Genomic DNA, 72,089 nt, shown 5'->3' with positions numbered 1-72,089 from the left:
CCACCTACGCTGGTTTGTCCCCCTACTTATTCTCGCTGTCTGGTGCTGCATCCTCATGTGTTGTAATGTCACGTCAGGCCTCGTTGGTGGTTTCAGGACATTTTTGTCCTCTTGTTCATTTTACATGGTTAAGTCACAGGAAGTGACTTGGCCCCCTTGTTTTCCATTATTTTTTGTATGTTTTCACCCTCATGGTAAGTTTTATATATAAAATGCTCATTGGAAGATTCACATTATCTTCTCAATCATTTCTACACATGATGACTGTTATGATGTTAAGATTTTACTATTCATTCATACAGTGTGTTTACTAATATGATTTTTTTATGCTACAAAATGTACTCAATGCTTGTTATGGTGGTACTGTCTGTGGGTTCATCCTACATCCTATTAAACAATCAAGTTATGATTATTATATGTCTGGTATATATACTAATCCTAGCTTGTATTTCCCCCTTAAAAATGGGTCTTAGAATATTTTCACACAATATCCAGGGTTTGGAAAATCCTGCACAAGCATAAAAAAGCATTTGGGGACTATAAAAGACTGGGTGCTTTCATAATTCTTCTACAAAAAAAACACTTGTAATCTGTAAATCACCCACAGTATTTTGATAAAACTTACAGCCAGTTCCATTATACTACCTTTTCTACTAAAACCTGTGGTGTAGCCATATTTATTTGCAACTCTATTATCTTTGAGATTCAAAATATCTATAAAGATATTGACAGCCGTGTCATAATTTTAAAGGGGACTATAAATAATTACTCACTGACAATCGCATCAGTATACACCCCCAAACGACTCACAATCCTAATTTTTTATAAGGTTCTTTGAAATCCTAGACAGCTACAGCTCCTCCCACATAAGATTAGGAGGTGATTACAACCTGGCTGCACACCCAGCTCTTGACAGAAGCAGAGTAGCTCCTTCACCAAAAGACTTTTCAAAATCAATGAATTGTTCTCTTAGCAAATTTCAATTGATAGTTTCTTGGAGAGCTCATAACACAGGTGTGAAAGCATATACTCATTACTCCCATTCACACAACTGTTATGCTTGGTTGGACTATATATTTAGCATCCCAGTTTTACTAGCTAGCTTCTCCAAGGCACACATTCACTCATGCCTGTGGTCTGACCACAAAATAGTCTAATTTGATACTTCTCCTATTGGTCTCGCCCCTACCCCATTTAATTGGCGCTTAAATTAACAACATTAACAACACAAATGATGATATACTCCCCACCTCACTTTGCTCAGCACACAAAGCAGTATTGAGAGGCCACTTAATTAGCATAGCAGCAGCCAAAAACAAAGCCAGACTCACTGAAATTGAATACCTTACTAGAGACCTTGACAATCTATACAACAAACTCAATCAATCACCTGCCTATTAACTGACTGAACAAATACAATCTAAGCGCCAAGCTCTAGACACAATATTATCAGCGGACACTGAAAAATCTCTTAGATTCTCCAAAGCCAAATTTATGTTACATAGCATGTTCTACTTCCTCCATGTTTGCAAGTAAACTAAATCAAGAACATAAACCACCCCATGTTTATAAACTATGTGATGAAAGAGGTAACTTGGTTACTCATCCTCATGAGGTTCTGGGAATATTTTCATCCTTCTATAAAAATTTCCTCTCTGGACCACAAACTCAACCCCAGAATTCTTCACTTAATTGCCTAAACAATATTCAACTTCCAACTCGTACTAGTCAACAAATTGCCTCCCTTAATGAACCCTCTACTGACCTAGAAATTATTAATATAATGAAATCTCTCAAAACATCCAGGGCCCACTGGTTTCACTACCTCTTATTACAAAAATTTGCTTCCCTATTAGTACCCAAACTAACCAATTCAATCAAGGTAACCACTTCCCTGATGAAATGCTTTTGGCTAATTTATCTCTATTACCAAAACCACTTAAAAACCATACCCTCCCACAAAATGTTTACACCATTTCCGTCCTCAACAACGATCTTAACATTTTTGGTAGATTGTCAGCAGTTATCACAACCTTAATTAACACTGACACAAACTGGTTTCCAGGCAAATAGTAGATAATATCAGGTCAGTCACAAACATCATTAAAGATGCTAATCTTTACTCTTGCCCAGTTTGTCTACTCAGCCTTGGTATCCATAAGGCCTTTGACAGTGTGAGCTAGTCTTACCTCAATCATTTACTCCCCAAATTTGGCACCTCAGATAAATTTACACATGGCTTCAATGCTCTCTACCACTTTCCCCAAACAAAAATTAAACTTCCAGGTAACAACTCTGAATTATTCCCCTTAAGTAGAGGTACTAGACAAGGTTGCCCTTAAAGGATATATCAAAGGCCCTAGCAAATTAAAACTGAGCTTATATGCTGATAATGCTTTCCTATTTTTATCAGACCCACTCATCTATTTACCCAACCTTCTAACCAAACTTAACACATGTCACAATCTTTCTGGCTTGGGTATTAACATAACTAAATGTTCAGCCTTACCCATTAACTTTTTCCTATTATGACCTCCTTATTGCAAAATAATTCCTCATTCACATTGTGCTCCCATTCATTCAGATACTTTGGCATCTACATCACATCCTCTCATAACGTACTATTCAAATCTAACTACCCCCCCCCCCCCCCCACACACACACACTTTTCACCCATATAAGCTCCCTACTTAAATTATGGTCTTCTTACCACATTTCCTTCCTTAGAAGAATCTGTGCTATTAAAATGACAACCCTTCCCAAACTCCTCTACTATTTTCGAGCTCTCCCTATTAATATTCCCAAAATCAGAATAGAAGCTCTTCAAATAGAAATCAATAGATTCATTATGTCAGATAAAAAACCTAGATGCAGCTATTCTCTCATGCATAGACCACAAATTAAAGGCTGACTTGGCCTTCCAAACATTTGGCACTACTTCCTTGCGGCCAGACTTACACAGCTGGCCCAATGGTTCGCCTCTATCCATAACATCCCTTGGATAACCATTGAGACTATATCAATTTCCCCATTACATTTACAAGGCATTTTATGGTCTGGTTTAAACTCTCACCGTATAATCCTCAAACTAAACACAATAGTTGCTCATTTTATTCAACTATGGCTCTGACTTAAAGATAACTTTAAACTAACATCTGAAGTCCCACCACTGGCCTCTTTTCTAGGAGACACTAGATTTAACCAGGCCTACAAACATAATAGCACATTTTCTATGGCTAAACAACAACCTGACCATGCTAAGATCCTTATTTATGAATATGAAATCCCCCCCTTTGCCTCTCTCCAATCTAAATACAAATTTCCTTTCTCAGAGTTCTCTCGCTACCTCCAAAAATGTCTATGCTGAACATTATTCAGGCCGCGTACACACGGGCGGACTGTTCGCCCAACTTTGTCCGCTGAACAGTGTTTCAGCGGACAGTCCGCTCGTGTGTGGGCTTCAGCGGACTGTTTCAGCGGACAGTCTGACGAACAAAGTTTTTCGGAATTTCCGTAAGACAGTCCGCTGAAACTTGGTTTCAGCAGACAGTCCGCTCGTGTGTAGGCTCGTTCGACAGACTAAGTTTCGCGCATGCCCAGAAAGGATTTACAGGGCGGACAGGGCGGAAGCGCTCGGTCTTGTAAAACTAGTGTTCGTATTGAAGCTAGCATATTCGTCATGCTGCTAATTTTGTGGTTTTTTAATATAGCCCGTTCTTTTCTTCTTCGTAATGCAAGAAAAGTAGCTTTGCTGCTTATATTCACACAGAGTTATACCACATGTTTTTATTCATCCTCATCCTATGATTAATCTTCCAATTATAGAAAAAATATATTCTAAATTATTTTAAAAAAAAACCCCCCCAAAAAAAAAAAAAATATATATATATATATATATATATATATATATATATATATATATATATATATATATATATATATATATATATATAGATATATAGATATATATATATAGATATATATATATATATATATATATATCTAAAAAAAAAAATTTAATATATTATATATATATATATATATATATTTTTTTTTTTTATTTATTAAAAAAATATATAGAATTTATCTATTACTATATATTTTTGGAACTACTATTGTCATTTTTTTTTTTTTTTTTGTGGGGGGGGGTTGAAACAAGATGGACTTGCATTTTTTTTGGCCAAGCAGGACTATGCAAGTAGAGATGGATAGATAGATAGATAGATAGATAGATAGATAGATAGATAGATAGATAGATAGATAGATACCCAAACCCAAACTTTCAGAGCAGACTGAAGCCAGGCAGTCACTTGCGACTCTTCCGTCTAGCCTTCCCTCCACGCGTCGCTGGAGGCTGTGCCTCTGGTGGTGGACTTGTGGTAGGAGGAGGAGGAGGAGGAGGAGCAGTAGGGTCTGCGTTATAAAACTTGGTGGTCGGTGTGAGCTCACCCTTCAGACCCCGTTGGATGGCATCAAAAAATATTGCTTCACACAAGTTGCGCTGTGGTTTTTCCATTTCGAGTAGCTTACTAGCCAGATAAGTGCCATAGGCCTCCTCCGGATTGGGGGGTTTGGACAGAACTTGGGTGGCTTGGCGTATAAGTGCCAAGGACTCCTCCTCTGTACGGGTCATCCTCCTGGGCCTTTTGCTGGCTAGGCGGAGGGGAGGGACCTGGCTTTCGGTCCGACTCCTGCTGGGCCCAGCTAGCTCCGGTGTGTGGCTGGTCCCGGCCTCCTCCTCCATACCACTGGTCCCGGCCTCCTCCTGGGTGAGCTCATCCTGTGTAAAAAACAAAGAAATCAATAAATAAAATATGTCTATATTTTGAAATCATCAATCACTAACAATTTTACAGTTCTCACTTGCAAATACATTTGTCTTGAAATACAAAAGGCTATCATTTTGACACCATCATTTTTCCATCAGTTCACCAAGATTTGAGCCACATTTGTGTGAACTACTGTATCCTTCTATCTAATTTAATTTGTGATGAAATCCTAGATTTGGAAGCAATTCAAACATTGAACTTTACATCATTAATATTTGAGCAATCCAAACTTTAGAAACTAAAATATACCTGGCTCCAGCTGGGCGCATCAACTTCGTCCAGCAAGGAAGGGTCTGGATCTTCCAGGGATGGCTCACCTGAGGCGGAGGGAAGGGTGGAGGGACGGGTAGACGGAAGAGTAGAAAGTGACTGCCTGGCTTCTGACGTGTCATCCAGAAAACGCAGCCTGTCATAATACCACAGCTTAGGTACATAGACCTGACCTGCTGCTGATCCTGATGTTTGGGACTCTAGGATTTTTCTGCGCTCCCGCCTATACACGCTACGCAGGTTCTTAATTTTGGCGTTCACAAAGTCAGTGTCTGCCTGGGGGAGTCGGATTTTCACAAACGTCAAAACTGTCTCCAGTGTCTTCTTCCGGGCAGCACGGCTAGAATATTGGGGGTGTTTTGAATCCCAAAGACTACTGTGCGACTCAATTAAATCCAGAAATGTGGAGAGGAAGGCCTCCTCCTTAAAGGGGTCTGGGGTATACCTTTGCATTTTCTGTTTATGTTGTTTTCTGAAAAACAAAAAAATTAATAAAAAATAAATAAATACAAAAAAAAAAGTCAGACCAAATGCACACTATTTATATTGTGACAATGTAGGCGAGACACACACTACCACACACGCTACCCCCCCCACACACACACTACCCCCCACACACACACTACCCCTCCCACACACACACTACCCCTCCCACACACACACTACCCCTCCCACACACACAAACACTACCCCCCCCCCACACACACACACACACACACACACACACTACCCCTCCCACACACACACTACCCCTCCCACACACACACTACCCCTCCCACACACACAAACACTACCCCCCACACACACACACACACACACACACACACACACACACACTACCCCTCCCACACACACAAACACTACCCCTCCCCCCACACACACACACACACACACACACTACCCCTCCCACACACACAAACACTACCCCCCCCACACACACACACACACACTACCCCTCCCACACACACAAACACTACCCCCCCCACACATACACACACTACACACACTACTGCCCCATACACATACACACACACACACACACACACACTACCCCTCCCACACACACAAACACTACCCCCCCCCACACACACACACACACACACACACACACACACACACTACCCCTCACACACACACACACACACACACACACACAAACACACACTACCCCCCCCCCTATACACCCACCCCCACCCCCACACTACCACACAAAACACCAACCCCACTCAACCACCAACCCACATAAAAATCAATTAAACATCAATAAGATGAAATTTCAATATACACATTCCTAACGCAGGCTTAAAATTAAACTAAAATAAAACGATAACTATCTTACCGTCGCGTGTAGCACTCGCTGCTTCCGTTCGGACAAGCGTACGACCTCGCGGTAACGCTTTATATACAGCGCATGCGTTCAGGCTCCGCCTGCGTCGCCCGCCCCTGACGTTCCTTGTGACCGTATTTCCCCGCCCCTTTTACCCTCGTTCCGCTGTGGGTGAATGATAGGAGAAAATGGCGAACGCAAATTCAATTAGCAGCGTGAGCAGTGCGGAGGAAAGCCATGGACCCCATGCTTCCGGAGCAAGGAGGAGATATAAGGCCACCAATATGGTCTTTGAAGAGATGGTGGAGATGGTGGCTATATTAAGAAGGGAGGACTATGATGGGGAACATGGCCCGTACCCCAAACCTAATGTCCGGAAAAGCGGCATCTTGGATAAGGTCGTGACAACGTTGCAGAACAAATTTGGGGTACAAAGAGGCAAGGACCAGCTCCGGAAACGATGGTCCGACATCAAGTCCAGGGAGCCGGACCAATATCACCGCATCAAAAAGGCCCTGAAAAAAAGTGAGTAAACTCCGCGTTTATCGTGACTGTCGGACATAATCGTTCGTATAGGTATTATATGTAAAGCTGGCGGATTTGTTCGTAATCGTTCGTGTAGGTATTGTATGTAAATCTGGCGGATTTGTTCGTAATCGTTCGTGTAGGTATTATATGTAAATCTGGCGGATTTGATCGTTCGTGTAGTTAATAGTTCATGTAATGAGCGCATATGGTTGTTCGTATATGTGGGCGTAAATAGCATGAATTTGTATATGGTGTAAATTTATCTGGTGTTGGATTAGATTTTAATTAGTTATTAATTTTTTTGTATTGTTCATGATAAACTGAATTGTCACACTCAGTTTATAGGATATAAATTTTTAATAAAGTTTCATAAATTTATTCAGTGCAATGTAGACTCAATAAAAAAAATGAGATAGATAGATAGATAGATAGATAAAATGCTGGTTCAACATCTGGACTGGGAAACATTTAGTGTAGTTTGGGACATCATAGAACATTTTTTGACATAATCACACACAGGTACTCCAGGGGATGATTCAAGTGTGTCCGCCTGTGAAACTTGGACAAAAGATATAAAGTATCACAGTTTGGTTAAAGGCTAGGTTCACATTGCTGCAATGTACGAGATCAAATGTGATTTGCACCGCACTGCAGTGCAAATCACATGTGATCTCTGTGTGATGCGATTTCAGCCATACATATAGTATGGCTGAATTCGCATCGCATCCGGCCCAAACTTGTACATGGCCCTTTTTTTAGTCCACAGCCGAATCGGATCACATGGGTGTTCACACCATGTGGTCCGATTCCTGTCCGAGTTTAAAGATTGCACTGTGAAATGAGAACTAATTTGGAGGTGTCAATAAAACTTTACACTGATACTCCCAGCAGGTCACATAGGGCAGTGCAAACTGCGCATGCGATGCGTGAAACCACAGTAGATTTGCAGCGTTCACACATCGCAGCAGTCTGAACACAGCCTAACTAAAAAAAAGTCATTTTAATGATGTATTAAACTATGAGCTTGTAATAACCAGCTAATAATTGTACACCACTTCAAACCAATGTTTCATATTCAAATTTCTGAACTCAAATATCACTATGCTTAAAAGTATCCTTTTTTTTTTTTTTTTTTCATTCTCATAGGGGAACAAAGACTCAGACAAGAGGCGGAGCAGCCCAGGACCCCCCGACCTCGCCAGCCTGATTGGGCACTTAGCCCCAGCCCCGCGTCGTATTGGAGCTGCCCAGCTCAGTGTCCGAGAGGGAACAGCCAAGCTCCGTATCCTCCGCTGGACCAAGCTCCGAGAGGGAACAGCCAAGCTCCGTATCCTCCGCTGGACCAAGCTCCGTAGCTCCACTGGATCAGCCGAGCCCAGGGCTAGATGTGGAGGAGGAAGAGCAGGTGGAGATACACACCCCACAAAGTGAGTGTCTGACAACCCAGCTTAAGGTAAACAATTAATGGCTGTATATTTTAACCAATTTTTTATCTACACATGTTTTTAGGTGATGATCTGGTTGTGGTAGGAGAAGCCGCGGAGCCATTTTCCACGGACAGTGCCCAGAGGCTGATTGGTGACATCATGGCCTGGAATGGGCAGATTGACTGTATGGAGAACCAAATTCTCAACATACAAAGAGAACTGATCACTATGAGGCAGGGAATGAAGAACATGATCGATGTTTTAGGGAGAATCTAAGCCCCTTTTCCGTAAAACCCAATCAATCATGTTCTTCATTCCCTTGGAAAAACGTTTTTAATGTTTTTACAACATCGTTTTTAGAGGCCAAATTTTGAAGATGCACATGGTGTGTCAACATGTGCTATGTGCCATTAGAGGATCGCAATGGACGCATTTGGTGTTTGCAAACCCTTCCTCATTCTAGTATGTGAGAGGAAGGGATTGCACACACCAAACACGTCCATTGATCACTCATGATGGTACATAGCACATGTTGACATTACCAATTTTTGGTGTGCATCTTCAAAATTTGGCTTTACCCCTTGTTTTATGTAAATAGTTAAAAATATGCTTTTATTTTTAATTTTTGTGATAATTGTATTTTAGATATAGATATATCTATATATTTCTATGTTTACAAAAAAAGAAAAAAAAAAACACAAAAAGAAAAATATCTAAAAAAGAGGCACTGGTTGGAATGTGCACTATTAAAAAATCAAAAAAAAGATGTGTGTGTGTGTGTGTCTACTTCTTTCAATACTCAATACCAGTTTGGGAAGTCATTTTGTGTTTTCTGTCACAAAGGGCCTTATTTCCTATTGTCAAAAACCACTTTGCTATACAAATGCACTAGGACAGGAATATGCAATTAGTGGAAATCCAGCTGTTGCAGAACTACAAGTCCCATGAAGCATAGCAAGACTGACAGCCACAAGCATGAGACCCAGAGGCATGATTGACTTGTAGTTTTGCACCAGCTGGAGGTTGGCCAATTGCATATCCCTGAATTAGGACAATGTAGGAGACAAGCAACGTGAAAAGCAAACAAGAACCAAACTTAAAAATTTGAACAGACAATACATATTTCAAGAAAAATACATTTTTATTGCTCATCTGGCATTGGAATAGCCCCCCTACCATTAAAATAGCTGACATAGCGGTCACGCACCTCACGTGCTGTTTGGGGGGCTAAGCCAGGAAGGGCATGATCCAGCCCTGTCAGTTCTGGAAATATTAGTCCGGCCTCAGGCCCAATAGGCTGCAGGTACTGGTTACCTGAAAATTTACGTAGAAAATTGTGCAGAATGCAGCAGCACAGAATCACATAGTTCAGTTTATATTCTGCAAGGTTGATCGCTGTCAGTAACAGACGGAACCGGCTGGCCCTTAATGCAAAAGGCACTCTCCACAACCCTTCTTGCTCTGGCCAGCCGGTAATTAAAAACCCTCCTCTCCGGGGTGAGGGTCCTTTGGGGGAAGGGTTTCATAAGATGTTCACTCAGACCGAACGCTTCATCAGCCAGAAACACAAACGGTAGACCCTCCACATTCTCGGCCTCTGGTGGCAAGTCCAGGCCACCAGTGATAAGACGGTGGCAGAACTCGGTCTGCCTAAAGACTCCTCCGTCAGACATCCGGCCGTTCTTCCCCACATCCACATAAAGAAAGTCACATTGTGCCGACACCACCGCCATTAGCACCACACTATGGAACCCCTTATAATTCCAATAGTAGGACCCCGAATGGGGTGGGGGCACAATCCTCACATGTTTCCCGTCGATCGCCCCTCCGCAGTTGGGAAAGTCCCAACGGGCAGCGAATTGGGAAGCCACAGTCTGCCATTCCTGTGGCGTGGAAGGACACTGGGGAGTCAAACACAGGAAAAAAAATAAAAATTAGTCATTAAATAAAAACAATTCATAACAAATAAAACTCAAAAACATTTTGGAACAACAGTTAAACAGAAATATTGCAAATTTGTTTTCTGCAAAAAAAAATAAAAAATAGGCGGACCAATTCACAGATTAATCAGCCCTCTGATGGACCAGGGGACATAAATTAGGTGGGTAAGTGGGGTGGGGGGACTAATTAATGAGTATCCAACACCTGCAAGCAATTTGATTGGGGTGGGGGGGACTAATTAATGAGTATCCAACACCTGCAAGCAATTTGATTGGGGTGGGGGGACTAATTAATGAGTATCCAACACCTGCAAGCAATTTGAGTGGGGTGGGGGGACTAATTAATGAGTATCCAACACCTGCAACCAATTTGAGTGGGGGGACTAATTAATGAGTTGACAATCCATATATATCAATCCATATCTATCTATCTATCTATCTATCTATCTATCTATCTATCTATCTATCTATCTATCTATCTATCTATATCTATATCTATCTATCTATATCTATCTCTATATCTATCTCTATATCTATCTATCTATATCTATCTCTATATCTATCTATCTATATCTATCTATCTATATCTATATCTATCTATCTATCTATCTATCTATCTATCTATCTATCTATCTATCTATCTATCTATCTATCTATATCTATATCTATCTATCTATCTATCTACACACACACACACACACACACACACAGGGTGTATACAAAGAGTATACAAAGGGTGGGGGGGGGGGGGCAAGTAAAATAGTACAATGGAGCTGACAATATGAATTATAGAGAAAAACAGTCTCGGCTGTGGGTGTATATGGGGCCCAGGATTGAATGCTGAGGACGTTAATGAAAGCAAATATGCACGTGGGACACAAAAAGGTAAAAAGCTCAAAAAAAATGACACAAAAAAAAAAAAAAAAAAAATGCATGCATTCATATAAAGGGGACATTCACATCATATTCCTGTCATGGATATTAAAAGTCATGATGAAATGAATACAAACATACAATGCATATAATGCATATAATGCAATATTAAAAGAACAAACTTACCTTCATATATTCCTTCTGCAGGACCCGAATAATGGCAGAACAGGTCTCTGGAATAATGATCCCCAGAGCCTGGGGGGAGATGCCTGTCGAGAACTTGAGGTCCTGAAGGCTTCTCCCTGTCGCCAAGTAGCGCAACGTGGCGACGAGCCTCTGCTCCGGAGTGATGGCTTGCCGCATGCAGGTATCCTGCCTGCTGATATAAGGGGTCAGCAAAGCCAGCAGACGGTGAAAAACGGGGTCCGTCATCCTGAGATAATTCCTGAAATCATCAGGATTATTCTCACGGATCTCACGGAGTAAAGGCATATGCGAGAATTGGTCACGCTGGCGCAACCAATTCTTTGTCCATGAACTCCTCCTCACCCTGTTCACAGACTGGGCTCGGGTCAAAGTATTAACCCCAACACCAAGCCCCAATATAGCACGAACTCGTTCCCGAGTACGTCCACTCTCCATGGCTTTGAAACGGTCGGCTGGACAGACAAGCTCAACTGAACGCACTGAAGAACAGCCAGACCTATGAAGAACGACCTGAAACCCAGAAACGAGCGGACCAGAAGCGCCTAATAACAGGTACAACTGATCCACGCGTACCGAAAGACAGATACAAACCTCACAGGTAGACTGCGCCGCAGTGAACGGACAAATTAAGCTGAAGTCTGAAAAGCGCGAATCGTCTCTAACCAAACTTCTACTAACGCAAATTCAGCAGAAGGAGCCCAAAGGGTGCTTTGCTGTGTCTTGGACTTCCTATTTCTAGTCCCGTCGTACGTGACGTACGTCATCGCGCACGCTTTCAGCGGACTGTTCGTTCATCGTGTGTGGTCAAGTCCGTTCATGCAAATTTTGAGCGGACTGTTTGTCGGATTGTCTGACGAACTAAGTTGGGCGAACAGTCCGCCCGTGTGTACGCGGCCTCACTATCCATCGAATCCCCAAAAAAATTATTGTAACACATATATAACCTCTCAGAGAGCTAGAGACTGATTTCTCAACTTTATGGATATCTCAACAAACTTACTATGCTTGAAAAATCTGGACCAATGCTACACTGGGAAGTAGATTTAGAATGCTCCCTTACCACAGAGACATGGAATACAATGACAGATAACCTTCGCAAAAGCAACCGTGCAATTTAATTCAGAGAAACCTCAGTGGAGCTATTTTCCAGATGGTATATGACCCCTACATGAATTCACTCCTTCTACCCTGCAGCCTCCCCCAGTTGTTTCAGGGGATGTGCAGAGCAAGGAACTTTTATACACATTTTTTGGAGCTGTAAGTCCCCTGAACCAATATGATGGGCTGCAGCTAGTAGAATAGAGATGGCATCAAGCAGAAATATTGCCCTTTTACCTCAAATATGCCTTTTATATGCTACTATACCAAATATACCTACATCTTGCAATAGATTGCTCCACTCACTATTTAGCTATATTCAATGGATGATTGCATTTAATTGGAGATAAAACAATCTTGGTCTTAGGTTTTATCAAGGATGGATATGCATACACTATCTGAAAGAATTCATCATAATCTATATGATAGTATGCACATTTTCATTTGGATTTATTGGGATTTACCATAATCACTTACAAACATATGATGTACCTTTAATGTAAAATCAATTACAATCACACCAGTATATCCAACTCTTATATTACTATGTGCTACATATATTCTTTTAACAGAGTTCACTTGTATATGTTGTGCCAATAAAACGATATGAAAACAAAAGGAATAAATACCAGTTATTGCATAAACACCGTACAACATTGTATTACTGAATGATATCCTCTTCACTGTATCAAAATTTTACTATTGATCTTCTAAATAAAAACTTTTGTAAACAAATAAAAAAGAAGGAACACAATCATCATTTAAAAGTTACAAAGAATATAACGGAATGTGTCAAAGGGAAATCAAGGCTGCAAAAATTGGAAAATGAATGAGAGGTTGCAAAAGAGAGTAGGGCAAACCCCAAAATATTCTTGAAATATATTAACAGTAAAAAAGTTAGGTCTGATCATGGAGACCATTTACCAGATAATTTTGAGTTGGTGACTAGGAACACAAAGACAGTAAATGTCTTAAATACCTTCTTAAGTTGTATAAAGTATACAAAGGAAAATAGGGGAGCTCAAGTCCTTAATGGGGATAGTACTGACAAAGCCTCAAATGATCCACAATGGCTCAAAATTGACATGGTCCAGAAACATTTAGACAGAATAAAGTGCATAAAGCACCTGGACCAGATGGCGTACACTCAAGGGTCCTCAAAGAGTTAAGCTCTGTTATATCTAACCTCTTTAATCATTTCAGTCCCATAAGGATTTGCCCCTTTAATGGCTAGGCCATTTTTTGCAATACAGCACTGCGTCCCTTTAACTGACAACTGCCTGGTCATGCGACGCTGTACCCAAACAAAAAACAGCTATAAACAAAAAAAGAGCAACAATTTTTAATAAAAAACAATATTTTTTACTTTTTTCTATAATATACCCCCAAAAATGTTTAAAAAACAAATTTCTTCAACAAGTTAGGCCAATATGTATTCGACTACATATTTTTGGTAAAAAGAAAAATTGCAATAAGTGTATATTGATTGGTTTGCGCAAAAAAATTATAGCATCTACAAAATAGGGGATAGATTTATGGCATTTTTATTATTATTTTTTTTTTACTAGTAATGGCAGTTATCAGGGGGACTGCGACTTAGCAGCGGACAGATCAGACACTTTTGACCTTTTTTTGGGACTGTTGGCCCCCTATACAGCGATCAGTGCTATAAAAATGCAGTGATTACTGTGCAAATGTCACTGGCAAGGAAGGGGTTAAGACTAGGGGCGATCAAGGGGTTAAATGTGTTCCCTCATGTGTGTATCTAACTGTGGGGGGATCTGACTCACTGGAAGAGGATATAAACAAAAAAATGTGTAGCGCTAAGGCATATAGTAACCATGTGCAATAATGGATATAAATCCCAAAAACCAACAATAGTGTACAGTGTACAAAATGGAGTCCAGTGGCCAGTGTAAAACTGGTAGGTAAGAATCTGACTGAAAATGCTTGAATCCAGATGAAAATCGGCAATAATGTCCCAGAGATGGTGACTACAAAGATGGTGACTACAAAGGGATATGTTGCTTGTGACAAGGAGAACACCAGTACTTTAACCACTTGACCACTGAGCACTTAAACACCCTTAATAACCAGACCAATTTTCAGCTTTCGGTGCTCTCACATTTTGAATGACAATTACTCAGTCATGCAACACTGGACCTATATGAAATTTTTGTCCTTTTTTTCACACAAATGGAGCTTTCTTTTGGTGGTATTTAATAACCGCTGGGTTTTTTATTTTTTGTGCTATAAAAGAAAAAATACAGAAAATTCTGTAAAAAAAATGAATTTTTCTTCGTTTCTGTTATAAAATTTAGCAGATTAGTAATTTTTTCTTCATAAATTTTGGCCAAAATTTATACTACTACATATCTTTGGTAAAAATAAGTACAAATTGGTGGATATTATTTGGTCTTTGTGAAAGTTATAGAGTCCACAAGCTATGGTGCCAATATCTGAAAATTGATCACACCTGAAGTACTGACGGCCTATTTCAATTCTTGAGACTCTAACATGCCAGAAAAGTACAAATACCCCCCAAATGACCCCTTTTTGGAAAGAAGACATTCCAAGGTATTTAGTAAGAGGCATGATGAGTTTTTTGAAGTTGTCATTTTTTCCCACAATTCTTTGCAAAATCAAGATTTTTTTTACTTTTTTTTTTTTCACAAAATTGTCATATTATCAGTTTATTTCTCACACAGCATATGCATACCACAAATTATACCCCAAAACACATTCTGCTATTACTCCCGAGTACGGTGATACCACATGTGTGAGACTTTTACACAGTGTGGCCACATACAGAGGCCCAACATGCATGGAGCGCCATCAGGCGTTCTGGAGCACCCAGGACAATTCTGACATTTCTCTCCTATATGTAAAAATCATCATTTATTTGCTAGAAAATTACATCGAATCCCAAAACATTATATATGTTTTTTTAGCAAACACCCTGCAGAATACAATGGTGGTCGTTGAAACTTTTTATCTCGCACGGTATTTGCGCAGAAATTTTTCGAATACTTTTTTTTGGGAAAAAAAACAGTTTTGTGCTTAAAAAAAAAAAAAACACAGTAAAGTTAGCCCAATTTTTGCATAATGTGAAAGATGAAGTTACACCGAGTAAATCGATACCTAACATGTCACTCTTCAAAATTGTGGAATGGCGCCAAACGTCGCTACTTAAAAATCCCCATAGGCGACGATTAATTTTTTTTTTACTGGTTATATGTTTTGAGTTACAGAGGAGGTCTAGGGCTAGAATTATTGCTCTCGCTCTAACGTTCGCAGCGATACCTCACATGTGTGGTTTGAACACCGTTTTCATATGTGGGCGGGACTTACGTATGCGTTCGCTTCTGCATGCGAGCACATGGGGACAGGGGCATTTTAAAAAAAAAATGTATTGTTCATTTTACTTTATTTATTTTAGTTTGACATTTTTTTCCCCAAAAATAAATTTTTTGATCACTTTTATTCCTATTACAAGGAATGTAAACATCCCTTGTAATAGAAATATGGCATGACAGGTCCTCTTTACAGTGAGATATGGGGTCAATAAGACCCCGCATCTCACCTCTAAGCTGGGAAGCCTGAAAAAAAAAAAAAAAGATTCTGGATTTGATCGTATTGGCGAGTCGATAGAAGATAGGGTGTCTATGGCTCGGTATTGCAGGGTATCACCGACTATGGCTGGGTATGGCTGGGTATCTCAGAGTATGGCTGGCTATCTCAGAGTATGGCTGGGTATCTCAGAGTATGGCGTTGCAGAGTATTGCGTTGCAGAGCATTGCAGGATATTGGAGGGTGTTGCAGAGCATTGCAGAGTGTTGCACGGTATTGGCAGGTGTTGCAGAGCATTGCAGAGTGTTGCAGGGTATTGGTGGGTGTTGCAGAGCATTGCAGAGTGTTGCAGAGCATTGTAGAGTGTTTCAGGGTATTGGTGGGTGTTGCAGAGCGTTGCAGGGTATTGCAGAGTGTTGCAGGGTATTGCAGAGCATTGCAGAGTGTTGCAGGGTATTGCAGAGTATTGCAGGGTATTGCAGGGTATTGCAGAGTATTTCAGAGTAATGCAGAGTATTGCAGGGTATTGCAGAGTATTGCAGAGTAATGCAGAGTAATGCAGAGTATTGCAGAGTAATGCAGAGTAATGCAGTGTATTGCAGTGTATTGCAGAGTAATGCAGAGTAATGCAGAGTAATGCAGAGTATTGCAGAGTAATGCAGAGTATTGCAGGGTATTGCAGAGTATTGCAGAGTATTGCAGGGTATTGCAGAGTAATGCAGAGTAATGGCAGGGTATAGCAGAGTATTTGCAGGGAATTGAGGGGTTAATTTTCGGTGAGCAGCGATGTGGGCACTGCAGATGCAGCCCACATCGCTGCTGACACCGATCTCTTCCCCCTCCGCTGTTCCGATCGGTACAGAGAGGGGGAGGGAGGAACTGGCGTCATAACATGACGCCGGTTTGTTTACAAGTGATCACTCCGTCATTTGACGGAGCGATCACGTGGTAAACGGCCACTATGATCTGTGAGGTCACGGATGCTCTCGAGTGCGCACCCCAGGGGGCGCGCGAGAGCGGAATTCTGGGAGGACGTCATATGACGGCCTCCCAGAGTTAAGAAACTGCCCTGTAGCCGTCATTCGGCTATAGGGCGGTTATTAAGTGGTTAAACACTCAATGAGGTACTCTTACCAGCAATGGTGGACACACATACCATATGGCAGTGGGTCAGATGCGCATGGGTTTCTGTCATTAGCTGTGACGACGAAATCCTGGTCAAGGGGATACACAGTAGGACTGTGGGCTCATGGCCACAGATGATCTTATGGCTTGTCCAAGACCTCGAAATCCAACTCATCAGTAATCACCGATGACGGAATGTCATAAAAATAGGGAAAAAAGTGCTCCATATAGTGCAGATTTTATTGTGGCAATAGATGTTTAATTTTGATAAATGTAAACCTATGCATTTGGGGGCTAAGAAAATGCATGCATCAAACATACTAGGGGGAGTACAACTGGGGGAATCAATGGAGGAGAGGGATCTGGGTGTTCTGGTAGAGCATAGACTTAATAAAATCATGCAATGCCAAGCTGTTTCTAAAGCTTGCAAAATACTTTCTAGTATTAAAAGAGGTATAGACTCCAGAGAGAGAGAGAGAGAGAGAGAGACATAATTTTGCCTAATCATTAGTAAGATCTCATCCAGAATATGCAGTTCAATTCACAAAAAGAAGAGCTGGAGAAAGGGCAGAGAAGGGCAACCAAACTGGCAAGAGGCATGAAGGAGCTCTGCTATGAGGAATGATTAGCTGAACTGAATTTGTTCTCTGTTGAGAAGAAGCGACTAAGGCGGATATGATCAACTTGTATAAATATATACCGTATTTTTAGGACTATAAGCCCCTGTACACACGGTCGGACATTCTGCCAACCAAATCCGTTGGATTTTGTTTGACGGATTGTGTCCGAAACTATTGCATACACACAGTCGGACCAAGTTGTCGGAATTTGCGGTTGCCAAGAACACGGTGACGTAAGCCGTGTACGGCGGGACTAGAAAAGGGAAGTTCAGCACCATGTCCAGCACCCTTTGGGCTCCTTCTGCTGATCTCGGGTTAGTAGAAGTTTGGGGAGAGACGATTCGCGCGTTTCAGATTAGTGATTCAGATCGCTACTGCTCTTCGGTTTGTGCTTGTCTTTGCGTATCTGATAATCAGTGCGTGCAGTCATTAAGCATTTGTTTCTCATTGTGGACTATATCTTGGTATAGTACGCTTTGAAAGGCATTTTTTATTGTCTGCTTGCTTCTGCTATTCAGGTCGTTCTTTCAGGCCTTGCTGTTTATCGGTGCTTTCTGGTGTCCGTTCTGACCAGCCGACCGTTTTGAAACCATGTTTAGTCTACGTACTCGTCGTAGAGTTTGTGCTGTGCAGGGGCTTCGTGTTGGGGTTCTTACTTTGACACAAGCCCGGTCCATGAACAGGGAGGGGAGGCGTTTGTGGACCAAGAATTGGTTGCACCAGCGTGACCAGTTCTCGCACATGCCTTTGCTCCATGAGATCCGCAAGAATAATCCTGATGATTTCAGGAATTATCTCCGGATGACGGACCCCATTTTTCACCGTCTGCTGGCTTTGCTGACCCCTTATATCACCAGGCAGGATACCTGCATGCGGCAAGCCATCACTCCGGAGCAGAGGCTCATCGCCACGTTGCGCTACTTGGCGACAGGGAGAAGCCTTCGGGACCTCAAGTTCTCTACAGGCATCTCCCCCCAGGCTCTGGGGATCATTATTCCAGAGACCTGTTCTGCCATCATTCAGGTCCTGCAGAAGGACTATATGAAGCTAAGTTTTATCCTTAAACATCACATTCTATGTATTTAATGATTGCTAATGTCTTGCATTTCTTTCCTCATTCCCTAATTACCATCATTGCAATATGCTCTAATTCATATACTCTGCCCCTTTGTCCTCAGGCATATTTGCCTCACTAACTTCCCCACCATGCTCTTCTTGGCCCAAAAAACTATAGTCTAGTCACTTACCAATGTCTTTTGTCAGCTCCATAGTATTGCTTTTCCCTAAACACCCCCTAAAATGTCTAAAAATGTGATGTGTGTGCTTCAATTCATGCAGAGTGATGTTTTTTTAATTTTTGGGGTTGAGCCAAACTCATTAGTAACCCCCCTCCCCCCAACTGCTAGCTCAGCTGATAGCAATCCTCTATCTGATGACTTGACCAAACCCAATACACACTATACCTACCTTTTTGATGATCACATTTATGGACGAGTTCACCTAAGCATGTAGTGCAAGGGCCTTCCTCAATTCTTTCAAATGCTATTTTTTTTTAACCTATTAATTATCTTGATATGTAATAGCAGAATGTCAAAATGTACTTCCATTTTGTTTTCTTTTTGGTATTATGACACTTCTTACCTGTCCGGTGGGCTGCCAATAGTGTAACTAAGGAGGGGCTTCTCAAAGTATCACACATTATTTAGGCATTCAGCTCTCAATCAAGTGGAGAGGGTTACCTGTCCTAAACATCCCCCCTCATTTTTTAGCAAGGGCCCATCAGATGGAGGGGGATGGGGGGGTGATGACTCTCATAAGGGGACCTTATACTTTAGGCTTTAAATACTCAGTTCCCAAAATGTTATACTAATTTTGACCAAAAATGTGGGTGTCTAATCTGCTTGCAATGTTGATTTGTCAAATTACTAATTTTTGTTCTTGTTTCACTACACAGTGTCCTTCAACGCCAAAGGAATGGCAGACTGTGGCCTCACACTTTGCCAGTTTTTTTCAAGTTGTGCCTTTTTCACCAACAGTGCATACCCAAGTTCAGAGTGAGATGAGGGGGCAGTCTCTTCTTCAGATAATCTTATTATGTTGTGGGTCTGCTACACACACACCTTGTTTTTGTAACTAATGTATGTAGTGCATTACTGACCAAAATCGTGCTAATTTTCAGCACCATGGCAGGAAAATGGCATGATTGTTCAAATTTACACCTCACTGTGGGTGCTTTTTACTAAAGGCACATCCACTATGCACTACAAGTGCACTGCAAAAGTACACCTGAAACTGCACTTGGAGTGCAAAGTGGAGTTGCCTTTAGTAAATCGCACTCCTTCTCAGCACAAACTAAAATTTTACTACAAATACATTTTTGGCGCAATGAAAATGGAAGCCACACATTGTTCATAATTAAACTTTTTAATACAAGCACATTCACATGTGCGTTTCGAAAAGGTTTTTACAACAAACCAAGAAATTGTGTGTATCAAAAACAGAGTTTAATCAAAATTTTGTTTACTTGTTGTTTTTGTGTAAACAGGCATGTATCAAAGCGTAAAATACAGAACACAGGAACTTACAAAGTTCAACTTTGAAAAGTGAAGACAATATCAGACATGAGTATGTATAAACTGGGCTGATATTGCCTTCATCACATGGGGTGTGACCCCTGAAAAATCCAAATTTGGAAGATGCACACAGTGTGTCAACATGTGCTATCTCCCATCATGGGGGATCAATGTACATGCTTTGGGGCTGCAACCCCTTCATCTCAGACACTTTACACAAAACACATACATTGATCCCCCATGAAGGGAGATAGCGCATGTTTACACACTCTGTGCATCTTCCAAATTTGTAATTTCGATAAATACAACATTTTTTGTTTAAAATAGCAAAAATAAAACCCTATCTAGTTTTTTGTGTTTCACACTCTCCCCAAAACATCAATGATGTTCTTCATTTTATTTTTAACATCATTGATGTTTTGCTGGATATTTTCCAAATCCCGATTGCACCCCATTGTCTCCCCAATCAGGATCTTGGCACTTTCACTGGTAAAACGGGAATCTTCTTCCACATCACCTACAAAACAAAGCAAAAAAACACACCATGTAATAAAAATATGGTGACATACATTAATGAGCTTACCGGAAGCTGTGTTCTCCGACACTCACCTGTTGTGGTGACAATTTGCCCAACCTCCACGATCTCTCCTTCCTCCTCCTCCTCCTGCTCCTCTGTTTCTGCTTTTGGTATTTGGCCTTCTTTGGGAGGGGTGTGGTCCCTGGTGTCCTCATACTTGCCGAGTCTTCTCTCCCCTATGAGAATGTAAACAAAGAATAATTAGCACACAGACGGCAGAAATAGGAATCTGAAACATTGCTTGGAAGTGTACAATTGTATTTTTTGGCCAAGTTCCAAGGTGAGAACATTATTGTGGACACTTTGTTAAGCTGGAATACTTCCCTGCAGAACGATGTTTCTTACGAACGAATGAAACCATGAACTTGAAAGTGGCCATTTTAAAATGCACAACATGAAATCAAAGCACATGGAGCAGTATGCAAGCAAGAATAATCATATGAAAACACGACAACTACTTACTTTTTTTAAGAACATGCTTGATCCTTAGGTACTGCTCATGCTCCCTCAGTTTCAGATCTGACCAGCATTTTCTCAGTTGATCCTTGGATCGGCGTACCCCAAAATTCTTATGAAGACTCTTCATAACTTTAGACATGATCTTGGCCTTCCTGATATTTGGGTTTGGGTTAGGTCCATACTTCCCATCATAGTCGGTCCTGTTCAATATGTCGACCATTTCCAACATCTCTACAAAATACATATTTGAGGCCTTAAATCTTCTCTTCCTGGATCGGGACGTTTCAGGCTCCGGGCTTTCCTCACCCTCCTCCTCCTTAGTGGAACTATTATTAGTGCGCATCTGCGTTCTCTCCGCCATGTGCTCTCCCCACTGCGCCGGAAGTGAAGGGGCGGGAATAGTCTAGAAAGAACGTCAGGGGCGGGCGTAGTTTCAGGCATGCGCACTGTATATAAAACGCAACACGCGTGTATCGTCCGTACGATCTGGAAAGAGAGTGAGGCGCGGACGCGACGAACGTGCAAACGAAGGTAACATTTTTAACTTGGTGCTTCACTAGACTAGATTGCTTCTATCTAGGCCGATGTTGGGACAAGATTAGGAGGGTTTTTAATGGCATTATTAGTATTTGAGGGTTTGACTTGTGTTGTGTCTTGCAGACAATATGGATCCATTCAAAAACCCAAATTTTATGGGGCTATTCCTCGAACTCTACAAGGGGATGCCCTGCCTGTGGCAGTTCCACAACGAGTTTTATGCCGACATAACAAAGAGGAACGTAGCGCTGGAGAAACTGCTTTCTTTGGTGCGGATCATGGTCCCCACGGCAGACATGGCCTATCTGAATAGGAAAATTGGGGCCATGAGGATTACATATCTCAGGGAGAGAAAGAAGCACCTGGAGTCCTTGAGAGCAGGAGATACAGATGCCGTTTATTACCCCAGGATGGTTCACTTTGACAGGCTTCATTTTCTGGTAGACCGAGGGGGTACCCAGGCCACCACTCAGGCCACCACTCTCCAGTCTTCCTTCAAGGCATCCTTCACCCCCAGCTGAGGCTTCCAACCTCCAACCTGGGCCTTCCAGGCAGCAACATGTGGTGGGGCCCAGCTTGAGACAGGTATTGCATTGTTGAACATATTTCTTGTGTTACATTTAATGATGTTAACTAGATGTTCTTATTGATCAGTAAGTTGTGATTTCTCAAAGTGGTTTACATCTCAATAGACAGTAGTGACCAAAAATGATTGGGACGGGAAAGAAAAATGCTGGTCTCAGAATGATAGTCTGTTCTATTTGGTAACATTCAATTAGCAAAAGCCAGGAGCACAAAATGGTGTGATTGATGAGCAAAAAACTAAAACTATGTCCCCTTTTCATACACAGGAAGACCTCAGTCGGGGGGAGGCTGTGGCAAGTGGCAGCCAGGAGGTCGACCAACGCCCTCCTTCTCCTCCTCCTGCCCCAACTACAGGAGACCAGCCACAGCCTCGAAGGATGCCTGGAGGGAAGTGCCTAAGGAAGACAAGTGAGTGATGGCTTGGGTTCAGTCTGGTCTGCCAGAAGATGCAGCCTCTTGAAGATCCACATCCTGGGGACATAGATGGCATCTGAATTTCCTGTTCTCTAGGACTTCGGGACCAGACTTCTCTCCCTGAGATATGTACTCCTCAGGCCACCAATTTTTTATATTCTAATTTGTTCATGTCTGCCCTGGGGGCCAAAGGCTGCACCAGAGTAACAAGTTTCTCCAGCGCTGTGTTCCTCTTTTTATTTTATTGCGACCAAAATAAAGGGTTTTTTTGTTTGATCAAATACTTGTGTATGTGTTTTCCTTCAAAAAGTACAATTTATTTGTGAGCAGGCAGGTACATTTAAAAGAAAAACTAAGTGAAATGAATAACAAGGGGTACCAACAATAAACAACCTGCTGTAGATTAAAAAAGAAAAACAAAATATCAAAAATACAATATTGTTGTGGTAAGTTTACACACAAAAAACACCCCAAAACAAGGAGAAATTAGCAAACTGTCTTTAAAGGAGATTTTTAGGAATTAAAAAAAGAAAACATCCAAAAAAGAATAAACAAAATCTAAAATTGTGTAGATGTGACGCAAAATAAAATTGTATTGCTGAAATGGTGAAAAAAGAGTAATGAAATACGTTCGGGAGAAGTGTGTGTGTGACTATGAGCATCAAAAGAAGTTCGTTCTTGCAGCATTGTAAAGAACAAGAGAATGCGCTTCATGAATGAATTTTTAACATTGCAGTGTGACGAATGTGCTATATCGCTTACGAGCAGTAGTTTTACCTGAACAAGCGTTTCCGTGTCGGAATTTGAATGTGAGCATGCGGGGCACCTTGTCCGTCGGAGTAGGCTACACATGATTGGAGTATGTCCGATAGGACCAGTTTGCCGGAAAATATTTCCAGCAAGTTGGAAAATTGGGTCTGACGGATATTCAGACGGAATCAGTCCGATGCATACCACACACAGTCGGATTATCCGACAAAACATTCCGTCGGAATCTCCGGCCGTGTGTACAAGGGCTTAGACGCACTTTTCCCCCCAGAAATATGGGGGAAAATGTGCCTGCATCTTATTTTGCGAATATACGATAAGCACCGCCCCCCGCCACCGTTGGCACCACCCCCATCTCGATCCGGGGCACTTTGCGGCCTCGACCTTAGGAAAGGTCGCAGCTTCGGCCTAGCTCCGGAGTGGCGGCCATCTTGGTGCACCCGTCTGCCGTTTACAATGTGATCGCTCTGTCAAATGACGGAGCAATCACTTGTAAACAAACTCCTCCTCCTCTCCCCCCTCTGTGTACAGATCTGTACAGTGGAGGGGAGAGATCGGATGGCAGCAGCGCTGTGGGCTGCATCTGTAGTGTCCACAGTGCTGCTCTGTGACAAGTGCAGTCACAGCCATCTCTCCATACTCTGCCAATACTCTGCAATACTCTGCCATACCCTGCCAATACTCTGCAATACTCTGCCAATACTCTGCCATACCCTGCCAATACTCTGCCATACCCTGCCAATACTCTGCCAATACTCTGCCAATACCCTGCAAATACTCTGCCAATACCCTGCCAATACTCTGCCAATACCCTGCCAATACTCTGCCATACCCTGCCAATGCTCTGCAATACCCTGCCAATGCTCTGCAATACCCTGCCAATACTCTGCAATACTCTGCCATACCATGCCAATAATCTGCAATATCCTGCCAGTACTCTGCCATACCCTGCCAGTACTCTGCCATACCCTGCCAGTACTCTGCCATACCCTGACAATACTCTGCCAATACTCTGCCATACCCTGCCAATAGTCTGCCATACCCTGCCAATACTCTGCCATACCCTGCCAATACCCTGCCAATACTCTGCAATACCCTGCCAATACTCTGCCCTACCCTGCCAATACTCTGCCATACCCTGCAAATACTCTGCAATACCCTGCCAATACTCTGCCATACCCTGCCAATACCCTGCCAATACTCTGCAATACCCTGCAAGTACTCTACAATACCCTGCCAATACTTTGCCATACCCTGCCAATGCTCTGAAATACCCTGCCAATACCCTGCCAATACTCTGCCATACCCTGCCAATACTCTGCCATACCCTGCCAATACTCTGCAATACTCTGCCATACCCTTCCAATACTCTGCAATACCCTGCCAATACTCTGCCATACCCTGCAAATACTCTGCAATACCCTTCCAATACTCTGCCATACCCTGCCAATACTCTGCAATACCCTGCCAATACCCTGCCAATACTCTACAATACCCTGCCAGTACTCTGCAATACCCTGCCAATACTCTGCCATACCCAGTCAATACTTTGCCATATCCAGCCAATACTCTGCAATACCCAGCCATACCCTGCAATACCCAGTAATACCCAGCCATACTCTGCGATACCCAGCCATACACAACCACCTAGTGCATAGTGGCCTGATGGAGGAGGGAGAAGTACCAGCTGTCCCTCTGGGAGCCTGGCACCATAGAGGCAGAGAAACGCAGGGCCAGTGACTCTGACAGGAGTGGCAGGAGGAAGAGGCGAAGGCAGGAGTCGGCTCTCAGGAACAATGGCTGGGGAAGAGGAGGAGGACGGACCGAGGTCAGAAGGAATAGGCAGGCCGCTGGGATAACATCAGGTAAGGCAATGGTAACTCTGCATTTCTATGGTAATGGTCATTCTGCATTTCTATGGTAATGGTCACTCTGCATTTTCTATGGTAATGATCACTCTGCATTTTCTATGGTAATGGTCACTCTGCATTTCATGGGCACTGGAAAATATATTAGTACACCATTTGGTTCAGAATATTTTTTTTTTCTTGTTTTCAACCTCTAAAACCTAGGTGCGTCTTATGGTCAGGTGTGTCTTATGGATCGAAAAATTGTAAGTTGTCAATGTAGTGAGCTTGGTGTAGAATTAGTAACTTTCAGGCCATTACAGAGTACGGGGGGGGGGGGCACTCTTTATGTCTGGAAGAATTGAGATTTAACCTTTATATTTGGAAAGGTTCACAGTAATGCCCTGTACACACGACCAGACTTTCCAGCAGACTAGGGTCCGACGGACTTCCCGACAGAGTTCCGGTGGACTTGCAAATGAACGGACTTGCCCACACATGGACTAAAGTTCGTCCATTTTGAACGTGATGAGTTACGACGGGACTAGAAAAGGAAGTCAATCTCGCCGCTTTTAACAGTGAGATTGACACATTGAGAGCCCCGTTGCCTGGTATGGATTTTAAGGGGACCTCCTTTGCCATAAAAACAGCATGGGGGTCCCCCCAAAATCCATATCAGACCCTTATCTGAGCATGCAGCCCAGCCGGTCAGGAAAGGGAGTGGGGATGAGCGAAGTTGGAAGAAGACCCCCGGTGCTGCCTAATAAACTACTTTAAAAACCTGTGTAGTGTGTTTTTTTTTTATTGACACTTTTTCCCCCAGATGAATGGGTAGGGGTACGATGTACCCCATACTTATTCACATAGGGTGGGGGGCTAGGATCTGGGGCCCCCTTATTAAAGGGGGCTCCCGAATTCCAATAAACCCCCGCCCGCAGACCCCGACAACCAACTGCCAGGGTTGTCGTGAAGAGGCCCTTGTCCTCATCAACATGGGGACAAGGTCAGGGCTCAAGTCCTGCGGGAACGCTTTGGAACGGAGTTCCTATACTTTTTCCACAACGGGAACTCAGTTCGCGTTAGCAGCCATGTCCTGCAAGACTTTAAAGTATGCAAGCTGTGTGGCAGGTGCTACACCAGCAGCTGCCGACACAGCTCACAATAGTAAGTGCTGCACACCTGACCATTCAGGCATTACCAGTAAGGGCCCCATGACAGCTTCGATCTACCTGTCAATCACAGGGTTGGAATAGCAGCGAGTGTGTGTTGGAGCCCTGCAGAGTTTGCAGCCCCCCAAGCTAACATACATCTCCTAAGTAGGAACACATCACTAGCTCCCTAAGTAGTCTGTCCAGATAAGGTGCAGTTCATTTATGACCTTTCAATTTAACCCTGTGTTATCCAAACTCTGTTCAATGAAAATTGTAAACTCACCACATAAACACTCTATATACAAAATAAAATTCCCCAATAAAGATCAGAACATGATGTTCAATTTTGCATGGAAGCACAATTGAATGAATGCTGATTATTCAGAGAATTACCGTATTCATGTTTATTGAGGATTGTTTTTTTTTTTTTTATGTAATAACAGTTAAGCTTCATACACACAATACGAAAATTGGATGAAAAATACCACTTTTGAAGCATTCGTGCATATGAGCGTATCATTTTTTTTTTTTGGTGGGCGAGTAGATTTTGGGTGGGAGTTCCCACACTTTTTTCCCCAGGACTTGACCCCTGGACAAGGTGCTTTGGGGTGGGGGGCTGCAAGGTCAGGTGCAAGGCTTAATCCAATTAGGGCCCTAAATTGCACTGTTAAGCAGGCAAAGCATTGTCGGGTGCTCAGCAGGCAAACATTCCGCTAAATGGACGAACGGGTGATGTTCGAGCAAAACTTTTGCGCAGCTCGAATCGTTCGCCCAACACTAATATTAACACCAGGAGTAGCTGATCCAGGGAATATCCCATTGCTTCCTAGAGGATCAGGAAAGATTTTTCCCCCATTGGAGCGAATTGGATCATGCTTTATTGGGTTTTTTTTCTTTTTGCCTTCCTCTGGATCAAATCTGGGCATAAAATTATGTATATGGGGGTTTTCAAAATAATTTTTTTCTCTGTTGGTTGAACTAGATGAACTAGTGTATTTTCTCAACCTCACTAACAATGTAACTATGTGACAAAATCAGACCTTTTTTAATCTCAAATTAATGCCTTAATTTCTAACCATCCCGAATCCCAAATGTCTCTAACCACAAATAATGTTTAATGGGCATCTTTGACAATGTTGACCTTAGTTCCACACAAAAACAATTTCTGAAACTTTTATGCAAGCAAAATAGTGGTGCTTCATTGTATGCACACAGGCTGTTAACAGTAGCGGCTGGTGGTATATTTTTTGGGGGAACGGCAAACACTGCACCCGCAGCCTCCCCCAGTTGGTAAGGTCACCCACATCCCCCCGGTCGGTTGGTCGGTTGTTTACCAGCCCCGCACTTACCAAATCTATCGGGCAGCAGCTTCCCCTGTGTCTCCTCCTCCTTCGCATCATGGCGGCTTCCGCCATGTGTGTCCCTCTTCCTCCTCCTAGGCCGCCAATAGGACTTTCGGCCAATCGGGTGACGGGTTTCATGAGGAGAATTAGGAAAACAATAGCAAATATTATTTTTCTGTTTTCACTATTGTGCTCTCCACCCCGCGTTCACCCTTTTTTAAAGTCTACTAGAGCCTCTGGCTCTAATCACCTGCTTAAAAAAAAAAAAATTGGAATCCATGCATCCCACGCCTTATGGACAGGCTGCCATTACCTATGGAAAAGCCTGATTAACCAAACATCTATTAATATACTGTATGAAGCCAGAAGCTCTCACTGGAAGTTTTATAAGATTTGGGGGGTAAGGTTGGACACTCAATGTACTTGTAAAACATCTGACCAAATTACATAGGCCCTTAGGATTTACTCATGCCCCTGCCATTTATGTCTCTTCATTCATAAATTGGTCTCAGGACATGGTAAAATGTATTCAAAATGTATTCAACATTTATTAAAGTAATATCACAGTACATAAATAATTGCTTTCTTTTGCTTTACTCACTTGTTTCATTGTTCTTTGGCTCTGTTCTGCTACGTTGCAATGTACAATATATATTCTGCACTTGGAATTTAAGACAGGACAAGACCTTGATGAGACCCTGGAGGAGGGGCCAAACGCATCAACGTACTTCCGGTTCATGTTAACCATTGACGCAAATTACGTCTCTGTGAAACGCACGCCATTCAGCTGCGAACTCGGATGATTTTTTTTACTGATGTCTGTTTTTGCTAAAAATCCTGTAAGTTGCACATTGAATGCACTTGATAATTGATGCCAAACATTATTTCACTATGAGTTCTCTCTGTTTCCCCATCTATGGAGTGTGGAATAAACGTCTCCCTGCAAGATTTTACTGAGGAATCATCCAGCATATCCCCAGATCATTTAATCAATGTCTTTTTGATCCCAGAGGGTTAACTTCTTTGACTGGGGTGCAGACACTGCGATGTTCCCCAGAACACTTGAATTGCATCAGCTGATTAATAACGAAAAATTCACTCGTGTTCAGATTCAGACAAAGAGCTTTTTCTTCACAGCGTAGGAGTCTGCAATAAAGTTAGTTAACCTCCCTGCACTGTAGAGGGTAATGAACAAAAGTGGAGTTACTCTTTAAAGAAGTCCTAAACATTATGCCACAGAATAATGAAAATCTCATCTAAAGAGCTACAAAATCATTTTGTTTTAGAAAAAGGACACTTAGAAGTCATTGATTGAGACGCTCTGAGATCATGAAACTTCTAGCATCGTTATGAAAACAGAGAGGCATCAAGGACTCCACGCAGTAATGTGAGCTGAGTTTCAGGTAGCTAGCTTGAAAAACATGTAGACAATGGGGCTGGCCTAATATATCTAACAGTATATAAAATCACCAATATATTCACACCGGAAGATTATTTGGAAGGATAAATAGCGATATTAGGTAAGAAATGTTATCATACCTATTACTAAAAGCAAAGGTGAGAGCAGCAGAATAGATGGTATTGGTGTGTTTGAAACCTTTTACGTTGTACATTCAATTTGCTATTAATTTATTATGTGGTTACATGGCAAACATTTCTACCTTACAACTGAAATTTTAGATAATAGCAGTTCAATTTGTGTGCATAGTGACCTTGTTTGGAAAACCATGCAGTGATTAAAGTGGTGTTAAACCCAAAAGCAAACATTAATTATATTGTAGTTTACCAATTCTTACATGTAATGGCTGTATTCATTTTAGGCTTTCTTTTCTTTATTTTCATCTGGTGATTCTGCCAGTAAGTCTGTTGTTTTTCTAAAGAACAAGCTATCCTGCAGATGTAGCAGTTAGATAACCTTTTAACAGTGAAAGGGGTGCTTACAATGATAATTTTTTTTTTTAATGTAAAACTTTTATACCATAAGGAACAAAACTGTTGCTGTTACTGCTTAAAAAATGTGAACTGGAGTTTGGCTTGAATTTGTTAGTGTATCTAAATCTGCTAGAACACCCAACACCCCCCTGCCTGCCCTGACTGACAATGCTCCTGTCCAATGGTGTTTCTGTTGCCTCTTCATCCTGAATGTAGACACCCTAATATAGGAGGTATGTTACTGGTCAGATCAAAAGGTTAAAGCAGAAAGGAAAAAAAGCTTAAAAAATAAGAATGATGTAGCCACCACAGCTAAGGTTTGATAAGCTGAACTATATTACATTTTTGGTTTTATTAAGGCTTTAACTCAAGCAGTAAATTTACCTATCTACGATTTCTTCTTCAGCTTCCTTGTCTGCAATAGAAGTGATAGACAGTGAAGTTGATTTACTAAAGTAGAAGAGGCTGTTCACTTAATAAAGTGAATAAGGGCAAATACTGGAAGGTGAACCCGTGATCATTTTGAATTTCCAATCATTTGGAAAGAATTTTGCAAGAACAAGAAAATCTCAGTAAACATTCACTTTGTGATATGAGCGGTCTCTATTCTTTAAGGGCTCTCCAAACTATGGTCCTCCAGTTGTTGCAGGACTACATGTCCCACGAGCCATTGTAAAACTCTGACATTCACAGACATGACAAGGCATGATGGGAATTATAGTTCCTGAACAACTGGAGGTCCATAGTTTGGAGATCCCTTAGTTATTCAAATCCACTGTAAAGGTCAGCTAATAGCTATTCTATAAAGAGCTTGGTATTAAAGTAAAATTAGCAACATTCTGTAATAATATTTAGGAGAATTTCTTTCTTGTTAAGCAATGTTTTGTAACCAGATAAAGATGATGTTTCCACATAGTCTGCCAATGCCTGTTATACTGCAATACAGTACACTGCAGCATTACCTGCAGTCCCCAGGCTTCCAGCTCTTTAACTTTATAATATACATATTCATGCTACTGACAATGATTTTTAAATTTACTCCTGTTTTGCTCTGCAGATTTTACAGTGAAGATGTTGGTGAAAATGATCGCTGTCACACTTGTGTTTGCCATCACAGGTCAGTAAGCAAGCGATACAAGAAACACTAGAGAAAAAACAATAACCCTTTAACATTTTTTAATTAAATTAGTGTTTGCTTTTGATGTATTTCATTGGCAATATTACACTTTAAAATGTAAGTTCAGCCAAAACATTTGTCTTAGTTTTGGCTAAAGTGGGGAATGCTTAGAAAAGGGATGAGCCGAACACCCCCCGGTTCGGTTCGCACCAGAACTTTCGAACGGACCCCAAATTCGTACGAACTTTAGAACCCCATTGAAGTCTATGGGACTCGAACGTTCGAAATTAAAAGTGCTAATTTTAACGGCTAATATGCAAGATACTGTCCTAAAAAGGGTTTGGGGACCTGGCTCCTGCCCCAGGGGACATGGGTCAATGCCTAAAATGTTTTTAAAAATGGCAGTTTTGGCGGGAGCACTGATTTTAATGACGATTAAAGTGAAAAAAAAAGTGAAATATTCCTTTAAATATGGTGCCTGGGGGGTGTCTGTAGTATGCCTGTGAAGTGCCACGTGTTTCCCGCGTTTAGAACAGTCCCTGCACAAAATGACATTAAACGGAAATAACATCATTTCGGTTTTAATGTTATATCTGGTTCCTGCAATATGGTTGAAAATCATTGAGAACAATGGCATGGGTAGCCCTCCCTGCCCATTGCCAGCCCCTTTGGGTCTTGTACGCATATTAAGGGGAACCCAGTACCCATATTAAAAAAAGGAAATGCGTGTGGCCCCCAGGCCCTATATACTCAGAACAGCAGTATACAGGCGGTGCAAACAAGACAGGGACTGTGTAGGTTTGTTGTGTTAAGTTGAATCTGTTTGAAATTTTCAACTGGTACATTTTTAAAGTGTAGCTCCAGTCAAAAAAACTATTTTTAAGCTTTTTGGAAAACATAGGGAAGGGTTATCACCCCTGTATAATTTGTTTTGTCGTACATCTTTTTTCATCTCACTTGCTGTTTGCAAGTAGGAGATGTTTGTAAGTTGGATGTTTGAAAGTAGGGGCCTGCCCTATATGCTCTGCAAAAATGGCGGAACAAGGTGTTGGTTTTGCCACAACATTGTAAGCCCTCAAAGTGACTCTTGGTGGGCGCTGGAGCGCCCTGCTGTGAACGATTATATCAAGAATTGTAATTACATGCCATTGTTGAACAGTGGTAGAAAAATTGACCTTTGGTGGTTGTGGTGCTGGTGCCACAACACTATAAGTCCTCACAGTTACTCTGGGTGGGCACAGGAACGGGCCCTCCTGTGAAATATTATATCAAGAATTGTACTTAAACGCCCCTGTTAAACAGGGGCAGAAAAATTGGGCCTTAGGCACTGGTGCTGGTGTCACGACACTGCAACCTCTCCCATATACTCTAGTTTTATTGCAGGAATTAGCCCTGCTGTAAAGCATTGCATCAAAAATCGTAATTAAACGCCCCTGTTAAACAGGGGCAGAAAAATTGGGCCTTAGGCACTGGTGCTGGTGCCACCACACTGCAACCTCTCCCATATACTCTAGTTTTATTGCAGGAATTAGCCCTGCTGCAAAGCATTGCATCAAAAATTGTACTTAAACGCCACTGTTAAACAGGGGCAGAAAAATTGGGCCTTAGGCACTGGTGCTGGTGCCACCACACTGCAACCTCTCCCATATACTCTAGTTTTATTGCAGGAATTAGCCCTGCTGCAAAGCATTGCATCAAAAATTGTACTTAAACGCCCCTGTTAAACAGGGGCAGAAAAATTGGGCCTTAGGCACTGGTGCTGGTGCCATGACACTGCAACCTCTCCCATATACTCTAGTTTTATTGCAGGAATTAGCCCTGCTGCAAAGCATTGCATCAAAAATTGTACTTAAACGCCCCTGTTAAACAGGGGCAGAAAAATTGGGCTGATGGCATCACCCAGAACCAGAAATGTTCTTCCAACATATCAGCGGAGGAGGAAGGGGATAGACAATCAACATAACAGGACAGTCACTCAGCATCAGCATAGGCAGTCTTGAAGGGATGTGATATTTAAAAAAAAATTATTCGGTTACATCAGCTTCAGGTGCTTGGTAGCTGTGGGTGATCCAAGACTGATTCATCTTGATGAAGGTCAGTCGATCAACTGATTCGGTGGACAGGTGCACCCTGTGATCGGTAACAAAGCCACCAGCAGCACTGAAGGTGCGTTCCGAAAGAACGCTGGATGCAGGACAGGCCAGTAGCTCAATTGCATACTGTGCAAGCTCTGGCCAGTGATCCATCCTCAAGACCCAGTAAGCCAGATGATTTTCGGTGGGAAAGGTGTCCAAGTCTGACCTTGCCCCTAGGTATTCCTGCACCATGTAAATCAGACGCTGGCGATGGTTGCTGGAACCGATCATACCTTGGGGCTGCGGGCTAAAAAATTGTCTGAAAGCATCAGTCAGACGGCCACCTTCTCCACCGCTCCTTCTGACCGATGCCTCAGCAACACGTTGTCCAGGACCAGGAGTTTGTAACCTCCCAGTCTCTGGGAACGCGTTGCACAGACCTTTCTGCAAGGCCTCCCGGAGATGTCTCATCCTCTGCTCCCTCTGCGATGGCAAGATAAGGTCGGCAACCTTACCCTTGTACCGTGGATCAAGGAGAGTGGCCAGCCAGTAATGGTCCCTCTCCTTGATCCGAAGAATACGAGGATCCTTCCGCAGGCTTTGCAGGATCAGGGAGGCCATGCAGCGTAGGTTAGCTGAGGCATTCGGTCCGGAGTCCTCTGGGTCACTAATGACAACATGATCTGCAGCTACCTCCTCCCAGCCACGTACAAGTCCACGTGTTTCTTGGGACTGTAAATCATCCCTACAAGACTGCTGCTGCTGATGCTGAGTGCCAGCCTCCACCTCCATGCTGACACAATCATCCTCCTCCTCCTCTTCCTCCTCCTCATCCTCTTCCTGTGTGATGGGTGGCACAGCAGGAACACTGTCTGGATAAAGGGGGCCTTGAGAGGCAAGGAAGTCCTCCTCTTCCTGCCTCTGTTCTGCCTCAAGTGCCCTGTCCATTATTACATGCAGCGTATGCTCCAAGAGGTGGACAAGAGGTACAGTGTCACTGATGCATGCACTGTCACTGCTCACCATCCTTGTGGCCTCCTCAAACGGTGACAGGACAGTGCATGCATCCCTGATCATGCCCCACTGGCGTGGTGAGAAAAAAACGAGCTCCCCTGACCCAGTCCTGGTGCCGTAGTCGCACAGGTACTCATTGATGGCCCTCTGCTGCGTGTGCAGCCGCTGCAGTATGGCCAACGTTAAGTTCACCCTGGTGGGCATGTCACATATAAGGCGGTTCTTGGGCAGGTTCAACTCCTTTTGGAGCTCAGCCAGCCGAGCACAGGCATTAAATGATCGGCGGAAATGCACACAGACTTTCCTGGCCTGCTTCAGGACATCCTGTAAGCCGGGGTACCTGCCCAAGAACCACTGCACCACCAGGTTAAGGACGTGAGCTACACAGGGCACATGGGTCAGTTGTCCCTGTTGGAGGGCGGAGAGGAGGTTGGTGCCATTGTCGCAAACCACCATTCCTGGCTTAAGCTGGCGTGGCGTCAACCACCTCTCGGCCTGCCCCTGCAGAGCTGACAAAACATCCGCCCCAGTGTGGCTCCTGTCCCCCAAACAAACCAGCGCAAGCACGGCATGGCATTGTTTTGCCTGCGTACTTGCGTAGCCCCTGGAACGCCTACGGAGCATCGCTGGTTCCGAGGACAGAGCACTGGAAGAGGCCATGGAGGAAGAAGAAGAGGAGGGGGTGGAGGAGAGAGGTGTGTCACAACCAATAGTAGCATTTTGGAGGCGTGGTGGCGGAACAACCTCCAACACTACTGCACCTTGTCCTGCATCCTTCCCAGCTGCCAGAAGAGAGACCCAATGGGCCGTGAAAGACAGGTAATGTCCCTGTCCATGCCTGCTGGACCATGAGTCAGCGGTAATATGCACCTTACCGCTGACCGCCCTGTCCAGCGAGGCAAGGACATTGCCTTCCACATGCCGGTAGAGAGCCGGAATCGCCTTCCGTGAGAAAAAGTGGCGTTTGGGGACCTGCCACTGAGGAACCGCACATTGTATAAACTCACGGAAGGGGGCCGAGTCTACCAACTGAAAAGGCAGCAGTTGAAGTGCTAGCAATTTAGCCAAGCTAGCATTCAACCGCTGGGCATGTGGATGGCTGGGAGTGAACTTCTTTCGCCGGTCCAGCAGCTGGGGCAGGGACATTTGCCTGCTATAATCGGACGTGGGTGTACTGCTAGCAGAGTGCCCGGAAGCACTTGGCTGTGACACACCTAATTCTACACCTTCATTCCTCTCAGAGCAGGTTTCAGAAAGGACTGAAGGTCTAGTGGGGTTGGAGATGCCAGCTGATGAGGAGCAAGGAGAGGTCCGCTTTGTTCTTTGGTGTGGGTCTTTGAGGTACGCTTGCCAACGAGCTACATGGCAGGTCAACATATGTCTGGTCAAGCATGTGGTGCCCAAGAGGCTGATGTTTTGGCCACGCGAGATACGCTTGAGACATATGTTGCAAATAGCAGCGGTGCGATCTGATGCACTTGTCTCAAAAAAGGCCCACACCAAAGAACTTTTAGAATAACGCGCAGAGGCAGCGCCCTGCACAGGCAGAGCTCTGCGGTGTGATTTAGTCGGTGTGCTGCCCCTAAGCTGGCCCCTGGAGGGCATCCTGCCTTGTTGGACATGTGCCTCCTCCTCCTCCTCCTCTCTCCTACCAGGCACCCACGTGGAGTCAGTGCCCTCATCATCCCCTCCCTCTTCATCGCTGTAGCAAACCTGGCAATATGCTGCAGCTTGTGGAACATGACTGCCAGATTGCTGTCCTTCTTGAGCATCCCCTCTCTCTGCATTCACGCTACTGCCTTCCTCTAGCTGAGTGTCATCATCAGAGCCTACAAAACACTGGGCATCCTCCTGGAGCATGTACCCAACACTGTGCTCAAAGAGTTCAGGAGACTCCTCAGGAGGACGTGGTGGGTCTAGGGAAGGAGTCACTGATGATGACATTGAGACGAGGGAAGACGATGCGTTGGCAGCTGCTTTGCTAGTACCCTAAGACTGGGTGAGAGAGGATGAGGAGGATGAAGAGGGCTTGGTCATCCACTCTACCAAGTCGTTGGCATGTTGCGGTTCAACATGTCCAGCTGCCGAAAAGAAGGACAAGCGTGTCCCATGGCCACGTGCTGATGACAATGCACCGCGCCCACGACCAGCACTGTTGTCTCTAGACACAGAGCCTACTTGCCCTCTTTTATCGGCTCGCGCCTGTCTGCCTCTCCTTGCTGGCTTTCCAGACATGGTAATGGCCTGAAGGGAGTTGGGTAAAACAGCAGTTGGGTAGTGTATATTGTGCTGAAGGCACACAACACCCACTAACTCCTGCAGATGCCTTTATTATAGAACACCAGAGATAAAGGGGTATACTGTAATGGAGTCACACAACACCCACTAAGCCCTGCAGATGGCTCTATAAGAGACCAGCAATAAAGGGTAGATACAGGTGTATATTGTGCTGGAGGCACACAACACCCACTAACTCCTGCAGATGCCTTTATTATAGAACACCAGAGATAAAGGGGTATACTGTAATGGAGTCACACAACACCCACTAAGCCCTGCAGATGGCTCTATTAGAGAACAGCAATAAAGGGTAGATACAGGTGTATATTGTGCTGGAGGCACAAAACACCCACTAACTCCTGCAGATGCCTTTATTATAGAACACCAGAGATAAAAGGGTATATACAGATGTATACTGTGCTGTGCTGGAGGCACACACAACTTCCAATAACTCCTGCAGATGGCAAGTGGGCTCAAATAGAGAAGAGCTATGTAGGTGGATGTAGCGGTGTGTACTGGGTACAGAGCACGCAGACAGCACACACAAGCTCCTAACACCACTGACTGCAAGCTCTATTATAAAAGATAGATCACTAGCTATATAGGTGAGGTGAATATAACGGTGTATACTGCGGTCAGGGCACGCAGACAACAACCACTACAGAAGAGCAAGATCGAAAATCGGCCGATAACGATCGGTGTATACTGTGTTGAAGGTACACAGAACACCCACTAACTGCTTCAGACACCAACACACTACACAAGCCCGCCGCGCTGGCGGCTTTATATAGTGTGGGGCGTGTACTACACAGCCTGAGCTATGATTAGCCACAGGCATCCTGCCTGTGGCCAATCATGGCTCTCCTCACTGCTGGCGCTGTGATTGGCCAAGCATGCGGGGTCACAGTGCATGCTTGGCCAATCATGAGCCAGCAATGCACTGCGATGACGCAGTGCATTGTGGGCCGTGAGCGCCACACGAATTTGGCGCGAACGGCCCATAACGTTCGGAATTCGCCGAACGGGCGAACAGCCGATGTTCGAGTCGAACGTATGTTCGACTCGAACACGAAGCTCATCCCTAGCTTAGAACTAGTTAGGGATGTAACTCCTGCTAGTGGCCAGTGTGGCCGCTCTAATCCATGCGCCCTACCTCTAATCTACATGCAGGGCGCCGGACACATGTATTTCATTTTTTTTTGTTTTTTTTAAGCATGTAATTAGAGCCTGAGGCTCCAATTGGCTTAAAAAAAAAAAAAGATGAGCCCTGCGCCCTGAGCCCACCCAGTTGTGTGACAATAGCGAATAAATATCTTGCTGCTTCTCCACCCGACCAGGAAGCGGGATTGGTCGAGAGGAGAAGCGATTGTATTGACCGGGAACAGAGGGGAAGGCGCTGAGGAGGAGATGCAGGGGGAAGTAAGTGTGGGGCTGATGAGCGGACAGACGGTGAGCGCAGGGGGTGGGGGGTTTTGACTGACTGATCGACCAAGCGGCAGAGGGGTTTTGGATTTGACTGACCGATCGAACAAATGGGGGAGGGGATTGGGTGGTTTGTTTGCCACCCCCCCCCCCCAAAAAATAGAGCACCAGCCGCCATTGCTTCCTGCCCTGCTGACAATGTTTTACCAGGAAGTGAGGGAAACTCTCCAACAGCAACACACATCAGTCTTAGGGACAGCTAAAAAGATCATCGATTGTTACTGATCTAAGGGAAAAGAGGATAGGCTCCACTGGTCCCAAAATACCGGCCCTGCTGAGTGACATAGTCCTTAAAGGAGAAGTCCATCCTGAGCTTGTTTGGCTGGGGTTCTCCTAAGGGTTTACAGGAGCGCAATTCGTTTTGTACTCCTGTGACCCGTTTTCAGCAGAGAGTGCTCTGAAGTCCGCTCTCTGCTGACGTCACTGGAATCCGTCCAGGCACTGCGTCATCACGACAATGGAGTCTGGATCCGCCAGACTGATGGCCGTCTCAGCCTCTCAATGACCCATTGAGATGGCCGCTCCCCTCTTCTCGACAGATCAGCGCTCCAATGAGCGTACAGGAACAGGGCAGGAGGGTTGCACTCTGCTCGGGGAGCCGAGAGAACCGAGCCATCCATGGCGTTAGATGGCTCAGTTCTCAGTGCAGAGGCGGCGGGGGACAGATGTAGCATCAGCCATAGGTTAGTATAATTGTAGGCACTATCAGGTGGTAAGTCAGTCCACCATTGTTCACTCCTCAACGCCTCAAGGAACCCATAGCAACCTCTAACACGGCCTTTCGCAAACAGGGTTCTGTGGAACCCTAAGGTTTCTCCAGGAGTTGTTAGGTGTTCCATGAGCAATGAGCATCTTCTGCCTCTTAACAACTATCAATAATGATCTTTTTAGCTGTCTGTAAGGGGGGAATCTTCCCAATGACAACAAATGTAAGGAACAGTCTTCTAAGTGACCATCAAACTAATGTATTGTGAACTTATTATTATTATTATTATTCAGGATTTATATAGCGCCAGCAATTTACGCAGCGCTTTACAATATAAAAGGGAGACAATACAGTTACAATACAATTAAATACAAGAGGATTAAGAGGACCCTGCTCAGAAGAGCTTACAATCTAAAAGGGTGGGGCAGGTGGTACAGAAGGTTATAACTGTTGGGAATGAGTTTATGGAAGTGGTAGGAGGAGATTAGTTTGAGACGTGATAGGCTTCCCTGAATAGATGAGTTTTCAGGGATCGTCTAAAGGTAGCAAGAGTAGGGGATAGCCGGACCGGTGGAGGTAGCGAGTTCCTGAGGATTGGAGAGGCTCTGGAGAAATCCTGGAGACGAGTGTGGGAGGAGGAGACGAGAAAGCTTGAGAGTAGGAGGTCTTGAGAAGAACGGAGGGGACGGTTTGGGTGATATTTGGAGACAAGATTGGTGATGTAGCTCGGGGCAGAGTTGTGAATGGCTTTGTATGTTGTGGTTAGTATTTTGAACTTAATTCGCTGGGTGACTGGGAGCCAGTGTATGGATTGGAGGAGAGGGTTGGCAGACACTGAGTGGTTGGTAAGGTGGATAAGTCTGGCAGCAGCATTCATGATAGACTGAAGAGGAGATAGCCTATGGAGAGGCAGGCCAATGAGAAGGGAGTTGCAATAGTCAAGGCGAGAGATAACAAGGGAGTGAATGAGGATCTTGGTAGTTTTATTTGTTAAAAAGGGGCGAATTTTAGAGATGTTTCGGAGGTGAAATCTACAAACTTTTGACAATGATTGGACTTGGGGCTGAAATGACATGATAGTACCCTGGCGTGAGGGGAGGGCCTGATGGTTGCATTGTTGATTTTGATGGAAAAGTCACGGAGGGGGGCATGTGCAGGGGGGATTATTAATTATTATTAATAGCTCAGTTTTAGAGAGGTTTCGTTTAAGGAAATGGTGTGACATCCATGCTGATATGTCAGTTAGCAGGTTAGTAATGCGAGAGGAGACTGAAGGAGTGAGGTGAGGAGTAGACAGATTTGGGTGTCATCTGCATATAAGTGGTATTGGAAGCCATGGGCGGTTATCAGGTGACCAAGGGAGGAGGTATAAATAGAGAAGAGAAGGGGTCCAAGAACAGAGCCTTGGGGGACCCCCACAGAAAGGGGCAATAGAGAGGAGGATACAGAGTTGTAGGTGACACTGAAGGAGCGCTGTGATAGATAGGCAGAGAACCAGGAAAGCGCAGAATCTCGGAGGCCAAGGGAATGTAGTTTATTGAGGAGGAGCGGGTGGTCAACAGTATCAAAGGCAGCAGAGAGGTCAAGTAGTAGGAGTATGGAGTACTGGCTGTTGGTTTTAACTGGAACTGGAACTTTTGATATAGTATTATTAACAAGAGTTCCTTGAGCCTGGACAGTAATTTAAAGGTTTAGCCATGTTAAAAAGGCTGAGAAAGGCTGCTCTACAGGATTGCTAGGGCTCCACATAAATATCATTATGAAAGAGATGGGAGATTAGGAGAATTTTTGTTTTTTATCCCTCGCTTTTAAAGTTGCCACAGCAACAGGAAGTAAGGTAAAATCTCTAACAGGGCCAAACAAAATGATAAAAATACAACAGTTTGCTACCCTTACAAAAACTTAAATAAAGAGATCTTTTTGACCTGAAGTACACTTTAATGTAAAATAAAAACCTTATTAAAAACTGCATTGCTTGCTTCTCTCCTGAAAGTGTTGTACTGTGTATGAATGGCAGTTAAAAAGAATGAATAAAGATAAGTTCAGAAAATGTATTAGCAGAGGAAGTAATAAAAAGCTAACAGAGGTTCTATTGCATTTTGTGCAACCATAGACAGGGGGTGTGCTGGGTGTAACTGGGCACACCTTAATAACCCTGTACGCATTAGCATTATTGCTCTCTGTGCTGGTGGTGAGATGGGACATATTTCCTTCTGACCAGTTTTGCCATCTATTGAGTGCTACCATACTTCTCTTTCACTGCACTGGTTCTGCCATTAGAGTGTATATATATATATATATATATATATATATATACACACATACATATATATATATATATATATATATATATTATATATATATATATATATATATATATATATATATATATATATATATATATACATACACATACACACACACACACACACATACACACATACACGCATGTGTATTTGAGCTTTGGGGTGCACACCCTAATGCAATAGGCTGCGCACACCTATGTGTGCAACCAATGGAGATTTTCATTCACTTCCTGTCTCAGTGACAATTTTATGGTAACTTAAGGCAATTAATCAAATGTCAGTACAGTGCAAGGAGGCTATTTAGAAAATGTTTTCTTTATTTGTAATAATAATCACTCTTCATCTTAGGCTCAAAGGCCGAAGCTACCAGTAAAAATTTGGCAAGTGCATTCCTGGACTACGCTGCAAAAGTGATCACGGCTACCAAGAACAGCGCCTTGGTGTCTGACTTCAGCAACCAAGTGAGGTAAGCTGGTGCCATTTCTTTGAGCTTTTCTCTAAACCATCAAAGAGAATTTGTCACAAAGCAAAGTACCTGTAGCTTTTTTTTCCAGCTTTTGCTGGAAATAATGGTTTCTGGACTTGCAGCCATTTACTAGTTCTGTGATAGTGAATTTAAACTTATTTAGCACAATTTCACACAAATGGAGCTATCCTGGCTGCCTATGCATTTTTCCTTGTTTTTAGAAAAATAAACTTTTGAGTTCCACATGGAGCGAGTAGAGCCCTTTTAAAAAAAAAAAAAGTTAAGATATTCTTTGCAATCAATCATTTATTTATACCCTTACTATATTGTAGCTAAACAAACAATAGCCCATATATATATATATATATATATATATATATATATATATATATATATATATATATATATATATATATATATTCCTTTAGAGGAATATACACAATTTAATTTAATACTCCTTCTAACCAAGCTTAGACGTTAGAGCAGAAACTGGGTAAAATAACCTTCAACTGTAGTGGGAACAGTTAACCTAATGAAAATAAACTGGTCACAACAAATAATGTATGTAAAAATATTGTGGAATTGATTTACTAAAGGAATAGAGGCAGTTCACTTTGAACAGAAAAATACAATTAAAAGAAAAGATGATGCTCATGCTGAATATTCAATCATTTGCAAAAGTAATTAAACAGGATTTTTGATAGCAAATAAATGGTTGATTAAAGTGAACACAGCTTCATGTTATTTACTAAACTCTGTGAACATACATTCTGCTAAGTGAACAGTCTCTGTTCCTTTACTAAATCAACCCCAGTGTCTGTGATTATACACCGTGAAGATTCTCCATAAGAAGTTTATCTCCCCCCATCGGTGCTCCACTGATGAATGATCACTTTGCTGGAAAACTCTTCATTGATGTTTTGGGGGGCACCAAATAACTCTGACAGGTTAGGGCAAGGGAAGAGAACAAGGAACTTATTGTCAAAAGGTGATTTTTACAGTATTATTCTACAGGCTAGAATACCTTAAAGTGGCACTTGCATCAGATATAATTTTTAATGTTAAGTAAATGCTGTGATAATAGTGAGGTTAGGTGAATTTCAATCAGACTGAAGAGAATGGTCATTTGTATGGAGCCCATATATATATGTCATTGTTATCTCTCCAAAATTTCCAAGTCAGCAACAAAACTAATGAATTTAAATCTTGTAGCTGTAGAGCCTGGCAGAGAGCCGACACGTTTCATATAATCTCCATCACCTAAAACAATCAGCTTAAGCAGATAATGTTAAATAAACAGTTCTTAGGATGGATCTACAAAACCTAAGTAAACTTCTAATTAAGCCCCATCAATTGCCATTTCATATACCTCTAGCAGAGGTTCTAATGTACGGTATTCTGATCGTAAATGGGTGTTGTAAATCAGAGCCTGCAAATAGCCATCATAAAAGTGGATTTACCAAAGCCAGGAATAGTTTTAACACTAAGCAAAAGTGCAGTGCCTGAAATGTAAACTATTCCTTCAGTAAGAAAATTATAAAAAAATAAAAAAAAACTCAAAATTACATTTAGTGTCCTGCAATTAGAAACACTATATCACAAAGAAATCCAATATATGAATAGTGCAAGTGAAAGCAAACACTTGTGTAGCACTAACCCCCGAAGGAGCTGCTGGTTATTTTTGGGCTTAGCGTTACCTTCCGCTTCTCCTTGTTGCACGTCTAGGGGATGTCCCGTGCTAGATGACCCAGTAACTTGAAACTGGCAATAGATCCAGTTGAATAGATTTTATTTGCAAACTTTAACCATTGAACAGTCTTTCAACTTGGGATCAGAGGGTTGGGAAGGAATTCAAGTACTCTCAATGTCAAAGTCTATAAACGTTAAGGAACTTGCTTACTTTGACTGCATCCAGAGAATAGCCATTCGCAGCTGGATGAACACTCAGGTTGGACAGTCCCTCCCTCACAAGGCCTAGCAGCCAACAAGGTGCTTACTCAGGAACAAACATCGAAATAATGGCGATATCCACAAGACCGGATTCTCTTGGTTACTTCAGCCCTTCCAGGCTCTTGTTAAGAAAACCAAACTCACACATGGTATTCTTCTAAAGAGTCCTCCCCTGGAATGCTCGAAGTTCAATGGGCCTCTACCAAACCAGAGACAGCACCCATCCACCTTGGAATCCTTCCTTAGTTCCCTTGGGCTAGCCAGTCCCGAGGCATTAAAGTTGGGTGGATCCGCACCCCAGGCTAAAGCCTTCCTGGGGGCTGGTCAGGAGGACCTGGACCATGTAATCAGCACAGCATACTGGACCGGAACCCCGAACCAAGTGACGTCCGCATCTTAAATACCCTCGCCCAGAGGGCACAGCGAGAGGGCCACTCCCACTGGCCTGACTCCGAAAGAGAGTAACTTAAGCGCCTGACCAGACCATAGTTCCATGCCTGCCACCAGAGACAGTGCCCCCCTGTGGCCAGGCTGAACATCTCACGGCCCAGTTAGATTGACACAGAAGTCAAATTTAGGCAAATAGACCCAAACCAAACTGTAGTTTGTGTAAAGATTTAACTTTGTAAAACATAGCGCGTGCTCTTCAGGAGCCCGCCGCTACACTTGAAAGCATCCACAACACCACTTGTGACCAATACCACTGCTGCACTCACCGACTCCGAAGCTGCCAAAAGTAAGCAGCAAACAGCATATTTGTATCAAAGGGATTACACCCCCTTATGCATAGTCATCCAGCTCCATTATTGCACAGAAGATGCCTGGTAGTACCACCTCTCACCACTGGAGACAGTCAAATCGCCTGTTTAGTGCTGTATGGGAGATAAGAGGAGGAGCTCTGTCTGGTGATTAAACAAGTGTGTGAAACAGATACAGTATCTCACAAAAGTGAGTACACCCCTCACATTTTTGTAAATATTTTGTTATATATTTTCATGTAACAACATTGAAGAAAATACACTTAGCTACAATGTAAAGTAGTGAGTGTACAGCTTGATATACTGCGGCAGAATGGCACGGGCAGGCAGAGTAACGTATGGGTACGTTACTCGCCTCCCATGGGCGTGGGGTGCATCATGCCCCCTGGTGCCCAAGGCGGTTGGCATCGCTGCAGGAGCGATCCATGCTGAGGGGGAGGCCACTGATTCATGGCCACCCCCTCGCGATCGCTCCTGGCGAGTGGAATGCTTCTTCTGCTTCTGTGATGTAAACAGAAGCAGAGGAAGTGATGTCATGGCTCCTCGTGAAGCCTTCTCGTATCGGCTTCTGCAGAGAAAAGACATCCAAGTGAGTTTGCACCAACACTACACTTACAGTAGAACACGCAGACACACTAATCACCCCCCAATCAACCCCCCATCCCCAGATCACCCCCCTGCAACCCCTGTCACAGTGACACCAATACCATTTTTTTTCTACTGATTACTCCATTGGTGTCATTTGTGACTGTTATAAGTGGTAGGGCAGTTAGTGGTAGGCCCCTTTAGGTCCAGGGTACCCCCTAACCCCCCCTAATAAAGGTTTAACCCCTTGATCACCCCCTGTCGCCAGTGTGACTAAGCAATCTTTTTTCTGATCGCCGTATTAGTGTCACAGGTAACGCTCGGTAGAGAGGTACGTTTTTCAGTTCGCCGTCAGCTTTTTATAGTGTCTGGTATGCCCATATACTACCTAATAAAGGTTTTAACCCCCTGATTGCCCCCTAGTTAACCCTTTCACCAGGGATCACCGTATACCGGTAAAAGGTGACGCTGGTTAGTTAATAATTATTGGTTATCCTCGCGCTACAATGAATAGACTAGAAAACTAATATGGTTGCAGCAAAACACCGGCAGGGGTGCAAACCCTCCCCTCAAATGTGATAATAAATAGAAAGATAGTGTTGCGCTCCACAAGAAATACTAAATTAATTCAATAAATACATAGATAGTGATAAATAATAAATAATACCATGCAAAATACAGAATTAGCTATATGTGACTGTTTAAAATCAATTTCTTCAAGGTGTGCGACCTATTTTAAAGTGTATCAGTGCCAATAAACACTATACAAACCAGTGTAATGTGACCGGTTAAATATTCCAAATCAGGGTAATAAAAATATTCCCAATAAAGTGCAAGTAGAACAAAATAAATAAATACTAAAATTACAAATAGGGTTCAACCAGTGATAATAAATAAAAAATGCAAAAAGATCCAAAATGTGTCTCAATCTATAAAGTGCATCCAGTGAAACAAATAATTGGAAAAATATATATATTAATAGAATAAAGAGCACAGTCCGAAAAAGGAGTTCTTAGAGTGTCTCTATTTTTAACAGTAAAAGCAATCCATATCAAGCCATGCAATAGGTGAATCCACACTGTGCCATATAACGGGCTAATTCCGTGAATGAAAGCAGGGGATAATTCCACCGGTGATCTTTTTAATCCTCAAGACAGGTGTTCACACACTGAGTGCAGTGGGTACCTTACCTCACTGCTGTAAGGTAAACAGCAATTAGTTCCAGCGGTTAAAATGTATGTTATCGGCTGGTGCAGGCACCACAGGCAATCCCCTCTAGGTACTCAGCCATGGACCATAGATCATAACCATAAAAGAGAAAGGAGCTCCAATAGTGAAGTAATGCCAAACAAACTTTATTATAGAAAGGACATAGTCCTGGGTACTCACATTTAGTAACGCAATATTTGAGCAAAGTTACAGCGTAAAACGAACGAACTCCTCGTTCGTACCCCGGACGTCACTTCCGGTATCCTCCTAAACCAATCCTACGCGTATCGTCATCGATCACGTGACTTCATCAGGGACAGCTGGTTAGTTAGTTCATTTTTTATAGTGTCAGGGCACCCGCCGTTTATTACCTAATAAAGATTTAACTCCCTGATCACCTGGCGGGTGATATCAGTTAGGTTTTAGGGTCAGATAGGGTCTGCATCTCCCCAGGCAGCGTCAAGTTAGTGCCAGTACCGCTAACACCCACACATGCAGCATACACCTCCCTTAGTGGTATAGAATCTGAACGGATCAATATCTGATCTGATCAGATGTATACTAGCGTTCCCAGCAGTTTAGGGTTCCCAAAAACACAGTGTTAGTGGGATCAGTTCAGATACCTGCTAGCACCTGCATTTTGCCCCTATGCCCAGCCCACTCAAGTGCAGTATTGATTGATTACTGTCACTTACAAAAAAACAACACACATAACTGCAGCATTCGCAGAGTCAGGCCTTATCCCTGCGATCACTTACAGTTTTTTGGTAGCGTTTGATTCAGTCGCTAACGGTCAGGAGCTTTTTTTACCTGTGAGTCTCACTAGTGTACCACTAAAATAGAGCCCAAAATGGCAAATCAAAGGTACACTAGTGAAGAGGCCTACACCTTTCTGAGCATGACAGATACTGAAGAGGAAGTCACTCATCTGTAAGGTTCAGGCTCAGAATACAAACCTGTAGACGACAGCGGCTCCATGACAGAGGGCTCTGACAACGGAGTTGTGGTCCCTGCCAAGGTCAGGCGTACCAGACCCCAATCTTCTTCTGCTGTTGAGGTGAAAGAACCGCAGGCCTCTCATATGGAGCAGAGAAGTACTAGTGCTGCTTACTTACTTACTTCTGGTGAACTGGCAAGCACCAGAGGCCTAGTACACCCTGGTCATAGTCAAAGCAGCACTGCAGTAACACGTGGTGATGTGGTGAGTCCCATAAGTGCAGTTCAAGCTGGTTAGTTGGCAAGCACAAGTAGTGTCCCGCTGCCATCAAGAAGACAAAGACAGGCCTGTCGAGCCCATAGTACCCTTCCTGCTGCATTCGCCAATCCTAATGGGAACCTGCCACTTCTGCAACACCCGTACTTCCCCCATTCACTGGCCAACCTGGCATTCAGGTGGAAACAGTTGATTTTACGTCACTTGATTTTTATTCACTGTTTTTCACTGAAGATCTCTATAGATCTATTGTGGACCAAAACAATTTGTATGCTGGTCAATACATTGCCACTAATCCCCAGTCCTCCAATTACGGTTTCCGAATTTAAGATCTTTCTAGGCCTACCCCTCAACATGGGTATAGTTAAAATGAGTACGTTCCGGTCATATTGGTCCGTTGACCCAATTTACCATATGCCGTGTTCTCTTCCTCTATGACCAGGGCATGATACGAGCAGATCTTGCAGTTTATGCATTTCAACAACAATGAACTCTGTCGTCCTCATGGAGACCCTGGATACGATCGGCTCTACAAAATTCGGCCCTTTGTAAACCACTTCAACCAACGTTTTGCAGACTTGTTTACTCCCCATCAAGTTGTCTGCATTGATGAGTCCCTGATTACGTTTTCTGGCAACTTGTCTTTCAAACAGTATCTTCCCAGCAAGCGTGCCAGATACGGGGTCAAGATGTTTAAGCTCTGTGACAGGGCCACAGGCTATACATGTAGTTTTATCGTTTATAAGGGAAAAGAGCCACGTAGAGCCGCCAAACTGCCCAGATTACATAGGGAGCACTGGCAAGATTGTGTGGGACTTGGTGTCACCCTTATTCGGAAAGGGGTACCACTTGTACGTGGACAATTATTACACGAGCGTACCACTTTTTAGTCACTTGTTTGATCATCAGATTGGAGCATGTGGCACCGTGCGACCTAATCGTCGGGGGGGGGGGGTTCCCCAGCGGCTTGTAGATTCCCATCTTATACTGGGGGAGAGAGCCTGCTTCAAGTGTAATAATTTGCTCGCTGTGAAGTGGATGGATAATAAAAATGTTTTTGTTCTTACCTCCCTTCATGCAGAAAAGACATGCCAAATTACTATGGTGACTAGTGTTGTGGAGAAACCCCTCTGTGTCCATGAATATAACAAAAATATGGGAGGGGTGGACCTCAACGAGCAGTTGTTGGCGCTGTACCTAGTTGCCTGTAAGGCCAGATGCTGGTACAAAAAAAGTGTCTGTTTATTTATTTTAATTGGTTTTGCTGAACGCTCCTGTGCTATACAGAGCTTCAGGACGAGATCGTCAGAGTCCTTCTGTCTGCCCTGACAATCCTGGTCTTTGCATTGGTGAATGTTTTGAACGTGACCATATACTATGGGTATTAGTGTAGGGTACAGCGTTGCACAGACTAGGCACACTTTCACAGGGTCTCCCAAGATGCTATCGCATTTTGAGAGACCCGAACCTGGAACCGTTAGTTACAACAGTTACAGTTACAAAAAAAAGTGTAAAAAAAAAAAAAGTACAAAAAATAAAGAAACACAAAAAATATATAAAATAAAAAAAAACAAAAATAGTTGTAATTTTATTGTTCTCTCTCTATTGTTCTACACTTTTTTACTGTATTCTATTCTGCAATGTTGTATTGTTTTATTGTTATTATGTTTCATGTTTGCTTTTCAGGTATGTAATTTTTTTATACTTTACTGTTTACTGTGTTTTATTGTTAACCATTTTTTTTTTCAGGTACACCATTCAGCTGCAGCGCGGATTTATTTATCTTGACAGCAACATTGTTTGCTCCCATGATACATAAAGCCATGACTCCAGCGCTGTAGGAAGTGATTTCACCACCACAGTTAAAAAAAAAGAGCATATATGCCGAAGCATGGGGGCAGCAGCGGTGGAGGAGCGATTTGCTCCTAACTTTTGCGGGCGAATGCCCCCATGCTTCGGCACATATATATATATATATATATATATATATATATATATATATACATACATATATATATATATATATATATATATATATATATATATATATATATATATATATATATATATTTTTTTTTTTATTATTATTTATTTATTTTTTTTTACTATTTTTTTTTGTATTTGCCTTTCAGGTATGGTAAGTCTTATGCCCTGTTTCACGGTCGGACTTTCCGATGACAAAATCCATCGGATTTTTTCAAATGGATTTTGCCACAAACTTGTCTTGCGTACACACGGTCGCACAAAGTTGTCGGAAAATCCGATTGTTCCAAAATGATCGTATTTTGTTGTTGGAAAATTTTAGATCCAGCTCTCAAACTTTGTGTCCCGATGGAGATCACACATGATCAGATAAAGCCATGACTCCAGCGCTGTAGGAGGTGATTTCACCACCACAGTTAAAAAAAAGAGCATATATGCCGAAGCATGGGGGCAGCAGGGGTGGGGGAGCAATTTGCTCCTAACTTTTGCGGGCGTATGCCCCCATGCTTCAGCATATATATATTTTAGGCACAGATTGTGTTTAAAATTTTTGGGGATAAGCGCCTTAGCTGCATTCAGGAGGTGAGGTGTGATAGATTTTTTTATATGATCCTATTGGTTCACTCGTACAATTAAACAATATCAACCAAGGGTCATTGGCAACCTCACTACCCTGTATTTCCGTGATCCAATGTAATACAGTAAACCAATATGATCTAATGAGAGGACACAACCACCAGATATGGGCATGAGATCCCTGGTCTCCACATCCCCTCCAGCAAACATCCTATATAGACGGGAAAGTTTTATGGAACACCACTGGGGTGTAGTGCCACCTTGTCAATAGTTCGTAATTTACTTACACTGCTTACGAGGATACAGAGGAGATATGATATAATTAGCGTATTGTAGAACGTTGAATGTCTGATAATGGACTTTGGAGCTCTTGTTCCCATTTGGCTCGGAATGGTTGCTGAGCTACAGGGGATAGAGTCAATAGAGCTTTATAAAAATATGAAATGGGTTTATCGGGGGGTTGGTCCCCAACAACTAATCTCTCTACTGGATTTAGGTCTGTCTCAGACCACAATGGCTTCAGGAGCGATTTAACAAATTTTGAGAGTTGGTGGTACTTCCACTGGTTCATAAATGAGATCGGTGTTGGTATTAATGCAGATATAGGTAGGATACCCATGACCATAGTCACTTGATGTAGCAAGAGTGGTGTATCAGAGATCCAATTGCTGAATCTAGGATCGATGTTCCCCAGTGGGAAGTAATCATGTCCAGTCAATTGCATGAGTGGAGAGTTGTAATGCCATTTTATGCACTTTACACGAGTCCCACATTGCCTGGGATGATTTGGTGAGTGGCGAAACTCTTGGGGTCCTCCTACAGAATCTGCTACGTATCCAGATTAAAGGGAATATATCTACTCTGCTCAGTCCATTTCCAACTGCACCCAAAGTTTAGAGTTCTTATGGTATTTCCAGTCGGGGATCTGGTTCAGTACAATAGCAAGAAAGCGTTTAAAGTCCGGGATCGCTAAACCTCCTCCATGTTTTGGTTTGATTTAAAAGCAATTCTGAGGCGTTTACAGGTCCAGACATACCTGCATATTATGGATTGCACTAGTTTAAAGAATCCAGGAGGAATCATCTGGAACAGAAAGCAGTCTGGGCAATACATTCATTTTCATAATGCTAATGCGTCCTAGCCAAGTGTGAGCCATCTGGGTCCACTTTTGTAAGTCTGTTCTAACTGAATTCAACAATGAGATATAGTTCCTACGGAACAGGGTGGCTGGATTAGGAGTGAGGTATATTCTTAGATATTTTAATTAGTATGGTTGCCAACTAAAGGGGAAAGATGGTTTCAACAGGTCGTGTTATGGGGGATTGATATGTTCAAGATTTCCGATTTGGCGAGATTCATTTTAAAATTAGATAGGGTTCCAAATTTAATAAAGGCTGACATAAGGTTGGGAAGGGGGATATGAGGTTGCTGAACATAGAAGAGGATATCATCTGCGTATGCCACGTATTTATGCTCCGATGTTCTTAATACCATGGATGTTGGAGTCGCTGCGTACCGTTGCTAAGAAGGGTTCTAAAGAGAGGGCAAAAAGCATAGGGGAGAGGGGGCAGCCCTGATGGGTTCCATTGTATAGGGAGAAGGGTTCACTTAATACACTATTGATTCTTAACTACGCTGAAGGTAATTAGTATAATGCTGAAATTCTTGTTAACATGTTTGGGCCAATTCCGATATGTAGCAGCGTTGACATCAGGTGCTCCCAGTCCACCCTATCGAACACTTTTTCAGCATCAGTATACGGGAGAAGGGTGGGCTGGGAGCACCCGCCCACGTAGGAAATCAAGGATAACGTTCTAAGATAATTATCCCGAGCTTCCCTTCCTGGGATAAATCCTGTTTGGTCCCGGAAATACATTGGGGAATTAGGGGCATCAGTCTAACCGCGATTGCTTTAGCATATCATTTTGCATCTAGATTCAGTAAGGAAATTGGGCGATAGCTGCCACAAAGGCTTGGGTCTTCTCCGGGCTTCAGAAGTATTTTGATGTGGGCATGGAGAGTTTCCGGACAAAATCCCCCTCCTCTGGAGATTGAGTTGACATATGACGTTAGGTATGGAAGCAAGGTGTCAACGAATGCATGGTAATAGGCCACAATTAAACCATCAGTGCCTGGTGCTTTACCATTAGCCATGGATTTAAGTGCCACTTCTTAGCTCAGCGGTGGTGAACTCTCCCTCCAGAACCTCCAATACAGAAGCGGGGAGCTTCGACAATTTAGCCTGTGTGAGGTATTCTTGGATAAGTGTCTCCTTAGTTGCCCAATCTGACGTGGCCTTGCTAACATGATAGAGTTGTTGGTAGAAGGAACGTAATTCCTTTGCAATTTCGTTAGTTGTATACAGCATAATATCTGAAGGTGATTTAATTTTAGCTATGTAAGAGGCTGATTTTTTCTGTTGCAGAGAGCGGGCTAAAAGACGACTCGGCTTATTACTCCATTTGTAAAATTGTTGGGACACTATGCAAAACTGTGAAGTATGTTCCTCATGGAAGAGGGCCTTTAATTCTTCTCTTTTCTGCATGAGGGAATGAAAAATTGAGGGTGAATTGGAAAACGTATGATTCTTCTCAAGGGTACCTATGTCTTTAATGAGTTGAGATTGCAAATATGTTCTCTCTCTCTTCTTTCTGGAGCCCAGTTCTATTAATTTGTGACATATGTGAGCCTTTTGGACTTCCCATAGAACCCCAGGGGATATTTCTGGGGAAACGTTCTCCTGGAATTAGAGAGAGAGTCAAGTCCCAAGCTCCTTTTTGTCAATTTCCTCCAAAATAAGTCATTCAGCTTCCAATTTGTGGATTTTATAGGTAGGGATGGTATGTGCAGTGTCATGCTTATGGGGGTGTGATCAGAATTTGCTGAAATTTCAATGCATTAATGGGACACTAACTCTAGGTGGTAATGGTTTATGAAAAAGTACTCTATTCGTGAGTGGGAGTTGTGAAAATGGGAGTAGTGCGTATAGTCCTTTTCTCGCGGATGCATTATCCTCCATACATCCAAAAGTTGAGCTTCATGTAGTTGTTTGCGCAGGAAAGCAAGATGCCTGTGGAAAAGGCTAGACCTACCTTGGGCGGTATCTAAGGAAGGTTCTAGGGGGGTATTAAAATCCCCTGCCAAAACAATGCATCCGTGAGAAAAGTCTCTTAAATTGATCAGAGTGGTGACCAGAAAGCTAGCTTGGCCCTGATTTGGGGCATAAAAAGCATAAAAATTGGCTAAGGTACATGGTAAATTGCCCAGACTGCCCTTCAAAAACAAGAATATACCAAATGGATTCACAAGAGTATCCTCTAAAATAAAGGAAGTTCCCTTCCAGAATCCACTGCCTTTGTGACAGCAGAAAGGCTGTAATACCTTGTAGGGTATTGGTGTGCATAAAGTTTAACTGATGTGGTGTGTGTGACGTGGGTTTCCTGCAGGAAGACAACATCCCCCTGCATAAGTTTAAGTTCTCTGTAAATTGGATCCGTTGGGGATACGCACTGTATACCATCATCCTGCAAGGCTGGTAGGGAGGCTGGGGAGGGAAAAGGGAGAAGAGAGGAGAGGAAAGGTAGGAACAAAGAGAAAGAGCATGAAAAATATACCTAAAAACACATCTATTGTGTGCGCACAAATCCTTTCAGTGCAATACACCAACGCGGGAACCAGACCCAGACCACGCCACCCCGTGAAGGGTGGCGGTGCCGCCTCAGGACCCAGATCACGCATGTCCATATCAGGCACACGCCGTCTGTGTGGTCTGGCACCGGCACAAAATTAAATTGCACCAGATAGCCTTAAATGTAGGCAGAAACTTAAACCTGAACATAAGTATCATACAGTCCTCTTGAGGACCATAACCACAGTAATTATAAATGAAGAAAAAAGAAACAGCATAAATTGTCTATTAAAATAAAGCAAAGACCCTAGAACATTATATAACCGTTTGTGCCGTTATATAACTGTTTGTTTGCTTTTACTATTCATATATTAGATTGCTTTGTGATATAGTTGTATAGTGTTTCTAATTAGTGGGTACTAATGGTACTTTTATTTTGTTTTTTGTGATATAATATTCTTACTGGAGGGTATAGTTTACATTTCAGGTGCTGCTCTTTTGTTTAGTGTTAGCCCTTGTACACACGGTTGGAGAATCCGTCGGAATGTGTCCTATCGGACCGTATTGTCGGATAATCCGACTGTGTGTGGTATGCATCGGACTGATTCCGTCGGAATATCCGTCGGACCCAATTTTCCAACTTGTTGGAAATATTTTCCGACAAACTGGTCCGATCGGACATACTCCGATCATGTGTAGAGAATTCCAATCGGACAAAGTGCCATGCATGCTCAGATCAAATTCCTACACCAAAGCTATTGGCTACTAGCCTGAACGTAGTCCCGTCATAACGAAATAACGTCATCACGTTCTGAATGATCGGATTTTCCGACAACTTGGTCCGACCGTGTGTATGCAACAGTTTCGGACACAATCCGTTGGACAAAATCCGTCGGACAAAATCCAACGGATTTGGTTGGCAGAATGTCCGACCGTGTGTACAGGGGCTTACACTTTTGAGTTTTGTATACTGACCTACTGCAAGCTACCCTAAATAATTTAGCGCTGACTTTTAATTACATCGATTGCTGGAATATTTTTTTTTTAAATACTAGAACCAAAATCCAATCATATTCCAGATGTCCGGATATGATAAAGTTTACAATCATAATAAATGACTACCTCAACAAAAAAACAATCAAGTAGGTACTGCTGAAATATGCTTTAGGACTCCCACATCACCCCTTTCAGCTCTCTTGGCTAGGCAGGATTTGTTTGTAGCTCTCATTTACTACTGAAATTATAAGGGATTGCTAAGCCCTTGTACACACGGTCGGAGATTCCGACAACCAAATCCGTCGGAGTAATTCTGACGGATTAATTCCGGAAGAGGTCCGGAAGTGATGTTGCATACACACGGTCGGACAAAGTTGTCGGAAAATCCGATTGTACATAACGTGATGACGTTATTTCGTTATGACGGGACTACGTTCAGGCTAGTAGCCAAAAGCTTTGGTCTAGGAATTTGATCTGAGCATATGTGGCACTTTGTCCGTCGGAGTAGGCTACACATGATTGGAGTATGTCCGATCGGAGCATTTTGTCGGAAAATTTTACTGGCAAGTTGGAAAACTTGGTCCGTCGGATATTCCGCAGGAAACAGTCTGATGGAGACCACACACAGTCGGAATATCCGACAAAACGGTCCGATAGGACACATTCCGTCGGAATCTCTGACCGTGTGTACAAGGGCTCAGAGTTATGAAAGCTGATTCCCTCTGTTCACCTGCTAACCTGTTTCTCTAGACTCAAAAGTAGGAACTCTCATTTAACAAACTTTCTTTTTAAACTCACTAGTGATCTATTGGAGAAGAATATGAAAAGTCTTGACAAAGAAAAACTACAGAAAGCAGTTTTCACCTTTGCCGATAGCATCAACAAACAATTGACCTATGACAAAGCCCAACAACCAATGCTAGATGAGCTGGAGCAGCTACGTACCACCTTATCAGCATCCACATTGGAAGTCAACCGGTTGTTCAGCATGATCTCAGAAGAGCTTTTGTTCAAACTTTCCCTTTATTTTGAGAATTTACAAGCTAAAGTAGAAAAACATACCCTTGCAGTTAGCCAGAAGCTGGAAAGTATAACGGTGGACTTGAACACACAGTTGATAACAAATATTGATAGTATGCAGATGTCATTGGCTCTGAACTTACAAAATCTTGAAGGTGCAATTCTGGAAAATATTGAAGAGGTAAGGGTTAATGTAAATGTATATAATGATAGGGTGAGTGAGAAGTTAAGACAGCAGTCTCTGGTTTTGATTAAACGTTTGTCTCCCTATGCAGCTGATATGCAGGAAAGCTTGACAAAACAATTCAAGTTAATGTGTTTTCAAATAAAAAAACTTGTTGATGAGATGCAGACCAATATTTTTGTCACAGCATCACAGCTAAAAGAGCAAGTAAGCTTTTTTAAAAGTTCATTACTGGGAAAAACATATTTAGATATTAGTAACGTCAAAAAGACAACAAATACCTGCCTGTCTGATATGAGCGAGAAGATTACACTGTTTAAAGAAACGGTTCTGCTATATGGAGAAACCCTCAAGAAGACACTCATAGAGGGATTAGAAAACATAAAAAAGGAGACAGGACTGTATGATGTACAAGATTCAACAAAGATCCTAAACAAAAATATCCAGGAAAAAATACTCAACCTTATTAACAGTACCCTACTGAGTGTTGTCATGAGCGATAGCTAAATGTTGCTTTAATACATCTCCAAACAAAGAAAAACAATGTGTATTAAAAGCATATATAACCAATGAAATAGCTTTTTCCTCTGAAGTATGTGTAGTGTAAGATTAAAATAAACACTGTCTTTTTAAGCTGATGTTTTCACTTTTAATGTATGGCTTAAGGGAAACAATGTAACAGCATATATACGTATATAGAATAAAGCATATATATAAAAAAAGATAAGCGTGCATGGTGTTTATACATTTATTGATAAAGGAGTAAATTAAATACTTGAAAAAAAAAAGCATAGTAATGCAGAAACATTGTTTAAATACATGGTTTGTTATAAGCTGGTGGCTGTGTTATTTATTTATTTTTTCACAATGTTTTTTCAAATGTTTTTCCTGTTAATCCTGCCATTAACACACTTCCTGTCCTAGGGTGACAACCATACTGAGAAACAAAGGCAGGGAGTGTGTTAAGACTAATAATATCACTGTGCAGTAATTTGTAGTTTTAGGCTAGGTTCACACATATGCAAAGTGGGAACCATCGCAATTCCAATGCGGTTTCACGCATCGCATGTCTCTCGCAGGCAGTTCACACTGGTCTATGTGAACCGCTGCGAGTGTCAATGCAAAGTTAATGACACGCCCCAGATCGGTTCGCAAATCACAGTGCGAACTGTGAAATGATGCAGGAATTAGATCGCATAGGTGTGAGCGCCCATGCGATCCTATTGCAGTGCCAACCAAAAATGGCCCTGCACCATTTTGGTCCAAATGCGATGCAAATTCAGCCATACAATCTGTATGGCTGAATTCGCATTGCACAGACATCGCATGTGATCTGCACACCAATTTGGTGTGAATCATATGTGATGTCTGACATCGCAATAGTGTGAACCCAAAGGAGATGGCAGGTAACAATGCTAACTGATAAGAGTCCCGGGGCAGAGAGTACAGGAAGTTATCAGCTCACAAGATTTCTCACTGGATAAAGAGCTTTTTTTTTTTTTTGCACTTGTCAAATAGTCAAAAACTATCACATCATAGTGTCACATCATAAAAACTATCAATAAATGCTGTATTACATGCTGTATGAATGTGACATTATTGACCCAAACATTTAATTTGACAAAAGCCAACTCCCCCTTCAGATGGGAACCCTGTTCCCTAAACTACTTAGGAATTAAATTGACCCCACAGGTCTCACATGTCTGCGAGCAAAACTTCACGCCAATACTCAAGTCCATCGAACAAGACCTTAAAAAATGGCATATGGGAAACTTCTCATGGTTCGGCCGAGCAGCGATCGTTAAAATGACCGTTCTCCCCAGGCTCCTTTACTTAATACGCACACTCCCTATTAAGAATTAAGATTCCGCGACAAATATTTTATGCCCTTCGTTCAATGATCATGAAGTTCATTTGGGCACAGAAAAAAACAAGAATTAAGTATGAATGTTTAATTAGGTCAAAGGAGCTTGGGGGAATGGGAATACCGGACTTCCGTAAATTATTACGTGGCTTCCCATGTGGCAAGGATCATAGACTGGCATTGCCACAGTGACACTAAAAACTGGGTTGCTTTGGTCGGTCAACTCAATCCCACTGACTTTTGCCCCCTGGGTGCCCTGGGCGGCATATCCAGATGATCTGAAACGCCACCCCCTGACAGGGATGACACTTAAACTGATACAAGGCCTTCCCAAAAAGTCTGAAATTACATCAGACAGAGGACCCCTGACCCCACTACAGGGCAACCCAGACTTCATACCGGGGCTCGGAAGCACACAGCTTAGGACTACTAACAGGGACAGACCCCCTACTATCCAGGGACTGCTATACACACGCCAAGTTGAAAGACCTCCACGAGCTGAAAGGGGATAACGGGATGCCCGAGTTGCCATTCTGGACCTATCTCCAATTGCGGAGCTACCTCCAGAAGCACGGGAAGTTGGGTGAATTTTCTAGAACCTTGACAGGCTTCGAGTCGGTGTGTCTTTCTGGTACACAAATAACTAGGGCTACCTCAATAGCTTACGAGTGGTTGCAGGAGGCTAAACAACCACCAGGTGACGGGTTCAGGAGGCGGTGGTCATAGGATTTACAGGTAACAATCAGTATAAAACAATGGAGGAATGCTTGTGTTTTAGCTCATAAGTGCTCAATTAGCACCAAGATTCAAGAATCGGCTTATAAATTGCTGACACAATGGTATCTAACGCCCCAAAAACTACACAAATGGAGTCTGCAGGTGTCCGACCTGTGCTGGAGGTGTCAGGGAGATGTGGGTTCTTTATTGCACATTTGGTGGAGTTGTCCACTGATTACTCCCTTTTGGGACTCAATAAAGAAGCTCATCAAAACTATAACAGAAACCACTTTGACCAGTGGCGTAACTAGAACCTTCAGGGCCCCGATGCAAGTAACCATGAAGGGCCCCCCTGAACCCCAGCCAGGACCCTTCCCTCCGAGTCCGGCAGTGGAACTCCAGGGCGTGGTCACAGGTATGACCTTTGTGAGCCCTGTAGTTCCACCACTGGCATCAGTCGTTTTTTTATTATTTTTTTTTTATTTTTAGGTGCCCCATTGGGAGGCTGTCCCTAGGCAGGATGGGGTCCCCGTCCCCAGAAGAAATTAGGTCCTTTTCTCCAGGGCAAATGAAGTTACTGCCCCCAGGTGAGAAGGGGTCCCTGTCCCCACGTGAGAAGGGGCCCCTGTCCCCAGGGGGAGATGGAGGGGGTAAGTAATGGTGTGTGGGGGATGGGGTCCTCTCACTCACCATGACCAAGCTGCAGGCCGCGCACTCATCCATGTTGGCCTGGGCTCCATCCAGTGTGCTGGACGGGTGATCAGCATATCTCCCAGAAAGACCTTTCATCATCTGTGTATGACGGGGAGGAGGGGGGCTCGCAGACAAACCTGCAGTGTCCTCCGGGGAGCCGGCTCTCATAGGGCTGCACTGCATCTGTGTGCTTAAAATTTGTTTACCCGGGAGAAGTATGCAGTGCAGTGTGGGCCCGGGGGGGGGGGGGGCGGGACTCTGGCTGGGGAGAACAGACATCGGACTGAGCGGCAATGCATGGAGCAGGAGAGGGGTATTCTGAGGAGCAAGCCGAGGACACAGGTCATGCAGGGAATGCACAACTAAAGAGCAGCCAGTGCGATAATCGAGCATGGATCTCTGCTAGTCACCCTCCACCTCCAGCCACCCATGTGCATGGTGCACTGGTACCCCTAGCTGCCTATGCTGCTGCTGGCCATATGTAGAGGGGGCTGCATGGGCCCCCTGCAGCACAGGGCCCAGTTGCAGTCGCGACTGCTGAACCCCCTATAGTTACGCCTCTGACTTTGACCTTGGATGCCGCTGGCTGCTTACTGCACATATCCAACTGGTCCTTGAAAAAATACAAGCACTCTCTCACCATACACTTACTAAACGCAGCCAAGTCATTGATTCCAGTTCACTGGAAGTCCTCACATGTCCCGTCCACAAGGGACTGGCTCTACAGAGTCGCTGAAATTTACGAAATGGAAAACACAAGGGCATAAAGCTAATGAAAAGGTGGAGTGCTTCTTGGGAACTTGGCAACCATGGATCATTTTCAAACACTCTGGGGCCTTCTCAGACATTGTTACGGGATGAGTCTGAGCTGTACGCCAGTCCTACGGCCCCTACCACATTACTGGAAGTCGAATGGTAGCGAAGCCTTTGGTTAAGCGGGTTGACCCTTACCCTTTCTTTTCCTTTCTATTCTCCCTCCCCCTCCCTATCGCCCTTATCTGCTCTCCCCAATTTCTTTCACCCTTCCTAAGGTCCCGACCCCCCCTTCCCCCTTTATACCCACTTCTCACTATTACTTATTCTCTCTAAAAATCTCTCCTGAGGCCCTTTTATACTCCTAGTTCCTATCCAACACAATAGGGACCATTGACTCGGTTAGTCACACTTGAGATACTCAAATTTCGTTTCTTAATCCTATTCAGTTGTATTGTTATGGGATATTGGAATAGCAACTTGAGGGAAAAAATATATGGTCAAGTTAACATCCAACCATATTTTGTTACTCTTTGCTCCTGCTCACAATGTTAATTATTTATGGTTGCTTGGATAACTTTCATTTGAATATGACTGTACAAAATGGATCACATTGTGTTTCTTTCTCTTAATGTATCGTCTTTTGCTTCAATAAACTCTTTAATGAAAAAAAAAAATAATAATAATAAAAATCAATAAGTACTAGAACAACAGAAAAAAAAACAAAAAAAAAAACAAAAATGCGGAAAATACACCCGTAGACAAATACACGGGTCCTACTGTGTAGAACTTACAGTTAATGCCAGGTATTTTCTCAACTCACACCCTATTGGTGGTCAACCTGGAAGGTGAATGTAGGATTCCTATGTAGTAATACGCACAATGCCATACAAAGGGCATCCGCAAAAACTGCCAAGAAGTCCAATATTCTTTCCCAAGGGAGATGTGAAGGGGCAGTGAGATGGTACAAAACGTGATGTGTTCACAACACTGTTCCTATCGGTCAATGGGGAGTCCGACCAAGAAAAGGCAGTTGTCACACACCTGAAATAATAATAGTACTCAATAATAAGACAATAGTGAAAGTAAACATGTACCCATAAAATAATATTATGGTGTGTACATATTCACAGTGACACAGAGGTATCATTGTATATGTGTGAGTGGTGTATTGATAAATATGAGAGCTATGTGTTGAATTACCAGTGTCGGAAAGATATAATGTTGAAAAAATTGTGTATATTAATGATGCTAGTTAATCTAAAGTGCACCACCGATACATATAATTCAGTGCACTTGGTGAACCAAAGCGTATACATATGTGTGTGAAAATAATATAAATATGTAATTAAATACAAAAATGTGGATCGAATGTAATACATGTATAATAAAAGCTGATCCTATATATATGAACCAGAAATAACCAAAGTACAGAAAGACCATCAAATATGAATGAAACTAGCCAAAAATGACCTTCCGCAACTAACTCGCCCTGCCAAACAACAGTGACCACTGTAACCTAGAGACAAACCAAAAAAAAGAAAAAGAAAAGAAAGCCATTCCCAGTAAAAACTTACCTTTAGACCCCTTTCACACTGAGGCGCTTTACAGGTGCAACAGCACTAAAAATAGTGCATGCATAGCACCTGTAAAGGACCGCTACTGTCTCTCGGTGCGCTAGTAGGACGTTAAAAAAACTCCTGCAAGCAGCATCTTTGGAGCATCTTTGGAGCGGTGAAGGAGCGATGTATACACCGCTCCTTCACCGCTCCTGCCCATTGAAATCAATTACCCTCTGCAACTAAGCAGCACTTTGCAGTGGTTTTAACCCGTTCTCGGCCACTAGCGGGGGTAAAAGCATCCTACTATCGGCCAAATACTACCACGAAATTGACGGTAAAGTGCCACTAAAAATAGTGGTGCTTTACCGCCGACGCACCCACCGCCACAGTGTGAAAGGGGCCTTAGGGGAAAGACAGACCACAACAGGCAGCCAGAAGTCTGTATTGGTATAGGCACAGCGTTGAACCCACCCAAGAGTCTGTACTGTATAGTCCAGGTCTCCTGTCCCTGCCCATTCAGCGTCACCATAGTGGTATTCCACCAATGGGCTTGAAAATGGCAGCAGGAACAGGGAGGAACCCCCCACCCACCACCCAAAGCGGCCGATGGTAAGGTCATCTGCCCACCTGAGCACAGCTGCAGATGCGCCCCCCGTGCACGTGCAACAAGCTTGATGCGCATGTGCGGTGCCGCAGGAGGGGCCCCACGGTGAGGCTGTGAGCATCATAATGACGCCAAAGGTAACACCAATCACTCTTGCCTCAGTCAGTGGAAGCGGAAGGAGACATGAACTATGAACTCCTGAAGCCACCGCAGGGGACACCCATATCAGATGGAAACAGAAAGGGATCCAGGTGCTATAGAGTGCCACCCAAATAAGCGCCAACCAGGCGAAGACAGAGTGATTGCAGCTCCCAGAGAAAAGACAGATGAACCGTACTTGGAAAAAAAAAAGATAGGCAATGAAACATTGCCAAATAGTACAATATATATGTATATAAAAAACTAAAAAGAATCACCAGATAGCATCATGCACCCCGACAAGTGGGGTATCTACACATACATAGTACATGGTCCTGGTCCCATGGCATAAGCCTACCCACATTTGGTCAAAATAAATATATGTACAAAAATATATTCTATGATAATACAAGCCCTAAATGGGCAAAAAGGACTTAAATGAGGTGCTCCCATTCAACCCAGGGACATGAATTGCCCTGAGCGAATGGATCCACGTGATCTCTCTTTGGAGGATAACTCAATCTCCTCCTAGTGAATCCTGTAGAATATGTTTCAAGGCATAGGAAATTAATATCGAACAAACCATATGCATGCAACTGGGCCTCATGCCTGCCTATACGGGAGTAAATTTTGCCTATAGCGTAAGTATGATCGTAAATCCGTCTCCAAAACTCCCTAAATGTCTTGCCGACATAAAAAGCCCCACATACCCAGGTCATGTGGTACACTATCCTATCTATTTTCTGGAATTAAGCTTTTGAAAGAAATCAATCAAAAAATCAGAGCGTCCATTCCAGAAGATGACAATATCATCAATGTACCTGTGCCATGAAAGGACATGGCACAGGTGCATTGCGAGGCCATCGCTGGAAAAAATTATAGGAGATAGGATAGGAAGAAAAACCCCAAAGAGAAGTCCAAAATCTAAGCAAATAACTAATATACTTAAAATAAAGGTGCAGGGGAAAGACTGTGCTAAAACACAAATAAATCACAATAAAAGTGAAAAACCTGCTGAACACTCAAACAAAGTTAAACGTGAATGGTAGATCAAAAAGTGTAGCACTAGTGTGTACAGTGAAGTGGAATCATACATCTATCTCGATGCAACAAAAACGAATTGTGTATAAACCACAATAATATAAGTGTAGAAACACATTAAAAGTGAAAGTGGAAAAAGGCTCTTCTTATTGAGGTGACACCAAATCAATGGGGACAGGAAAACAACTTATCTGTAGTCACTCTCAGCAGTACTTCAAAGGTAAGTAAATAAACGCTATTACCAACTGGGATGGACACATATGTCATACGACAGTGAGTCAGAAAGGCTTGTAATCCTATAGGGTCTGAAGCTGGTGCTGTACCCGGGAGATGGTTGGTTCGATCCGGTGTGGGATCCCTGACTCTCAGTTCCAAGGCTCCACAAACAATCTCCACAGCAGGATGGTCTAGCCACAAAACAGCTCCTCATGAACCCCGAAAAAACATGTGGACAAAAAAAGGGAAGGAAAGCAGGCTCCAGATAGTGCAGATCAAACAAGGAGGTTTATTGAAGTATATCATATGTAACAAATGACAAGATAAAAGTGATCACAAAATAAAAATAATATATAAAAGCAATGTGGGATGCAGTAAATGCTAGCCCGATGCATTTCGACACCAGAAGGTCTTCAATTGGGGCAAATAGATTTATAGTATATAGTACTCATATATAGTACATAGTACATAAAGTACATATATAGTACAGTATATAGTATAATAGACTCATATATAGTACTTGGGGTGGATGTGATCAGTGGCAGTGTTGGATGGAGATGTGTCCACTCTGTTCCCCTTGCCTGCATGTGAGGGGGGGGAAGGGGGGGAAGGGGTGTGAGAGGGAGAGAGGGGGTGTTTGAAAGAGAGAGAGGGTTAGAGCTAGAAGGATGTGAGATAGGGGGCAGAGAAAGGGGTCAGAGAGAGGGGATGAGAGAGAGAGAAAGGGAGAGGGGATGGGAGAGAGAGAAGGAAGTCAGAGAGGGGGGTGAGAGAGAGGTAGAGGGGTCAGAAATAGCCCCTCCTGTCCACCCCCTGTCTGTGGGTAGGTGTACGTGATGCTCAGTACTTTCCATAGTACATTCATGCTGGCCAGCAGTGGGCAGGGCCCAATTTCCTTCTGATTGAGGTACTCTGCTCCGTCCAGCGGCCCTGGCCAGTCCTTGGGTGACCCCCGATCCACCTGTCCTATGCGCCACTGTCAGAGTTTAGAGTGGAGAGGAGGGTGGGTAGCAGTCCCTGGCTGCATGACCTCCCGCTGGTCTTCGGGGGCCCCAATTCACCTGTCTTATGAGCAGCTGTCAGAGCTGGGAGTGGAGAAGAGGTTGGAGGAATCCAGGCTCTGGGTGGCGCAGCCGCATCAGGTATGCTGCACCTGCTGCTCCTCACCTCTCCGGTGGTTAGGGAACTCGTCTCCTTCCCAGTCTCTCACTTCTCCCTGTTCCCGCTGCCACTGGTCCAGGGTTTCCCATGACAAGAAGCTCAAGGGGCAGCTGTTTTGGGCCCCTCAACAATGACTGGGTCCTGGGCAGTTGCTCTTTTTCCCCACGTTAAAGATGGCCCTGGGCTGGCTGTCTATTACCACCCAACTGCCCTCTGATCCAGACCCCCCTTCCGTTTGTTTTTGCCCGATCAGATAGAAAGTCGCAGAATGTAAACAGACGCAAGAGGAGAATGGAAGGTCTAATTGTGTCCACCTGAAAAACGAACAGGAAGGCCTGATCGGACGGCTTGTGCGAAAGGGGCCTTAGGCTTTTCTTCCACTTTAAATATCATTGAGTTAGGCACATCTACTATACTTAAATCTTGTTTTCAAAATAGGTATAAGTTTTAAAATAGAGTTAACTTTGGATAAGTAAAGGTTAAAGTTATATGAGGTTTTCCTTACATTCTGGGAAAACATTGGGAAATTCCCTCACTTTCTGTTGTGTCATTGTTATCTTCCGAGTAAAGGTAAATGTTATGCATCCAGACTTCTGGTTGTCTTCTTGCCTTTTTAACACATATAGAGGGTATCATAATGTTTATTACTTACCACAGAAAAAAACGAAAAGTACAGTATTATGAGTGCGTCAAACATTATAGCATGTATAGAGACCTCAGTAGCTTAACCACTCTGTAAATATGCTTTGCATCTTCTGTTTTTTTATTTTTATTGAATTTCGTAAAGGCAAAAGTAAAAAAAAATTAAAAAGTTAAAATTATAAACAAAAAAAAATAAGCTGAAAAATAAGCACACGCACCCAAAGTTAAAGAGAGTTAAACAAAAGAAAAGTAAAATACTTCAAATGAGATTCATGTAAAAATTAAATAGAGAGAAAATTGAAATAGCAACCAAACAACACTATCACAAAAATCACAATAAGTTTCATGCAGTTTGAACTTTCACAAATAAATATTGATTTTCTTTTGCATAAACTGTGGTCCAAAAGTGTAATAAATGAATGGGAAAAAAAAGTAGCATTTTTTGGGATAGATTCAAGTAATTGTTTACGCTCAGTCATTAGTAAAAAAATTTGAAAAGGATTTCCACCTATCACTGAAGTCAATATTGGATGATGAGGAAAAATGTCATAAAATATATTGCCTCTATTTTAAATAGTTTAGAAAGAGCAGTTTTCATATCAAAAATAGATGGCAATAAATCTTTAATACAATATATTAAACTAGTATTTTAGAGGAAATAAAAATAAGGCTAATTAATATACAAGGAAAAATGAGTACAGGTACTCCTCACTTAACGACCAGGTTCCATTCCAACGACCAGTTTGTTAAATGAATTGGTTATTAAACAAGGAATTACAAGTAATCAATATTTTACGCATTCTTAACTACTGTACTGTATTGTGAAAAAAAGGTCTATACACAAAACTGTAGCTCAATATTGTTGTTTTAAATTCTGTACTTAACTGTACAGTACAATGATGTATAGCGCGTTGTTAGGGTGGGGAGAGCTGGTCGTAAGACCGAGTGGTTGTTAACCTTCCTAGCGGTAATCCCGAGTCTGGCTCGGGTTGGGATTTCAGCACCACGAGCGGTAACCTCGAGCCAGACTCGGGATCGCATCGCTGAATGCAGGGAGGACACAGGGAGAGTTACTTACCTTGTCCCCTGGATCCAGCGATGTCCTCCGCGCTGTGTGATCAAGCTGTCCTGCGCTCGATTCACACAGTGCCGAATGCCCGCCGAGCTCCGTTCCCTGCGACGTTACGGCGCACAGGAGCGGAGATCGGCACCAAATTCTAAAAAGTAAAAAGACACAAAACACACACAGTACTGTAATCTTACAGATTACAGTACTGTATTAAAAAATTACACACCCCCTTTGCCCCTAGTGTTCTGTGCAGTGCCCTGCATCCACTTTATATTATAAATACTGTTTTCTCTGCCTGAAATTTGGAGTGTCCCTTTTTCAGTGTTTTAGGATTTGATTACATTATTGAATAATTTTTATTATTCTTTATTATATTATAAACTTTATCATACCCGGGATGTCTGCTAGACTCTGGTTTGAACAGATTTAAGAGAGTTATTCCTAAGAATTACAGGACTACAATATAAAATGCCAAATTTCCATGCAAAATAAAACTAGAATGAATCATACCGCCAGGGAGGTTAAACAGGTAAGTCTTTAAACGAGGAGTATCTGTAATATTTTTTAAAGAGATTAGTAAATGGAGCATCATGGGGTCTTTTTTATTGAAATTTGCAGAGTTTTATTGATATAATGGATTTTTCTATCATAATATGTAACCATTTCCAAAGTCCACATAAAGAAAGCCAAGACAGAGTTAACGTTTCCACACCCAGGACATATAAAGAATTATTTTTGCTATTAAATCCTGATCCAACCACCACTGGAAAGTGATGGAATAGTCACCCTCACAACCCAGCTGCTTAAACATTTACGGCCTGTTCATACCAATGCAGCGTGGGAATTGTTAATTGCATCCCACACATCTCGCACACACCAAAAACATATAGGAGTTGATTTACTAAAACTCGAGAGTGCATCTGGTGCAACTCTGCATGGTAGTCAATCAGCTTCTAACTTCAGCTTATTCATTTCATTTTTGACCAAACTGGAAGCTCGTTGGTTTCTATGTCGAGCTGTATCAGATCTTACACTGTCCAGTTTTAGTAAATCAACCCCATTCTACCGAAGTATGAGTTTCATGCGGCACAATTTAAAAAATCATGGCTACATACTTTTTGTGGGTTCCTTTGCATTTGGTAGCCCTTTGAAATGAATGGGGTGTCAAAAATGAGCTGTGTGCAAATGTGCAAAAAGGGACATGCACAAGTGCACACATTGTTGTGTGAACCAGACCCTAGAGCCAATCCCTAATTAGTTTTTCATTTAAAATCGAAGAGGCTATCATTAGTAACAATAAAAAAAGTAGCTTTTGCAGCAACACTCACCTTTAATTCAGAGCTGTCCCCTGCAATAATAGAGCATTACTGAACTAGAAAGCCCTCACACATTATTTTGTGAGCATCCTTCTGTGCAGCAGTAAAAAGGCCTAACCCTGCCCCCCCCCCCCCCCCCAGAGGAGGAGGAGAAAGGGAAGGGCATGTGATCTAAATTAAAAATAAATCAGCCAAAAGAACCTTGGAAAAAGTATGTTTGGAAGGGCTTCAGGGAAGGGAGTGTTATGTTAAAAAACCCACAGAGTTCTACTTTAAGTTTTGCAAAAAAATTAGGGAATAGGAAGAAAAAAGGACTGGGAGGGGGCAGGGATGTCATGGCTGAGAGAGGGAGTAAAACAATGTTTAGGGGGTGAGACCCAATAGTGAATAATACGGAACTATCCATAACAAAGTTATTTTGTGGGAAGATAGAAGAAAATTGGCCTTTTGCAGTAGTAGTATGGGGTGTTTATGTAAGAAAATATAATAATTTAAGATGTCAAACAATTGTTTTAATTGTTTCTTTTAGTAAAACAATAAAAAAAATGCACACAAAGGGTTGACAGTTTTTACTCCAACAATTTTGTGATCTGATTTTTAATGCACAAAAGCTGAACCTGTGATTTGAATGAAAGGTGTTTGCACCATCCAGTGATAATATGGGGAATTGCAAATTGTTCTTTATATTCATCACTACTGAAGAATTTGAATAATAGTGAACTGCCTAAAGCTCCATACACGCTATCAGTTTTTCTGCTGAGTTTTTCCATCAGATTTACCAAAACCATATAATAGGAGGTCAAACCTTAGAAGTTTCAATTAGTTTACAACCAGGTAGGCCCTTCTACTACATGGTTTTGGTAAACCTGAAGGAAAAACACAGCAGAAAAACTGATAGTGTGTATGGGGCTTTAGTTTCAGTTAAATATCCCAGCGTCACTTACACAGTACACTGTTATATGCTCAGGAAAGATATGAAAGCAACAATGATTAGCTGATGTGATATTGGGGTTTACCAGTCCACTTTTATTTGGAATGGAAACTAAAAGTTTACAGAATGGTTGCCCATACAGTGGATTTTCATTAACACAACAGACAACAAAACTACAGAGCCATCTGGCTCTCTCTTCAGTAGCCCACAGGATTGAAGGATTTGTAGCACCCAAGACTCTTTAAAGCCTTTGCACTTTGGACCCTGATCCGGGATTTCAAAATTCGGAGAGAAGATACTCTAGAGCCCTGCAATTTGCATTAGTGCGAACCCTGTGTTGTTCTTCCCAATACTCACACAATGGCAGGGCCGAGCACTGTCACACTGGCTATAGACATCAGAGCTGTGTGTGCATCTGTGCCAGACAGAACATCTGTAAACAATGACAGTAACTTAAAGTGTAATTCCAGTCAAGATTAAAAACTTATAAATAGAAAAGTGTAGCACCAAAAAACATATTAGTAGAATAGTTAAAAAAAAACAAAAAAACGAATTGCAATCATGTAAATAAATTGTCGCTTGACTTTACATGATAGTCCATAATAAAAAAAGGAAATAGTCCAATAGATGGAAAATACAATCTATTGCTGAGGCCACTAGTCCAGTTAGAGAGATGTATAGCAATCGGACTTAACTTGCTGGACTTAATGGCTGCCGTTACAGCAGCATGGGGTCCTTTTTCTTTTTTTTTTTTTACTTGGAAAAACCACTCTATTAATATAAATCACAGTTTACGTGTCATTCAAGTATATTTGTCAATATAAGAACAGCTACATACGTTGGTCTGCGTGGTTGTTTTTGCAAAGATGTTACCAAATGTGCATACACATATATATGGGTGCAGTACATCAAATGACTGTCTAGTCTAAAATACTGGCAATGTGTGCCACAAGTATATAGATGCTCTGTACAAGTGTCATGCAGGACATCTCCTGGGTAAGAAATAGTTATACATATGTTTCCCCATACTCCATCCACCTATACCATATCTTGGAATATTTTTGTGTAGATCCTGTGTGTATAAATCAGTTTCTTGAATGGCAAGGTGTCATTAATAGCTTTTTACCATAACTGTAGTGTGGGGGGAGGGTGTGTCAGGGCTGGCTTAGCCCTTCCTCCTCTGGGCTGGCCGCTCAGCTGTCGGCTAATTGCCAGCTCTCTTCTCTTTCCACAGTTACCAGCTGTTCCCGATGATGCTCGTCTGACCTGCCTATTTAAAGCCTCCCTGCTCACTTTTTCATTTGCCTTCACGTGGTCACATAACAGGGAACAATCTCCTGCTGTTTGTTTCAAGACTGGCTTGCTGACATCCCACCTGGCTTCTTATCCTTCATAAAACAAAGAAAAAATTATATGTGATTTGTGCTAATACGAACTATGGAGAAAACGTTTATATCTTCCCAAATGCAGTCATACACACTAAGTATTGTCCATGAACACTGTCCATATATCCAAATTAAGCTGAGTAATTGGGATAGTTTCAGCAAACAAGTTAAAACGAGATGTCTATTTCAGTCCATCAACAGATAATAGAATTAAAGATCAACACTTTTAGTATTAATCTTAGGGATGGTAGTGTAAACATGGGTAGTATTATACATCCATGCTGAGTTCAGTAGAGTTTTTAGAGGTTATTTTTAGGAATTATTTTAAAGAATTTAAAATTTAATTTTAAAAATTATTTATAAAAATTATTTTTAATAGACACATTCCTGGAAAATATATAAGATTTATCCATACTGGAGTTAAGTCCGCATAAATATAGGCTTATCGATAAACGCCTAAGTTTACGGCCTTTGGATGCTACCGCCCTCTAATATGGGGTAATTTTCACCACAACGGGTTAATTAACAGAGACAGGTAGTAAGTTTGTTTCATTATAATTTTAAATAATTTTAAACGTTCTTATCGTTTTCTTAATCATACAAGTATATAATTCCTTATATAGATATAAACTATAACGTAGCATGCACAATACATAAGCCATAACGTTGCATGTAAAGCAGATTGAGAATAGCGGCACTGGAACCAGCCAATAAGAGTCATAAAAAATCCCCGTCGTATCACAGAATATCTTGCTGTGTATAGCCCATCTATCGTATTAACGATGGTCTCAATGGGAGCCTTGTAGTGGACGACTTGCCTCTATCTGTATGAAGAATGTGTGAACACAAGCTAGTTACAGTCGAGGCTTTTTCATGACCCCATTAGGAGAAAAAATATGAGACAGGCTTTAAAAGGTTGCGAATCCGTTCTCTTTATGTATTTCCCTGTACAATAAAATCGATCGTCCAAACCTAGAGTATCTAGATCAACGGGATGGAAATTCCCTGTTTTGAAGAAATAAAAGTCATTGGGATATATGTGCCGTATTTTGCAATCGTTGCGATCGTTAGCATATTAGCATATTATCAGAAATCCGACATGGCCATATCGGTATAGTGTGTGAGGGGAATATGATCGTTTTTGGTTTTTATCTGTAGTTTTGCTTTTGACTCTCCTGATGTTTTAATCTAATTTTTTGATTTTTTAATTTATGCTTTGAATTCACCTAATTCTCAATATTTTAATTTCTACATCTTCTGTATAATGAAATGGTTCTTTCAAAAACATTATTTATGAAAGCCTCTGACAGGTATCCTGTAAAGAGAGCAGCGTACATAACATAGTCGGATTAATCACTATACATCCATACATGCTTACGAAGGGTTAATACCGCACGTATTAAAGAGTAGTCAGAACTGATTGCCTCCACCCTCAGATGATGTCAATACGACGAAACGCGTCAGGGTGGTAGCACACGTTTGCAGCATAGAGGTACTGACAGGAGGGAGGAAGAGACGCACAGCTTTAACCGTGAGCTACTAAGTGGTGACGGCCATTAGCGGTTGATGTTATTACTTCCCCCGAGACTGTGGTTAAGAACTATGCATGCTGAATGAATCAATGCCTTAAAGAATTAATTTTGTGTGAGTGCAACATTTTTTACTTAAATAAATCGTATTTTTATAAGACAGTATCACGCTATGTTTGTTTTCCCGTAATTACTTCTTTCGGAGATCTTGAATTACCCGACACTTATGCAGTGGATGAGATCCAATCGATGAGTAAACACCTGAGATCCCGTGGAACCAATCACATCCGATCGTGTATTACCTGCGCTTATGAAGCTGATGAGATCGAACCGATGAGGAGTAATTTCTGAGAGCCTATGTAACCAGGCATATCTGGTAAGAATATTACTAAGGGGGGTCACCTCATCTTTGAGACTGCACCCCAGTAAATTCGGGATTACTGCATCATACTAGTGGAAGTATAATTTTGTTAAGGAAGGATTGCAGCGTACACTCCCTGTGATTTGTACCAGGACACTTTGTTTCAGCTTTGATCTTTAATTCTATTATCTGTTGATGGACTGAAATAGACATCTCGTTTTAACTTGTTTGCTGAAACTATCCCAATTACTCAGCTTAATTTGGATATATGGACAGTGTTCATGGACAATACTTAGTGTGTATGACTGCATTTGGGAAGATATAAACGTTTTCTCCAAAGTTCGTATTAGCACAAATCACATATAATTTTTTCTTTGTTTTATGAAGTATTATGCGCTGTTTTTTCTCGGGTGAATTGATTGATCCATTCACCTCGCAGATTTTTGTTTAATATTTTCTAGTGGTTTTATTGATTTAATACCTTTTAGAACAGCTGCTCAAATTCCACAGCTCCCAGGTAGAAAGCATATTCTTTGATGCTAAGCGCCTTTCATTTGCATGG

The 72,089-nt window shown here is 42.5% G+C and overlaps 1 protein-coding gene across 1 annotated transcript; it reads left to right on the top strand.

Moving 5' to 3' along the window:
• Window positions 1-29,502: 29,502 nt before the first annotated feature.
• On the top strand, window positions 29,503-56,272 carry LOC143933869 (uncharacterized). The gene is made up of 4 exons (XM_077456964.1): window positions 29,503-29,588; window positions 31,058-31,117; window positions 41,326-41,443; window positions 55,143-56,272. Exons 2-4 carry the CDS (start codon window positions 31,072-31,074, stop codon window positions 56,050-56,052), a joined length of 1,074 nt encoding a protein of 357 aa, XP_077313090.1. The 5' UTR covers window positions 29,503-29,588; window positions 31,058-31,071; the 3' UTR covers window positions 56,053-56,272.
• The last annotated feature ends 15,817 nt before the right edge of the window (window positions 56,273-72,089 follow it).

This window comes from Lithobates pipiens, unplaced genomic scaffold (assembly GCF_037356315.1).
Source record: "Lithobates pipiens isolate NorthernLeopardFrog02 unplaced genomic scaffold, aLitPip1_a1.2 Scaffold_27, whole genome shotgun sequence".
In the NCBI taxonomy this organism is placed as follows: Eukaryota; Metazoa; Chordata; class Amphibia; order Anura; family Ranidae; genus Lithobates; species Lithobates pipiens.
Note: the sequence above shows the minus strand (reverse complement) of the source record. Positions and strands in the feature narration are given on the sequence as shown.

Excerpts from the sequence above, each read along its gene's own strand:
- LOC143933869 (XM_077456964.1), top strand. The coding sequence starts at position 31,072 with ATGTTGGTGAAAATGATCGCTGTCACACTTGTGTTTGCCATCACAG. Across the intron at positions 31,118-41,325 it reads ACTTGTGTTTGCCATCACAG|GCTCAAAGGCCGAAGCTACC; the intron begins GTCAGTAAGCAA and ends TCTTCATCTTAG. Across the intron at positions 41,444-55,142 it reads GACTTCAGCAACCAAGTGAG|TGATCTATTGGAGAAGAATA; the intron begins GTAAGCTGGTGC and ends TAAACTCACTAG.